Here is a 61,819-nt window from a genome sequence, read left to right on the forward strand (position 1 = left end):
TGATAATTGTTGCCTTGAGTTTCACGAATGAGAGGAGCCCCACAATGACTGGCAGTGGCCCTAGAGTCCTCCACATCTCTAGATAGAAATATTGGACTGATTAGTGTGGGACTGCCTCTTTGTTACCAGCTGTCAGTAGTAGGAGGGAGAGGGGGAGTGGTTGCCAGTTGTCAGTTTCATGTATCAAGAAAAGGTGGAAAGATTACAACACAAGATCTTGGGCCCAATTCAGAATGTCTGCACACATTTGGGCTACATCTTCAGTTGGAAATGAGGATGTTAATAGATTCTGAAAATGGATAGTAGGAAGACGATTCATTCTGTCTGTCTTTCAGGATGCACACACATGTTGCTTGTCTATGGTTGCTCAGTACTGGGATGATGCAGCAGTACAGCTCGGCAATCATCTCTCTATATAAGCAGTCTTATTTAGGATCCACTCTCTTCACCACACATGCAGAAACTAGAGGAGGTGCTGAAAACAGATTCCCCACTTTTCATCAGACTGAGGAGCTGTCTCTAGTAAGGATACTCTTACTGCAGCTTCAGTAAAAAAAAAAATTATAATACTGGTGGAGGTAGGAAGCAGCAGCCAATGTAGATCAATCGAAAACCATTGCCCCCAGCCAGCCCCAACTTGTAACCATCCCAAAAAGGGGGTTTTGGGGTGGGTGGGGGCATTAGAACAGTGCATACATGCTTGCACAAAACCTACCAGCCTTTAGTTTTTGACAGGACTATAGACCAAAAAAAGCTTCTTTCCCCATTTCAAAAGAGGTAGCCAGTGCATGTATCCACCTTCACCTATTCCACATCTGTCCAATACACATTGTTTACCTCTTTTTATCTTCCTCCTTGTGGATGAAGGGCCACCCCTGCCCACTGCCTTGGTTAGAAGCAATGCAGTAAAGCACAGCAGCACACAGCACATCCTGGACCAGTAACTGAAACTTGTCTGCCCCCACCACTTCATATAAATAGCAACCCTACCTCCTTATCAATTCAAGAGTTAGAATTAGAGGAGACTAGAGAGAATAACTTCATGCTGCATCAATTTTATCCTCACAACTATTCCCTATTCATACCTACCTCTTGCCCTGTCCCTTCTGTAATCAAGATATTCCCCCTACACTCAAGGCCTCCTCACCCCATCTATCTGTCCCCTCAAACTCACTCGATCCATTTCAGGCCTACATGCTGCTAGTCTTTCTTCATATATATATATATATTTTTTATTATTATTATTATTATTATTATTATTTTTTACCAACTCTGTTAGCTTGTTTTCCAAAGCCACTCGGCCTCACCTCTGACACCAGCACATTAGAATTTCTTTTTTCTGCCTCCCATACATCCCAGGTCTCTGCCCTATACAGTGTATCGAATGTAATCACCCTTTCTTACAGTCCCTCCTTTGAACCATCCACAGATACCCATTTCTCATGACACTTCTCATTAACCCAAGATATTTACTCCCTCCCCAAAGTACTAAAAACTATTCACATCCTCCAGCCTCCTTTAGGGCTCTTCCAACATACTACCACCCTTACCCCCCACACATCTCATTACTCCACCCCCTCCACACATCTGGTCACCCCCCCACACACATGCATATCACCCCACCCATACCTACTTTTAACCCTCTCAACCCACACACCCTTCTGAAATTGTTACCATCTGCCTTAGATCCTCCTCTGACTCACAAACAGTATCATCTGCAAACAACAACCCACTTCCCTACATTCTCACAAACCATCTCCAATCCCCTGCCCATCAACCACACATCTGCCTCCTATACCACTCCATCCATGTACATGTTGAACATGTGGCACCACAACCTGTTGCAACTCCACCCTCACCCCACCACCAACCCTAACACAAGCTCCACCATTCTCCAGCTGCCCTTTGTCTCGTATATTAGCATAATCTCCCACAATGCCCCCACTGTTGACCTTGTCATAAGCCTTCTCCAAATCCATAAAAAAAAAATCTTACCTTTTACCAAAAACCTCACATGTCTGCCCCACTACATAAATTTGATATATTCACCCTCCACCCCTTCCAAACCTACTGATCTCCTCCCATACTACTCCCCTCACAATCCTCCCAACACCCCTCTCCCCTAACACACTCAACAGGTTGATTCCTCCAAAACTACCACATTCATATTTGTCCTCCCTCTTCCCTTGCAAAGTGGAACCACTCAAACATCCCTCCAGTCCTTCAGCACATTTCCTCCCTTTGATAATATCAAATAACCTCATTAGCCACTCCATTAGGCAGTTTCTTCTTCAATAGACACTCCACATGACATCCATCCAAACCAGGCACCTTATACTTTTAATGCTCTCCATATCTCATCCTTTTCTATAACCTTGTCATTCTCACCTTCCACCAGTCACCTTCCTAGCACCCCCAACCACCACAATCAATCCTTGTAAAGAGACAAGACCTTCACCACATCAACCATTTACCAACCATACTTGCTGAAACCCCAGATTACAACCTACACTTCCTCAAGTATCCTCCCCCAAAACATGTCCTATAGCCACAATTATAGCCCATCAATCTAATCACAAATGCACCTGATACTTCAATGTTTGTAGACCCATCCCAGACTGAAAGCCATGCTCCTCCAACAATTCAAAGTCTACTGCATCTGTGTTCAAGAAACAGCTGGGTACTTACACTTCCCCACCTATGAGGTTACTTCTTGCCAGTCGACCCCTCTTGCAGTGCCAAACAAGGAAATGCAATCTGAGTGCACCTTGGTATAGTATCTCTTTACCACTCACTCTCCATACCCACTTCAAGTCAATGCAGCCAAACTCTTTACATCACCCAATTACCATCTGCTCTTTATACCTCTTTACAAGATATCACCTCTGATACACTATCTAATTTCTAATAGTTACCTCTCCTCCCCTACCTTTTACTCTATATACCAAGGGCCCCCTTATAAGGAAGGCAGCTAGCCAAGGCATGTACTAACTCACCCATTCCATTCCCATGCATCACCCATTGTTTCCTCCTCATCTTGGCTTTTTGTGAATGAAGGATCACCCCATGAAGTATACTGATATCTTCTTGCTTGTCACTCCCAATTTCTCCTTAATGTCAAACAAACCAGAGCTGTTCACCCACAAACTCTTAACTTGAAGCTCCTTAGACCTATCTCTGCTTACTTTGTATTCTTGTGTCTTTGATACTGGACCTACACTAGCAACCCCTTCTTACACCCCACTCGGATCTTCCAACCCGTCCACCCCAGTGGTCTCTCTCTTGCACAAACTTGAAAATCTTCCAATCAGCATCATGTATCCCCAAGATAGTAAGAAACTTTGAAACAGTCAACTACATTGACTTGAGCTTATAGATCATTTAATATCAGCAGTCCTTATTTTCTGGTACAATTTCACTTTCCACATCTCAACACTTAGGCCCTTGGTGGATCATGGATTGCACTACAGAAAATGGTTTTTCACTGTATTAAAAGATATTTCACTAGAAAGAACTTCTTAAAGAAGCATGGTATTGGACCCAGTGTGATGTGTTGAACTTGCTGAACCTTTTGGTAGACCTCTATGTTATCAATAATTTTTCAGGCCTCCAATTCTAAAGCATGGAATATGAGAAATGATAATGAAATAAATAGTTTGAAATCATGTTCACATTTGCCCCAATCCTCCAACTTGACAACCAACTCATCCCCATAACCTCTCAGTTAGCAAACATAAGCAAAATCATCATTGACCTCTAACTATACAAACTGCAAACCCAATCTCTCTAGGTTGTGATGATTTCACAGAAACAAAATTTTGCTCTAACGAGCAATGTACTGATGTATGGCACTTGCACCTAACTAATTTTCTTTATATTTAACATATTCAACTGAATAATGGTGCAAGGCATCCTCCCCACTACTTGGAGAGGAGCCATTTTCCTCTCCCCAAACCAGAGAAAGTTGAACTTCTTGAAATTATTACTGCTCAGTTGCTCTCACACATTGTCTTGGTAAACCCTTGGTAAAACTTGCCCCTTTCCAACTTGTGGCAACTGGAACCCTTTTCCCTCCTTCCCTCCAATCTGACTTTTGCATTGACTGCAGCACCAAAGACATTGGTGCAAATGGAAACCATAATTAATATTATCTGCCAACAACAGCCCTGTTTTTGCCATACATTTCAAATTGGATGAGGTGTATCAGCCTTGTAACTAATGAGCTGACATAGCACTTGAGATGCAGCATTGACCCCTTTTCCATACTTCCACCCCACTTTCTGCATTTAGACTTGTACACAATTCTGTGGCTTGCATCACAAAACTTGGCAGAAATGCAAGAAAGCACCCAGCAAAACACAAAAGACTTTGCCAAAGATCCTCAACCCACAAACATAATCAGGTACTTGAGACAACATTGATGCATGGAAGAGCAGGACATTCCTTTTAATCTTTGTTTTCTTGTGTTAGATGACAGCTAAACCCCCGTCTGCCCTTGTAGTATTTAAGTAACCATTTCTCACATTTTACTGGAATGCCTTACCTACTAAAGTTCTTGCAACAAAGTATAGTATAATAACCCTCCTCTATCCCTCTCCCTCTCATGTTACTTATGGAATTGCTTTCAGCATATGTCAATAATCTAGCCCTATACTCTGTTAGCACCCACCCTGCCTTCCTCAAAGAATGTTATTCTCTGTAACCCAATGGGCTGAAGACTGGGTTCCATTTTTCCACTTCAAATTAACGACACTACAGACAATACATCTAGACAACATGAGTCTCCCAGGTGCAGGGTAGACTTGATTTCAAAGTGTGATCCTTGACTTATTTTTCTTGGATGTCTTGCCTAAAACAGCTAAAAACTTCCTGCCTTCAAAGCTAGGGTGCCGATACACAATACTTAGGGAATTTATCAAACTGTACAAATGAAAATTTATTATGGGTGCCAAATTTATTTCCCTGCCCCTCCCACAATACCCCGTTCTTCAATACAAGATCCTATACTTTGTTCAGCCTAAGCCTTGGCATTTTGGCACAGGTGTTTTCTGCAGTACCTAAGTGAAAAGTTTATATGCAGAAAGCCAATAACTTTATCTAGACATTATCATTTTTAAATATATGCACATATACTAAAAGGCCCTTCCCCACGTTCGCCCATCCAAAATAAATTTGTTGTCCCTTCTATACTCCTTGATTCCCACCCACTGCTCGGGTCAGAGGCGGTGGAGCATGAGAGCACCCTCAGAACAGGGCCCAGCATCTGGAAGCTGGTTTACCTCAATTTCATTACATGGCGGCTCTTCCCCTTCATCCATTCATAACCATTCTCCATTCACACCTGTTCCTTGGCTTCTCTCATCCCTGCACAATATATTCGTCTTGTACCCAATGACCCTTTCACCTCCATCCACCGTAAAACAAATGTCTGCCCTCCCCCAACCTACCCGTGATGCTCCCCGTACTATATCATACATTTTGCTAGAATGCCCTACCCACCCCCTCTCAACAACGGGATTTTTCACTTTCTCCTCAATTATTTAATTGTAACTTATCCTAGAATATTGTACATTATTACTCCTATTCTCTCACAACACTTCTCCAGAATTGCCTTCTTTTCTAAAACCAGACCACCCCATACCATAACATCTGACACGACACCAACATTTCCGTAATTTAGGAATACCGTGTTACATGTACCCACACCCTACATGACCTAGCTATCCCAACTGACTTTTAACCCCCAAAAAAGTTCTTGGTAATATTGCTAAGGATAGAATTGCTGGTGAATTAACAAAAACACAGTACTCTCTCCATCCTTTACCCTCTCCCACCCCCTCCATCTCACTCCCCGTTTCTCCTTTCTGCCCTTCTCTTACTCCTTGCCCTCCTATCCCTCATAAGGAAAAAGGCACTAATGATGGAATTGGAATTCAGGGTTCTTATTTCATTTCATGTCATCCCCTGATATAGATGCTCAGTGGGATTTAATGAATTCTCGGCTTCAACTATTCATCCTGAATTAAAAATTCGCTGACTCGAGCACCTGAACTCAAAAAGGCGGAGTTCGTGGTGAGGTTGCGGAGCAGGCTATCAAATACTCAGGCTTAAACTTTAATTGACAGTCCGATGAATGACCAGGGTGAGGAGAATGAAAATTTCAAAGAAATTTGCTAATCAAAACTTACTTTAACTTGGAAATTTTTTAGTGTTGTTTTAACGATTTTATAACGAATCATTCAAAGTAGCCTTGACTTAGATTAGAGATATTCAAAAGAAATTGATTAATTGAATGTTTGCTCTTGAGTATTGTTCTGCCTCGGACTGTCATACACATTAGCAATACATTAACGGTCTCCGTGTGACACCATTCTTAACACTATTTGATTTTGATATGCATTTTTTAAAGAATAACATTGAGTTAATAGTAACGAATGAAAATTGTGTACAACTCGGTGTGGTCCGTCAAGAAATGTATTCTCAGCAGTGACGCCATTCTGGGATGGCTAATTTTCAACGGCGTCTTAATTACTAAAACTCGCGCACATAATGGAACATGCTAGAATCGTTGATTACACACGAAAGTAAAACCACAATTAACATTTAAGATTGACAGAATGCGTATTAATGACTCGTCTACCATGTCTACAACGATTGTTTAATATCCATGGGGGCAACGAAGAAGATACAACCCCATACTGCTTCGACCTATTATATTCTTATTAACCCGCATTTTATTCGAGTGACCTACCCCTCGCAACAATCTGCTACCACCCTCCTCTTCTAATTACGATCACACTACACCTCATTTTAGAAAAGTCAACACCAGTACCTCTATTTGATCTCCACATTTTTTTTTTTTTAACAGAAAAACGTACTCCATTTATACCCACACCCTAGTAGATCAACAGCATTAGCCTATAATTAGTAACGGTGCGACACTATCCACAAGGGTAGAAACGTTAGTGAATTAGGATCATCATTGACAATTGCCGTGGTGCAGTGGGGGCTTTACTCGCACACCGACGCCAATCCCCACAGTTTCTCCGAACAAGAACACATGCAAAACATTAGACAGCACATTGACTACAATCCACAGACCATGGCCTCATATTCGGCTTTCACAACTACGCTGGCGTTGCAGATGCAGGATTCCACCCTTCAACTTGCAATCTCTCCAGCCTCACTCAGAGAGGGCGTACTTTATGTATCGGTAGATTAATTACAGCTATTCGAACACCAGCTTAGAGAAGCTGGACAATGGGAAGGTCACCCATACGCAACTGCATAAAGTATTCGGCCAAGCAAGTTCTACTCCCATGTTTTATACATTTTTCAGCTATTTGGACGGTTCTCATCTAAGCCATATATTTGGCTCTTATTTGAGAGGTCTAATCCGTCATTTCAGTCAATAGGTCTAGATCCCCAGCCTGGTAGCATAACTAGTTTCAACATTCTCCAGTATCTTATATGGCGCCACATCACTCCTCGACCTTGGATGCTCCCCATAGCACTCCTCGCTAGCTTTCATATTTTCACGTTTAAAGGAATCCCACGGTTCTTTAGGGTCCTCGGTGTTTATGCATATCAAATTGATTGGAGACTTACCGCATACTACTGGGCACGTGTCATCCCTGAGCTTAATGAGGAGAGATAAAGCACTTGATACCTGTCCTAAACCCAACAGTTTCACGAGTCATGGGAGAATATATTTACCTACTGCTTTAGCACTTGGGGGGGGGGGGGAGTTGAAACAGACGCGGACCGTGCTATGTCGGTCCAGGCGGAAGTTACTTGACTTACTGTGCCTGACTCGAGGATTCAAGTTACGCAGCTCAACCGGCTTGCCTCTCCGTGCCAGGAGGGGCCCTAGTCTGAATCAAGGAACGAGGAGGCATGCAGCTAGCTCTAGGATGACACCTCAGCACAACCACAACACTAGGATATCGCTCAGCCTTCAGGACTCGTCTCCAAGCTCTGCAGGAACGCCGTGTACAGTAAGCAATTAGGTTAGTAACTCATGATGTGGTAGGATGGTCGTTGACTCAGTTTGACATATAATGATCAACACTCCTTACCGACGGGAAACCTAAGGCAGGCAGTACTGGGTTACATTGTACCAGCAGAAAGACAAATGCCCTTCATTTGGTGAACTGTTAGGAGCAAAATACAATGCATCGATCACCAAATATAAGGACATGCAGGAAGAGTTGGATACTAAACAAAAAGTTTCAGTGTCTTGTAACACGGAAGTTCGCTATACGAAGCAGAATGGAATTGTGTAATTCAGAACAAAATATGTACACTACGACCACAAGGTTCTAGAATCTAGACTAGCGGGATACACACATTGAACATAAAATGTGTGAACAACAGATAATCATTACATTGGAATATCCTCGTAAATATACTGTATCTTCACGACTTCCTCCATAATATAACCAAATACATTACGTGTTTGTCGCGTAGCTTTCGGTGTGGACTGTCTAAGGTTGTCAATAATTCCAGGAGTTTTGAAAACTCTGCAATTGAGTACAACGTGCAAATTGTATTACTGCAGTGTACTTGATATTAGGAGGAGCATACAAAAAGCAAGGTCATCTGTGATGAAAATAGCGTTCGTTCGACATAATGTAAACACAAGCGGTTTTGAGTCCGTTGTACTTAGCGTCAGTTGCAAACAGTGGGTGTTTGCTGTATCAATCCGATGGTATTATTTATATTTATTTTGGCTATCGCTAGACGACATATTCGAGGGAAATCCTCTCAGATTTCCAAATATAAAAGCTGTCACGATTTACCTACTCGCGAATGTACATCTTTTTTGTTGTTTTTACCGCCAGACAAAGGCACATAGCTGAAGAAAGTCCTCACTCGTAATTAAAGGGTTCATATTTGCAGCAGAATAGATTATCCAGGTAACGAAAGGGGAAGATTATCAGCACGAACATTTGTTTTCGCTGTTTGAAATCACTTGACGTTTGCCAAAACAAAATCGTATGCTATTGTAGCCCACTGGATGAAGGCAAACAGCAAGTAGAAAATATTAGCTTATGTCTTCTGAAAGACCATTTTTCCATTGCTGGTTAAAAAGGAATATATTTTTGCCAAAAACGTTCACCCGTGTGGGGCAGGAGCTAGTATGGAGTCATATAATATCGTACGTATGAAAGGATTATTAGTTATAAAGAATAAATGTATAATAACATGTACAAATATACTGCACTTTTAATGTGATATATATGAAATATTCCAATTAAAGATAAACATAATATATAGAATATGAGTTGAAGGGAAAACAAGAAATATACACTTGCAGAAGTCCATGCTACCAACCGTTAAATTAGCTTTCATACGAGCTGCCCGGTGCTATGTTTTTATAATTTTGCAGCACATATTTCTTCATTGCATGAATAATACAGTACACTTGTTTTGTATTTTCTATATCGTGTATTTTTAAACTGCTTGGTGGTGCTAAAAAAAATCGGTCGGCATAGGTATAAAAATACGAGTTGTCAGGCGCTTAGTTTGATTATGTATATTTCAATTATCTAAAGAATAACTATTGCTTAACTTTTTAAATATTTTATTGCTGTGAATCAACCTGATAATTGGAGTTGTCAAACACTAAATATTTATATCTTATATATTTTGAAAAAGTAATATAAATTTTTTGTTAGATAACACGATTAATTATTTTGCAACTTTTGAAATATTGTTATTATAATGTAACGTTACCAAAAAAGTCTGTGGCTGCTTCGTCCGTATGTATGAAAAGATCATCTCACATAAAATAGACTGAAATAATATATGGAAATATATTGCGCTTGTCATACACATACCTACCTACCTACATATACATGCACACACACACACACACACACACACACACACACACACACACACACACACACACACACACACACACATGTATATATAGATATATATCAGGCGCGGATACAAGGGGGGGGGCAGCCCCCAACGCCCCGAATAGGGTACACTCATCTCGAGTTTGATTCTTCTTGGATAAACACTTTTTAGTGTGAATTTATGATTTGAATTATATTTTTGAACTACATATGATTTTACATACAATTACGAGCAAAACAGACTTAAGTTTCTGGACCCATCTCCAAGCCAACAGCATTATTCTTGGGGTTAAAAAAAATATCGGCGTGTTTCTAGTATCGGTTATCGCTTATCGGTTCGACCCCCCCCCAATAACATTCCTGGATCCGCGCATATATATATATATATGTATATATATATATGTATATATATATATATATATATATATATATATATATATATATATATATATATATATATATATGTCTTTCGCAGAAAACCACTCGGGAAATAATGTATACATATATATATATATATATATATATATATATATATATGTATATATATATATGTATATATATATATCGAAGAGCAAATACAACCAATAAATATTAGATAAGCTGAAGACATGGAATATATACCGGCTGAAGTCGGGATTTATCAGGCACTGTCTTTCGTGACAAACAGGAGAAAGAAACAGAAACTACCTAGATAAAAAAAAAAGAGCAAATGGCATGTATCTTCTCACGAATATCTTAATATTGCTATTTCAATAGTGCAGGCACTTGGTTTCGGCTGGGTTAAAAGTCTGCGGGAGTTTTTTTTCGGGAAAAAAAAAAAATCCTTTACCATCGAATTTCTTACCCGATTCGGGACACTTCGGTTGACGTCACATTTCACATGACATTTCTTATGACATTCACCTGCCCCTGTGCTGTCTCCATATTTTTTCCCTCCATCAATTAAACACATTCTGTCACCGCCCAATAGCTAAAGCCCCAGCATTCTATCAGTCCCTCCCGTACCAGGTGTAATTTTTTATTTATCTATCTATCTATCTATATATATATATGTATTTATTAATTTATTTGTTTGTTGCCACCTCCGCAACTAACTACCCCCTTACTAGGTGCCACTCTTCCTTCTCATTTAGGCTGTCACCAAGCTATTTCAGTCGTTTCCGTGGTATCCCGTCGGCAGCGAAGGGGTAGGTCATGTTTGTTTAGTGTAGTATGGGCGTATTCTCATTAACAATATTTGTGCCTGTGCGTGTAATGTCTCCAGATAACTTTTGTCAGAATTTGTCCAGTTGGGTTCACTTGTACACATGTAAGAAGTCCTAACACCCTCCAACCCACGAACGCACAAACTGGCAGTGACAAGACGGTTGATAAAGTAGCTCGGCTGCATTGCAGGTTTAGTTGCTTCCTTGCAGTGCTTGCACCCTCAGGGGCCCTAGAAGGTGCGCCCACCTCCACTCCCTGCTTGCGCACCTTCCCCTTGCAAAAGCGTCACGATATCTGCGGCGGATTCATTTCGGATCTAAACGCGTAGAAAGGTAAGATTTGGCGACTTTGGCACTTAGTTCTCGATCTAATGGTGTTAATGTATCCCTAACCCTGGATCCGTTTGGAGAGTTTGGTTTTTATTTCCGTAATGTACACAAAAACAATCAGACGGAATAAAGTTCCGTCGGGTGGTGCACAAGCCACTCTTGTACAAACTTGTACCCGGAGCATTTGCGAACATGTGTTTTTTATGCACGTGTCTAACCGAAGTTACGTATTGGCACGAATGAGTATTACATATATCTTTTACATGGAAAGATGTCACCAGAACGTATACAATTGGCAGTTCCCGGGGCCTATATTGTTATGACGTTTCGCTTTTTAGAGCGTCTTCACATGGTATTTCTTTTGGCGTCAACAATACCCCTATGCGTCTATCTACAGAAAAGGCTATTTCTTTTTTATCAAAATATCGTAACTGTTTGTCACTCTAGTTCTGTACATGAATTGCTACAATATTCCTCTTCTATCTGAAACACTGATAGGTAACGAAATCAATATCCAAAATTTCACAAAGTCTATTTTTGCGGTGCACCTAGTTATACGGTTCATGAATTGAAGACAAAATGTATAAAATATACTGAATATCATTAGAATTATTGAATTTTTAGACATCATTTAAGTGATTAATATTACTTTTTCTTGCTCTTTTTAAATCATTATTTCTATTTTAGCAATAAAGTTCATTGAACTAGTCTTTGGGTACTTCTCTAGTGGTTTCAAACAAAAGCAAATCAGTTCACCATTCTCCAGTGCACTTCTGGGCAGGTTGACGGTGTTAACTGTTGAATTTGCTGTGTCTGTTGAATGTTCTTAACATCAATTCGTGGACGTCATGTGTGTTGACTGGCTCTGGCAATGTTTACAACTTGACTCAGCAGGCGTGAGGAGAGGATGGGTGTGGTGGGGAGGGACTTGGCTTCTTGAGACCCTTCTTTTTTTTCGTATCTAAAGTGCTCTTTTAGTTAGAAAAAAATAATTTATTCAACTTAATGGTGTTTAAAAACATTTACCTCATAAACCAAGGAAAAGTGTAAACATTTACTTTTTAAAAGTGTTATACGAGTGCCCTGTTTTTTAACCGGCTACTGAGTCTGTGCACGTCTTTTTTTTTTTTTTTTTGTTATGGAGGCCATATATATGAATCAAATAACCCTCAGTACAGAAAGAGTTAATGAAGATAAATTTAACGTTTATTATGGCTTTCATGGATGGAGTGGTGAGGTAAATGCAAGGGTAATGGTCCAGGGATTTGAGATGATTAAAGAAAATGGAGATAAATGGGAGGTAAGCCAGTTGTTTGCTGATAATACTGAGCTTGTAGCAGGATCAGAGGTAGGATTAAGGAAGTTAGTGACGAAAGATGGAAGTTGAACATAAATGTGGGTAAAAGTAAGGTGATGAGATGTACAAGGGGAGAGGATGGCAGCAATTTCGTAGTGAGTATTAAGGGAGAAAGACTGGAGGAAGTGGATAACTTTAGATATTTTGGTGCGAATGTGGCGGAAAAAGGAGTGGAGGTGGAGGTAGAATGTAGATTGAGAGAAGCAAGTAAATACCTTGGGGGGTTAAAAAGTGTAAAGAGAAATAGACATTTGGGAATGGGTAAAGGAGATTGTATGAAAGGGTGATTGTGCCGACAGCACTGTATGGGGCAGAAACATGGAACATAAGAGAGTAAGAGTTTAAATGTGTTTCAGATCAAATGTCTGAAAAGTATGTTAGGAGTTACTAGACTGGATAAGTGAGAAACGAGGAGGAGAGCTGGGGTGGAAAGGGAGTTGGGAGATATGGTTGATGAAAGAGTATTGGGATGGTTTGGACACGTAGAAAGAATTAATGAAAAAATATTAGTAAAAGACGTGTGGAAAGCAGAGGTGGATGGAATGAACATGAGGGGGCGACCAAGGATGAGATGGATAGATGGGTAAAAGGGGCATTGGGAAAGAGGGGTGAGTAATGAGGGGTCGCCGATTTAATGAAGCGGCCTTGCTGTGGATGTGCTGTGTTTTGCTGCATTGCTTTTGACCCAGGGCAGTGGACGAGATGCAGGGATAACCCGTCATTCAGGAGGAGCCAAGAAAAGAGGGAGGGAGGGGTGGTGAATGGGAGTGGAGTATGTCGGGATGACTCTGGCTACTTTCATTGTAAGAGTGGAAAATCCCGTGGTAAAAGTATAGCTAAGTTAATTTCATAGTTATTTTTATTGAGACCCTACTAGGATTGAAATGGCTCGGGAGAAGAGGGAGCATGAAAGCCAACCACTGAAACTTTTTGCTCTGGTTCAGAATTGTTCACTGCTCTTCATCAAGCACTACACCTTCTCTAGAGCCCGTTAAAAAACATTTTACCACACCTAAGAAAAGGTACCATATTTTTCATCGAAATGTTGTATACGCACTGCCAAAGTAGCGTCGCTACATCACTAGGAAACTCATAAATTAGGTTGTCTCATCCACGCGAATAGATCATAGCTCCATTCACACATAAGAATATATGCTTCTTAACATCCTACATACTGTATGTACCATTTCTCTTCCGGAACCACTGTTGTCTGCATCCGGAATCATACAACGCCCTTAGAATTCTGCCCACTGAGCCGTCTGAGCTGATCTGGACGCGATGACGTCATCGGGGAGAATTGCTCTGTGCTCGGCGTTCCTCCTGCTATCGCTTCTAACAAGTGAGTAATCTGTTTGAACTATAATTCAAGGATACAGATCGTTGGTGGCTCCAGTCGGAGACATCTGAACAGAAGTATATCAGAAAAAATATCTATAATTTTTTTGGGGGGACGGTAAATACAAATGTCTATGATTAGACTACTTAGGTCATCATAATGGGTGTGTCTGGACCATCAAATGCAAAAAAAGTAGCTCTAACAAGAGAAGAAAAATAATAAACTCCACATTCTTCTTATATTCCGAATGATAATGATGACTGCTCAATGGTCAATACTTACTAAAGGAGGATAAAGGGAGAATCAGCATGGAGGGAAGTTGTAAATGATTATGAAAAAGTGAATAATATATATATATATATATATATATATATATATATATATATATATATATATATATATATACATATATATGAACTCATGAAAAGTCTTTATCTCTGAAACATCAGAACAGTGCATATTCCCATAACGTTTGCCTCGAGCAAATATAGTTCTTTCTCTTGCGTCAATAAGGCTGCGTTTCCACCGAGCAGGGCTGCCGTGTTGTGGGAATTTCCCACAAATTTGTGGGAGAAATTTGCTCACATGGGATGTTTTGAGGGAGGACTTTAACACCTCAATATCTGTGGGATTTTTTGTGGATATTTTGTATTTTTGTTGGAGGTCTCATGGGAATTTTTATTTTTGTGGAATTTTTATGGGATTTCAAGTAATTGTTAAAATAATAGTAATAATATTACTGCAAAAGGACATACACAGCTAAATAAGGCAAGACACCCCGTCAATTTTCAAATATGTATCAGCCAAGTATCAACAGAAACGGTTATAGCTGGCCCGGGCCTGGCGATGGGGGGTGGGGGTGGGGGTGGCATTGGTGTTCTCATAAATTCGTATTTCGTGTTGCCACTCCTTTTGTTTTCCTTCTGGATCTAGTATTTTTTTGCTTTGATCTTGGAGTCTTGTAGTTTTTTTTTCTGAAAACACCACAAATCTTGTAGTTTTTCATTAACCAAGATAAAAATGTGTCAAGTGCCCTACATTTGTAGATAAATAGGCACTGGTAAAGAAATTAAGACTACCGAATACCGATTATATTCTAGCTAAGTCTACCCTAATAAGGAAAACATCACATTTAATCTTTATTGCTTAATGTCTAGTTATATGATGTATGTATACGTACAGAACCTATAGAGGTAAAGAAGGAGAACGTTTTGCACGTCTCACGGGACCCCAAGCGTGATTTCACATAGAGCGTGTGAGAGCGGACAGTGGAGAGTAGGACCAACGTACAGAACGAATTACGAAATTTGAATTGAGTGCGCAGTAAGACTCGGACGTACCAAACGTAGACCTTAAGTGACGACATACAGTTTACATAAAGTAGGTGGACAGGAACAATCACTTTTTACCGTTTAGTACCTCTAAGGGATGCAAAAGCAGACACCATTTATATAACTGTCAAAAACTGTTTGATGGAAGATAGATTAGATGTTAACAAATTGATAGGTATAGGCACAGATGGGGCAAATTCAATTGTAGTTCGTCATCACTCATAACATTATTAAAGAATGACAACCCTGAAATAACTCTTATTAAATGTGTGTGTCATTCCCTGCATCTAGCTGCAAGTAAGGCATGTGAAAACCTCCCCACTGTTCTTGATGTTTTAGTTGGAGAGACACACACATGGTTCTCTAATAGTCCAAATAGGATCAAGAAATATACAGAGTTGTATAAAGTTCTTGAGGACCGTGTACCCAAGAAAGTGCCTGGGTTAGCTATCACACGTTGGTTGTCCCGTTTGGAGGCAATCAGCATTATCCTTGATCAATGGGACTCCCTAAAACTGCATTTTGAAATGTATGAAACAAGTGAGCGTTGCTACACAGCAAAACAACTAATCTTAGCATACAATGATCCTCATAATAAGTTGTACCTTTTACATGTTCGGAAAGTACTTAAGGAGGTGGTGAGAGTCAACACACTTTTCCAAGGGCAAAATGTTGAGGTAGCTAAACTTACTGAAGACCTGATCGATATGTATCGTAATATTATGCATATGGTGGTAGAATCAGGTCACTTATCAAAATGTGCCAAAGAAGATCTCCTTTCTTTGAAATTTCAGAATTATATTTTGCCTTTGAATGCTATCAATTTTGGTTATGAATTCAACACATTTGCACTCTTGTACCTTAACCAATAAACAGTTGATTAACGTCAAAGAGAAATGTAAAGAGTTTGTGCTTGAGTTGATTAATCAAGTGCAGCTACGCCTGCCAGATAATGTTGACACCCTACTTCTTTTACAGAAATTGCATCCTCGTGTAGCCACTTCTCAAATCAAGGGTTCTATTGCAACTATTGCTTCCAGGCACAGATCTATAGTTAGAGATATAGATGAACTAGAAAATGAATGGGGTGTACTTCCTTGAGCAATGGCCAAAATCATGTTTGGAAAGCAGTGTTGCATTTTGGGCAGAGGTATATGAAAAACTAGATTCTGCAGGTAACCGGAAGTTCCCTAATATTTCTGCCTTCGCCTTGGCATTATTGTCTTTGCCTTTCTCAAATGCAAATGTGAAAAGGGTATTTTCGGTTATGAACATCGTGCACTCAAAAGTAAGGAACAACTTTAGTGTACGATCTGTTGAGGCTATTTTGCAAATTTGGTATGGCTTGCCTCTTCAGGGTTCATCTTGTGTTGACTTTATTCCCACTGAAGACATGTTAAAGAGCTTTTTTGCTAAGGCTGAAGAAAAAACACAAGAAAATCAAGACATTGTTTATTTGGAAGTAGACAGAATGAAATTGTATTTTGAATTTTTTTTTTTTTAATCATTTCAATGCAGTTTTAGAAGAAATCATTACAGCTTAATTTCAATGTAAAATACAATATTTTATTTTTATTCTGAATTATATATTTCATACAAAAGTAAACTTTAAGTTACTGTAGCTTCCAACCTATCATGTTTAAACTGCTTACCATTATTTTTGTGTAGAATTTGATTAAATATATGTTGCAATGAACATATTTTTGTTTATAATAATTCCTTTTTTGTGGGAAAAATGTGGGAATTCAGATTTCCTTGTGGGAATTTTGTGGGGGGAAAATCACTCATTTGTGGGAACTGGCACAGATCAGAGTGGCAACCCTGCCACCGAGCGAGTCTCGGCTGATTCTCCTCAGTCGTCGTGAGTTCGTTTAAGCAGAAACGACGTCGGTTGCAATCTTTCGGTTTTTTTTTTTTTTTCGTTTTTTTTTTTTCAATTTTCAGAAGTCAAATTGCCTTCGCGTCATATACTGAGAAACTGAATGGCGAAATGAAAGGAGCTAAATCTTTACGAATGTCAGACAGATTGTTGAAGTGTTCTTAGAGAAGTCTAGAATGCTGCAAGCAAAGTCTCCTTCTATCCATTCAAATTAACAACATTTGGCGAGAATCGGCCTGGAAACGCAGCCTAAACGTAGTTTATTGTGTGTGTATTCCTCTTGGTCGTAGGATCACGTGCTGGACCCGTGATCGACAGCTACTTCCCTCTCGGAAGAGAGCTCAGAGCTCTTATGACCGATCTATGGGTAATTCTGTGACCTTGCACGCAAACACACCCCCAATTCCCCGCCCACGAGAGTTGGAGTAACGACTCGAAGCGCAGCGATACTGAAATCATTTCAGCCCTGGGCAGGATTTGAACCCGGACCGCCGTAGTAACAGTCCCATACTCATATTCATTTGAGAACAACATGAATATGAGTATGGGAATGTATAAATTAGATAACTTTGTAACAAATAAGATTGTTGGCAGTAGCCGGGTCAGACGTCCGGGCGTGCTGAGATAATGAGGTCACAATGGACCTGGCCTAATTTACCCCCTAGTGAGCTTCTTGTGTATATATACAATGTCACTACCACCTTTCTCTGTACCTTTGAAAATGTCTTAAATAGACGAAAACGTTCGGTCACCTTTCATTTTATTTTCCAATTGGTTTTATTACACATTTTGTGAATCACGTGTTTTTGTGATTTATTTGCATATATATACGAACATAGCTCTATGTAAATGCGCACACGCACACACATGCACACACACACGCACACATACACACACACATACATGTGTATATATGTATATATATATATATTGGTGTATTTTGGAAGCAGGTTCTCTTTTAAACATGTTTGATTGAATACGACAGTATTCTGGAAGTTGTTAATTTTCTTTCGTGTCTTTTCTATTTTTCTTACATATATATATGTATGTATGTATATATATGTGTGTGTGTGTGTTTGTATGTATACACACACACACAGACACACACACACACATATATATATATATATTATAATATATATATATATATATATATATATGTCGAGACGTTCTGAAAGGTTGACGTAAGTGGAATAGGAAACACAGGGGTCTTAGTCTTGAGTTTATTCCTGACTAGTTTCGCAGGTATGCTTCTTCAAAGGATAGAAAAAAGCATACCTGCGAAACTAGTCAGGAATAAACTCAAGACTAAGAGTCCTGTGTTTCCTACTCCATTTACGTCATATATATATATATATATATATATATATATATGTATATATATATATATATATGTGTGTGTGTGTGTGTGTGTGTGCGTGTGTGCGTGCGTGCGTGTGTGCGCGCGTGTGTGTATGCTGATGAAGAATGTAGTACCACATTTGTCGATCACGTGAAAACCACAGTTGGAGCTAAAAAGACTGGACACAGGGAATCTATTAATATATATTTCTATTGCAAACTGCAATCCTCTTCAGTAGATAGAGAGAAGAGAGTGCCATTTAAGTAGTACCCTTGACAAAAATGTAGGAACATTGGTTAGGGACCTTTCCCAATGTTCCCCAACTTTTCTCAAGGGTTCTACTTAAATGGCACTCTCTTCTCTCTGATCTCTATCTTCTGAAGAGGATTGCAATTTGCAATCGAAATATATAGATTCCCTGTCTCCAATTTTTTTTGCTCCAACTATATAGATATAGATAATATATATGTATATATATATATATATATATATATATATATGTATGTATATATATATATATATATATATATATATATATATATATATATATATATACTAAAATGTGTATATGTATGTATACATACATCAAGGACTACTATTAACACAGGACGTGCGCACCCAGATCCCTGGGTTCGCTAGCGGAGGGCCATTGCTTTCTTTGTAACCTAACATTTTATATTGGACAAATATATCAAAACTAGAAACCTAACATTGTATATAGGACAAATATATCAACTATTGACTCATTCAATGCAGTATAAGTTAATATAAACTTTTATAGTGAAATAAGAAACTATTTTTAAGGCACTGTTATGCTTTGAAACGCCAATTTTAGCCTGACTTAACAGGTATTATTGTATGAGGTTAGTGGACACCAGGGTTGGCGATGTTTTTTTATCTTTTTGAAAAATATATAAAATCTTTTTTTTTTTTTTTTAATCAGATTTATTTGATTTAAATAGATTTTTTATATAGATTTTAGATATTGTGGGATTGCTATCTGATATGCGATCTGATTGCTAAAGGATATTTTTAGCATATCAATATAAGGAGCAGTGTTATATAGACTTGCCACAAGTATACAAGAAATTGATGACCCAGGTAAATGATTTTACTTATATTGTGTGCATTTCTCCCTTTTCATACGCAACTATATAAATTTGGTGAACAATGGAGAGCACTCAACTTTGGGGCCTAGATGATTGTTATTCATTTCATTCAACATTGTGTAATATATTTCATAGGTTCCATTGGAATTCAGTCCAAAGGGATTTAGCCTAACCTAACCCAACTAACCCATTATTTTTAGTGAATTTAAAAGTGGACTGAATCCTGTGTGGGCTGAATTCCAAGCCCACCTATTTCATATCCTGTTAATTATTTCCAAATAATTTAGTGGTTTGTGTGAATATGATCATTATCTAAAAAAAACTACCGTGCTCAAAAATAGCCTAAATCACACTGTATTCATTGATTTATTTATTCATTTATAAATTATGCAAAATGCTAAAATTTTCTGTTTCCATTTCAGGATCTGTATCAACAGCTTCAATCCCTTCATCATCGGCTCCACTTGAATTATCTGCAAACCTGACTCCACCATTAAAAAGGTCAATATCAGACTCCTCCACAGGCGCCACTTCTGCTAAATCATTTTCATCTAAAAGAAAGTCATCAACATCTCTGGACAGATTTATCATAAAAACTTCAGCCTCTCAAAAGGAAAATCTCGACAAAGAAGTTGCAAGAATTATATTTGCTACAAATTCACCATTTCGTCTTGTTCAGCATCCTCAGTTTCTCAAGATGGTTCAGAACCTGAGGCCAGGTTATATTCTTCCATCCAGAAAAGATATTGCTGATAAGTACTTGGATATTGTGTATGAAAAGAAATATAAAAAGTGTGCAGATGACCTGAATAATGAAACTGTATGTCTTTTAATTGATGGGTGGTCTAACATCCATAATGAGCCCATAATATGTGTCACTCTAACAACATACACTTGTCAGATTTATTTAGTTGACACAATAGACACATCAGGGAAACCTCACACTGCTGAAAATCTTCTACAACTTGTACAAAATTCGATCAAGGAGGCTGAACAAGATTTTGGTGGTCACATTGGAAGTGTTGTGACAGACAATGCAGCAAATGTCACCAAGATGAGAAAACTCTTGGAGGAATCGAGTGAACCTGAGCATACCGTCCTCACATACGGCCTATACCGTTCCTTGTATAATTGTGGGAAGTCTATATAACACTGCTCCTTATATTGATATGCTAAAAATGACCTTTAGCAATCAGATCGCATGTCAGATAGCAATCCCACAATATTTAAAATCTATTTCAATCAAATAAATCTGATTTAATATGTATATATATATATATATATATATATATATATTTTTTTTTTTTTAAGAAAAAAAAAAATGCCAACCCTGGTGTCCACTAACCTCATACAATGATACCTGTTAAGTCCGGTTAAAATTGCCCTTTCAAAGTATAACAGTGCCTTAAAAATAGTTTCTTATTTCACTATAAAAGTCTATATTAACTTATACTGCATTGAATAAGTCAATAGTTGAAATATTTGTCCTATATACAATGTTAGGTCTCTAGTTTTGATATATTTGTCCAATATAAAATGTCAGGTTACAAAGAAAGCAATGGCCTCCGCTAGCGGACCCAGGGATCTGGGTGCGCACGTCCTGTGTAATAGTAGTCCTTGATATACGTACATATATATATATATATATATATATATATATATATATATATATATATATATATATATATATATATATATATATGCATGTATACATACATATATATAAATGTATATGATATATAACATATATATATAACATATATATACACACACACACACACACACACACACACACACACATATATATATATATATATATATATATAATAATAATAATAATAATAATAATAATAATAATAATAATTTGGAATTAAGACTCCAGTCTTTCCTCTTCCCACCCACTCCAACTTGTCAGATGAGACACATAAAAGCCTTGAAACCTGATGGTGTAGTGGTCTAAGGCTCTGCGAAGGTAATCTTACGGGAGGCCGATAGCAGTAGGTTCGAATCCTGCATGCGACTGTCATAAAAATTATTGGACTGATGTCGCTGTTACTAGCGAATTTCTCTCATAGTTACAATGGCGATAAGCGTGAAAGGGATTTGTTCCGACCCTTACCCCTTACTCTCTGGTGCACTTGGGCCTTGTGTAAAACAGGAATTGGGGTCGCAGATTAGTGATCTTTCCTACCCTCGGGAATCAGTTCGATTCCAGGTTTCAAGGCTATTAAGTGTCTGATGGTGTAGTGGTCTAAGGCTCTGCGAAGGTAATCTTACGGGAGGCCGATAGCAGTAGGTTCGAATCCTGCATGCGACTGTCATAAAAATTATCGGATTGATGTCGCTGTTACTAGCGAATTTCTCTCATATATATATATATATATATATATATATATATATATATATATATATACTGTATATTTATATGTGTGTGTGTAATACATTATTATTATTATGATAAAAGAGTACTGGGATGGTTTGGACACATGGAAAGAATGAGTGAAGAAAGACTAGTAAAAGAGGTATGGAAGGCAGAGGTGGAAGGAGTGAACATGAGGGGGCGACCTAGGATGGGATGGATGGATGGGGTGAGAGGGGCTTTGGGGAAGAGGGGAATGTCTGTTGAGGAAGGACGGGAGAGGACAGAAGACACTAGTGAATGGGGAATGGTTGTATATGGATGTGATGCATGAGGTGGAATGTGTGGGGGGTGAGGTAGTATGTGTGAGCAAAATTTGACGCAGCCCGAAGGGATTTCTCCCCGTCTTCTCCTTTTCTGCATGAGGGGACGGAGAGGGGGGGTCGCCGATTTAATGAAGCGGACATTCTGTGGATGTGCTGTCTTGCGACACTGCCTCTGACCCAGGGCAGTGGACAAGATGCAGGGATGAGCCGTCATCCAGGAGGTGCCAAGATAAGAGGGAGGGTGGAGGGGAGTGAAGTGTATTAGGGATGGAATGGGTGGGAATGGTTTTTCTACCTTTTTCTTTTTGGCTACCTCCCTTGTAAGGGGGAAAAAGCCTTTGGTATATGTATGTATGATTCTTCTTCTTCTTCTTTTTATTATTATTATTACTATTACTATTTATTATCATATTAAAATTACTTTGAGATCAAATCTATCAAGTCTTTTTGCAATGAACACTCAACACATAGTGGTGCTAAATGCACGTTGTTGTATAAATCACCAGCCATATATCACTTTTATGCAGGGTGCTTATATGATTCAGTAAGGGGGCTATAAATCAAACAATAATTGTGTAGAAAATAAGTGGGGTCTATATCCCCTCCCCACAAGTACCTCAGAAATGGCACCTATGCAATATTGTAATATTGGCTCTGACGCCAGTAGGTTGTGTAGCATCAACAAAAGTCATCTACACAACAGTAGATACATCCCATGATGACACTGGAAATCGCTGAATTATCACAGCTCTGAGTGGATAAGCGGTTTTTTTTTTTTTCTTCTTCCTTTCATTCTGTAAAATGTTCATCCATTACTGTTTCTGGCGCAGATTGGTAAATACTTGATGTCCAAATGAACAACGTATTTTTTATCACACTCGGGCTACCAAAATAAGCCTGTTGTGAGATGCAATAGGCTAATCAAACAGTTTCACCATCGTCATTCGTAATGGAAATGCAAAAGAGGTTTTGATTTGCCTTGGCTCCATCCGGAAACTAACTGGATATCCTAAACATAATGCACCTATCCTCCACCTCGAACACAAATGCGCGCGCGTCCACAAACACACAAACACACATACACACACACACACACACACTTACACATACACATACACACACATCCTATACAGGTTTACATTTGTTTGAATTTACGTGCATGGTAACAAATTACCAATTGTTTTGAATCCAGATTACTTTTGCGATATCAGTCCCAGATGTTCGACACTACATTTTTACTTTAATATATTTCTTTCAGTGGTCTGAATAGTATGTTGGTCAGTAAAAATTATTTTTAGATGAATGGATAATCTTTCGTTTTTATGGGAGTTGAATGTGTGTGTGTGTGTGTGTGTCCGCACGTGTGTAAGTACGTGTGTGTGTGTGTGTGTGTGTGTGTGTGTGTGTGTGATGAGGTTTCATGTGCATTAGTCATAGTGTCAATTATGATTTTATTTCCATTTCTTACATTTGTACATAAATATTTCTTATATTTTTTATAAATATTCTTTACATCTGTACATAAATATTTGTACTTTAGATATCTATTCCAAGGCCCTCATGAATACGAAAATACCTTATTTAATGTGTACATGTTTTTATTCTTCCTAAGATGCGATGGTAGACGGATCTGTTGACTGCAGAGAGTATGTTAATACAAAAGTATTTTTATGCATATATATTTTTGTACGCAAGTATTTGTACATAAATATCTATACCAAGGGTCTCATGAATATGAAAATCGCTATTTTGATCCGTACATGCATATACTCTTCCTCCCTCAGATGCGATGGTAGGCGAAATAATCGACTGTGAAGAGTATGGTCTGCCGGGACAAGTTTTTGTTGACTGGAGGACCCCTGCTTCTGGGAGATATGAGAAGAATGGGATAGAGAACCTTTTCCTTCATGGAGACAAAAACGATACCTTCATCCTGAGGAAACGCAGGATTTGGAATATTGAACGACTGGTAAAATTATTAAATATCTGTAATGCATGAAAACCATGTTATTTTTTTAAACTATAATGCAATGTTTCTTCATGCACGAATTTTCTGAATTTCGGATCTTTTTTTTTTTCTTTCCAAATGTTGATGATTTTATAATTTTAGTGATTCCTAGCCGGGAGAACTAAATATTATTTATTCAATAATTGTAAGTTGTCTTCTATTTTACAATTAACCTGTTTACACTAGACACATAAAAAGTAATTCATAGTCTGCGACAGATTTTTTTTTATTTCGAAGTTACTTTTATGCTGTATTTATCCCTCTCCCACTTTCCTCGTTTCTGATTTTATTTTTCTTAACATTTTGTAGTTGATGTGGTAGATCGTTAAGGTGGTAGATCCCATGCCCACATCTTCCCACATACACTCTTATACTGATGATATTATTGTACCTCTTTCTACGCCATGTTTTATATGTCCTTCTCAAATTGAGTTGTATGATTTCAGAAGGATCGCTGAGGACCACCTGACTTCTGAGTCTTCTGTCACATATTATGGGCCCCAGAGGAAATCTGGTCTCGTTCAGCGCCAACGAAATTTGGTTCCTCCACCTCTTCACTCGACACAATCTTCCTCAGAGCTATCCATTTTCTTTTTTAATGCAACACACCTTTTTTCCCTTCGGACACCCTAAGCATTTTTGGTCTGTCCTTCACTAATAAAAGTAACTGGAAAATTCATACCTCATCTATTGCAAAAACAACTTTAATGAAATTAGGTGTTATGTAATGTACGTCTTCAAAATTTCGTTACTCCACTTTCGCTGTTGACTCTACAAAAGGGACTCCTTTTATGGAGTACGTTCGGTACTCCTGGGCAGAATCCAAAACCAAACTTATTAACACTTATTTTCTTACTAACAATATTCAGCCTCTCTATCCCGTCTATCGCAATTTTTGTGGTCACTAATCTCAATTCGGTAGATGGGTGCCTCCTCTACTGAAGACATCAGATTTTCTGAGGCAACTCACCAAGTTTACACATCTACACGCACACACGCACGCACGCACGCACACACCCAACTCCTTGCCTCGTACAGCAAGACGTGTGTGTGTGTGAGAATGTGTGTGTGTGTGTGTGCGCGCGTGAGAGAGAGAGAGAATATGTGTGTGTCTGTGTTTCTGTGTGTGTGTGCATGTGCGCACTCCAACTTTAATATAGGTTGTAGGATTTTTCTTTATAATTTGTTCTCCGGTTCACATTTTTGGTTAGATTAAGATCAGCATTCTTGCAACCCTAGGTAACAATTCCAGCAACCTCTATACCTTTTTTCTACGTATTTCCAGATAGTAACCTGAGTACTCACGAGTCTCACTTTCTCAGCTCATCTTCCATGTTCTTGCCAGAAAGACGCACGTCTGGAGGTGATTGCCAGGGTCAATCATAGCGGTCTGACGGAGCTGCCTCTGAATATGCCCCACGCCTGGGAACCAGATGAGATACTCATCTATTGTCCAGGTCAGATGGATTTCCTTTCAGAATGTTAGATGGAATTAACTCATGCATGCACGAACTCACGCACACACACACTACTAACTATAAGCCAGTCTCACTAACAAGCACTATAGCCAAAATTTGTGAGAAAATCATCAAGAATCGATGGGTAAAACACCTAGAAGACAACAATATAATAAACCCAAGACAATTTAGGTTCAGACAAGGAAGATCATGTACCACAAACTTAATGTTTCTACTCAAGATTAATAGACATAGTGCAAGAAAGGAATGGATGGGCTGATTGTGCCTTCCTGGACTTACAAAACGCTTTCGACAAAGTACCACACAAAAAATTATTAAAAAAAAAAACTGGAACATATAGGAGGGATACAAGGGAGCCTACTAAAATGGATGGAGGACTTCCTGATTGGTAGAAAGATGAGATTAGTGCTCAGAGAAAAATATTCAGATTGGAAAAAGGTGATCAGTGGACTACCGCAAGGATCTACATTGGCTCCAATAATGTTTGCTATTTATGTGAATGACATGGATGATTATGTGAAATATTACATGAGCTTCTTTGCAGACAACGCCAAACTGTTAAGGAAAGTAAAAACTGAAAAGGATTGCAAACCACTGCAGGAAAACCTGAATAAGGTATGGAACTGGAGTCAGAAATGGGAAGTGGACTTCAATATTAAGTAGTGTAGCATAATGGAGTTTGGAAAAAGCAAAAACAGAATATCGAGACAATATAAAATTGGAACCAAGGAGGTAAAGAAGGAGAGATCCGAAAAAGATTTGGGTGTAATTATCTCAAACGACTTGTCCTGTGACAAACAGATAAACAAAATTGTCGGAGAATCCTACAACTTGCTAAGATCAATAAAAGTGGCATTTACATATTTGGACGAAGAAATGGTTAAAAAAATATTGAACATACTGATAAGGCCTAGACTAGAATATGCAGCGACATTGTGGTCACCCAGTACCAAAAAGAAAAAAAAAATAGAAAGAATCCAGAGAGCAGCATAAAAAAATGGCACCTGCACTTGCAAACTTGTCATATGAGGAGAGATTGGATAAACTGGAGTTACCGACTCTGGAGCAAAGAAGAGAGAGAGGTGACCTACTGAACATCTACAGAATCATGAATGGTACAGAAATACTCGATAGAGAGGACTTGTTAAACTGGGACAAGAGAAGCACAAGAGGACATGGAAAGAAAATAAAAAAACATAGCTACAGAAGAGATCTGAAGAAAAACAATTTTCCACATAGAGTGATGGACATTTGGAACAAATTGGATAATGAAATAGTGTGCGCAAGAACCATTCATGAGTTTAAGAGCAAACTAGACACTGCGAGATACAAAGGCGGGACACCACGAGCGTAGCTCCCCTTCCCGCAAAATACAACTAGGTAAATACATAGGCGCTCGCGCGCAATATCTTATATTGCCAACTTGCCTGCTGCCTCCTATAGAACTAAAAAAAAAAAAGAAAAAAATCCTACTAGTTCCCCTCAGAATAAATCTAACGTAAAATTTGTAGAAAGCAAAATATGTAAAATTTCATTTGCTAGAGATGAGGTGGCATTACAAATGAAGTAATTTAATACATTCTTTAGATAAAGGCTCGGAACTTCTTGCATCCTTATGCAATTTCCGATAGCCTTTCATACTTTTTATAGCCCCCTAAATATACATTCGATGCAAGACGAAAATGTACGGATAACGGATATAACCTCCCGTTGACTCGAAAGAGAATGACCTCAAAGGTGAGACACAGCCATTACTATTAGAGATTGTCCCGAAAAACATGTAACTTGAAAGAAAAAGGCAACATCCGACAAATAAGCCTCGCTATGTAAGGACAATGTCTTTGTTGGTACGTTGTTTGGCTCCGAGTTTTATCAAGCTCATGATGACCTTAATAAAGCTCGAATGAGGGAAACGTTGTATCAGTGAAGACTTTGTAAAGGTCGTTAGAGTAACTTGATTGGGTTAGTCATGAGTTTGATCTTTCCTTTCTAAATCCAAATTGCCTCTCCGGTGTCATTTTTCCGGAAGTTTTGTCATTTTTTTCATGATTGATTTTTCCCAGTTCATATTTTTGTTAATGGAGCAATCATAGCAATATTAATTTTGTAATCAACGTGTAGAAAGTGTAAGTATGCATATGATAAACATAATAAATGAAAATACTTAAGTTGTGTGTGTGAAAATAACAAGTCGATAATCATCAAGTAGCATTCATTATAGTATCAGTGAATATTATGTTATTTGCTGGAATTTTATAACAATCACATTTCCCTAATTATTGGTTATTGATATAACACTTCCCAAAATTCTATATATCCCGTGGACAAATAACTAATAACTGAAAATAAATTGATAGTTGTCATTACATTTACCATTACACTTACAGAAGTTATGGTATTGAGAGTGTTTAATCAATGATATAATTTCTCCTCCAACACAGAGAAGTGCAAGCCAAGACTCCATGTCTACTACGAGCCTTGCATAAATGCATCTGGTATTTACGAAGCAGAGAGCAACCTTAACGAGGAGAGGAACTGCAGCCGGGAGAGTGAGGGGAATCGAACCCACGAACAAGACTGCTGGGACGAGAACAAGTGTGTCGTCTGCAGTGAAGAGACTGCAGACGTGTGGAGACCGATGACGTATAAGCTGGGCGAGTGGACGCTTAAAGTCGACCCGATCTATCTCGTCTGGATATTTGGGCGCACCACCACCCACCAGACGGAAGGTAGGCAGATCCCGTCAGTGTCCGGCCTCTACGAATCTTTTCCATAAATTTCGGTCCTGGAAAACCTCATCTTTGTTGATTTCTTGTGAATTTCCCCCTCTCCTTTCAGCAGCCTCGTCCACTCCTAGTGTACATCGTTTCCTAGGGCGTTCCACAGGCTTCCTCCCAGAAAGAACCCAATCCAAGAATTTCCTCGCATATCTTGTATCTTCCATGTATCTTGACATGTCATTACCATCTTTGTTCTTTTCAGTAATTTTCAGCACATATGTTATGATCAATCTCTCACTTATTTCTTCATTTCTGATTCTGGTCACTCCCAGAATCGACCTAAGGACCTTCATTTCAGATGTTTGTATTTATGAAGAAGTTCTTGTCAAGTTTCTAGCCCGTAAAGGAGTATTGGTCTTAAAATAGTTGTAAATACAATATTGTTGGGATTTTTTTTTTTTTTTTTTTATGGGGTTTACGACATATTTTCCCCCTGGAACTTAGGGATCTACTTTTCTTCTTGTAACAGTTCAAGAACATAAGAATAAAAGAGATTGCAAAGGATTAAAAAGGATTACAAAGGCGGAGCATGCCGACAGGAAACCTTTTGGTCCATATCTAGGTCGGATGCGAAAAAAAACATAATAATGATAAATAGATAAATAAATGAATGAATAGATAAAAATTATAATAATGTAAATGATAAATAAAATACATAAATAAATGCATAGGTATAGTTAAATAATAAACAAACAGGTAAATAGTGAATAATAATAAATTGACATATAACTAATAGTGAATGAGAATTAAGCAAATAATAATAAGCAAACAGACAAATGATAACAAAACAAATAAACAAATAATATAAAATAAATGATAGTCATTACAGCATCTTGCTTAGGTGCTTATCTAAATGATTCTTAAAGCTTCGAACTGAACTACATTGCACTGCCTCCGCAAGAGACCATAAGTCCTACACTAGGTAGTTCCATGTCCATTCCCACCTGTCATCCTCATCCATAGAATTGTCTAACCTTTTCTTAAAACAACCGATTCTTTCAGCGCTCACTACAAGGTTACTAAGTCTATTCCATTCGTTGACCACTCCCTTGGTAAACAACTTCTTGTCTATTTCCTTCTTAAATTTAAGTTTCTCTAATTTAAATACATAACTGCGAGTCCTGTCCCGTCTTCTTAATATTATGACCTTGTTTGGGTCACCCTTGTAAAACCCTTCTATCCACTTGAACACCTCTATTAGATCACCCCGCACTCTGCGTCTTTCCAGAGAGTGAAGTTAAGGTGCCTAAGCCTGTCCTCGTAAAGTAAATTTCTGAGCCCATGTATCATTTTGGTCATTCTCCTCTGTATTAATTTTAGTGAATTGATATCCATTCTTTGGGACGGAGACCAAAACTGTACCGCATAGTCAAGGATGGGTCTAACTAACGCCAGATAGATTTTGATAATTACCTCTGCACTTTTATTAGTAACCGTCCTAACCATAAAACCTAATGGTCTGTGAGCTCTATTCCTGTCGCTAGTGCACTGTTTCCTGGAATTAAGGTCGGGTTTCACTAAAACTCCTAATTCTTTGTCGCATTCACTTTTCTCTAATTTTTTTTATTTAAGCCATACCTGCTTTTTGGGTTGTGTAAACCTACGTTTAACACGCTGCTCTTTGATATATTGAAATCCATTGGTCATTTCACTGATCACGTGAACAATTTGTTTAGATCCTCCTACAAAATCTCGGCATCTTTTCCTGGCCTACTTAGGCGTCCTATTTTAATGTCATCCGTAAACTTATTAACATCACTATTAATCCCACTGTCCAAGTCGTTTATATGAATAATGAACAATAAGGGACCCAAAACAGAGCCCTGGGGAACTCCACTAGAAAAAGTCCTCCATTTGGATTTTACACCATTTACGGTGACCCGCAGTTTTCTGTCACTGATCCAAGCTCTAATCCATTCAAACATTTTTCCTCCTATGCCATGAGCATTGACTTTATTTAGTAGTTTCTGGTGGGGCACCTTGTCAAACGCTTTGCTAAAGTCAAGTTAAACATCGTAATTATCATTGTTATCTGACGCCTTGAACACGTTAGTGTAAAAAGTTAGAAAAATAGTTATACATGACTTACCTTTGGAGAACCCATGTTGTGAGTCACGAATCAAATTATGTCTCTCGATGTAATCTATGATTCTATTAGCTGTTATTGATTCAAGCAGTTTACTTATAACTGATGACAAACTGATTGGCCTGTAGTTGAATATAGACGATTTATCTCCCTTCTCGTAAACAGGGACAAATTTAGCCTGGCCCGAAGCAATAGGCACAAAGCCAGTATCTACCGACTGAGAGAAGTAAGTAGATACCTTGGGGGGTTAATTTTTTATGAGAAATAGGCAACTGGGAAAGGATGCAAAGAAGAGATTGTATGGAGCAGAGACTTGGAATTTAAGAGGGCAGAGAGGAAATTTTTAAATGTATTTGAGATGAAATGTCTGAAAAGTATGGTAGGGGTTAATAGGTTGGATAGAGTAAAAAAAAACGAGGTGAGGAGGAGAGCGGGAATGAAAAAGGAGATAGCAGATAGAGCTATTGAAAGATTATTGAGATGGTTTGGACACATGGAAAGAATGACTGATGAAAGATTAGTAAAACAGGTGTGGAAAGCAGAGGTGTGGGGAGTGAACTTAAGGGGACGACCGAGGATGAGATGGATGGATGGGGTGAAGGGGGCATTGAGAAAAGGGGAAATGTCTATTAAGCAAGGAAGGGAGAAGGCAGGAGATAGGGATGAGCGGAAAATGACTGTGTATGTTTGATGCTGTTTATACAAGGAAGGGAGGGATGGTGGGTAGGGGTGCTTGTGTGTGAATGATATTTTGACGCATTCCGAAAGGATTTCTCTTCGTCTTCTCTTGTTCTGCATGAGGGGACGGATAGGGACGGGGGTCACCGATTAAGTGAAGCGGCCTTGCTGTGGATGTACTGTGTCTTGCTGCATTGCGTTTGACCAAGGGCAGTTGAAGAGCCGTCATCCATGAGGAGCTGAGATGGGAGGGGTGGAGGGGGAGGTGGAAGGGGGTGAAATGGGTGGAAATAGGTACGTGTCTCTGACTGGGCCACCTCCCTTATAAGGAGGAAAAAGCTCTCGATATATAGATTGGAATAGATTAAATTTCCGTTAACTGGTTGCAGATTTCAAATTTACACTCTTTAAGCACTCTCGGAATAATTTCGTCTGGACCCGGGGATTTAGTAACTTTAAGTGGAGGTAGAATGTATATTGAGAGTAGTGAGTAAATGCCTTGGGGGATTAAAAGTGTAATGAGAAATAGACATTTGGGAATAGATGCTAAGAGGAGATTATATGAAAGAGTAATTGTGCCAACAGCACTGTACGGGGCAGAAACATGGAACATAAAAGAGGAAGAGAGGAGGGGTTTAAATGTGTTTGAGATGTATGATAGGGGTTACTAGGCTGGATAGAGTGAGAAATGAGAAGGTGAGGAGGAGAACGGGGGTGGAAAGGGAGCTAGGAGATAGGGTTGATGAAAGAGTATTGGGATGGTTTGGACACATTGAAAGAATGAGTGAAGGCTAATAAAAGAGGTGTAGAAGTCAGAGTTGGAAGGAGTGAACATGAGGGGTCGACCTAGGATGAGATGGATGGATGGGGTGAAAGGGGCACTTGGGAAAGAGAGGAATGTCTATTGAGGAAGGACGGGAGAGGACAGAAGATAGAGGTAAATGGAAAAGGGTTGTATATGGATGATGCTGTGATGCATTAGGTGGAGTGGGTGGGGGATGGGGGGTGAGGGAGTATGTATGAGAAATAAATTGACGCAGCAGCGCGAAGGGATTTCTCCCCGTCTTCTTTTCTGCATGAGGTCGCCGATTTAATGAAGTGGCCTTGCTGTGCATGTGCTGTGTCTTGCCCAGGGCAGTGGGCGAGATGCAGGGATGACCCGTCATCCAAGAGGTGCCAAGATAAGAGGGAGGGAAGAGGGTGGAAGGGAGTGGAGTATGTTAGGGATAGAATGGATGGGAGTGGTTTTTATGCCTATGTTTTTTGGCTGCCTCCCTTATAAGGGTGGGGAAAGCCTTTGGTATATGTATGTATGTTAGTTTATCAATCTGTTTGACTACTACCTTCATTCCTACTGAAAATCGGGTCGTAATCGGGTACCATATCCTCTCCTTTGTAAATATCGTGAGAAAATATTTGTTAAACGCTTAGCTCATTTTTTCCTCCGAATCTATTACGACATCTTCGTCGTTTTTGATTGAAGCTATTCTTTCCTTATTTTTTGTTGTGTAGAACTGAAAGAAGCACTTTGGGTTGGATATCGCTTGTCTGGCAACCTTAATTTCGTAGTTACGTTTCACTGTGCGCTTGTTCTTTTTAATCAGTCTATCTACATCGTTATATTTGTGTCTAAGGTTTGTTTCCCCGTTTTTTTCCTGACGTAAAGCCCTCTTTTTATTCCGATCTCATTTCTCAGCCTATCCATCATCCATTTGGAAGTATTAGTATTCTTCCGTATTGCCTTGAGGGGAATAAATTTATTTTGTGCTTTCAAAATAAAAACTGAAAGGTTATTGTACATTTCATTCACATCGCTGATCGTGCTTGTGAATAACCTGACCCAAAGTACGCAGTCAGGTGCCGTGACCTGATACCTGACTGAGCTAATGACGTCCGGGCTGATCGCTGTCCTCTGGGTTGGTCTCGTAAGTGACCAATTGTCCCAAATATTTTTTCATCTTATCAGAATTGGCTCTCCTGAAGCCAGGTACTACTTGTACTATTTAATTCTTCCGATATGATATTAAATCTTATTTCTTGATGATCGCTAGAGCTTAGACTATCTCCCACATTTACGTTTCTCGTTAGATCCTCATTTTCAGTTAAAAGTAAGTCCAGGTTATTCTCTCCCCTCGTAGGATCGGTAATCATTTGTTTCAGGAAATTACCTTGTACCGCATCTGAAAAAAGAAAAAGAAAAAAAAAAGCGCTTCCTGATCTATCAAAATTTCAGTCAGTATTCCCATAGTTAAAACCCACCATGATCACAACGTTTTTGTACTAAGACGCTCTGAGAATTTCTTGAATTAGGGGATCGATCTGCTCAATGCTGAGGTTAGGAGGTCTATATAGGACTCCAGTAATATTTTTTTCTTATTCTTGCCTATAATTTCCACCCAAGTAGATTCCATACTTTCGTCTTGCTTAATCGGTACAATCGAACTAAGTAGTTAAACTCTTCAGTTATTCGATTGTACTATTTTCATTCAAACTATATCTTTCCATGTCATTCCCAACTTCGCTGTTATCATTTGTTGCTAAAACAACTTGAGGACCAAACTTTTTTGTTAATATTTTGATGGTCTTCTTACTTAAAATAACAGAAAAATGCCAAAAATTATTTCGTATATGAGTAGACAAATAAATAGATACATGGATAAATAGATGGAAAAACAAATTATCAATAAAATCCCCGCCAAGAACCTGTATGGAAAAAACAGGATACAGAACATTTGAAGTCAAGCGCTATGAGCACGATAATGTACTCTTGTGAACGGATGCCATACGAACTGGTAATATTGTGATGCTATTTTTCTTATTTGCGAGACAATACAAAATGCTCCAAGATATTGCGATTAAACTAAAGATCCTACAAAGTGTGCAACATTCCGAGAATGCTTAAGGAGTGTAAATTTGAAATCTGAGACCAGTTAACTGAAATATTTAATAAATCGGTAGACACTGGTTTTGTGCCTATTGCTTGGAGGCAGGCAAACGTTGTTCCTGTTTTTAAGAAGGGAGATAGATCGTCTATATGCAACTACAGACCAATCAGTTTGACATCGATTATAGGAAAAATACTTTAATCAGTAATAGTAAATAGACTCAGAGAACACATCGGAATACATAATTTAATTCGCGATACACAGCATGGTTTCTCCAAGGGTAAGTCATGTGTGACTAATCTTCTATCCTTTTACACTAAAGTATATAAGGCGTCAGATAACAATGATAATTACGATGTTATTTACCTTGATTTTAGCAAAGCGTTCGACAAGTTGCCACACCAGAGACTACTAAATAAAATCAAAGCCCATGGCATAGGAGGAAAAGTGTTAGAATGGATTAGAGTTTGGATTAGTAACAGAAAACAGCGGGTCACCATCGGTACCTGAAGGAAGGGACAAAAGATGCCTTCGTCTCCATGAAGAAAGCCAACGCAGAGTGCAAGAGGACCATTGCCGGAGCAAAGCTGGACTTCTGGAGAAAACAGCGAGGAGGACAGGACGGACCTTACGGCTGCTTGGAATAGACTTAAAAAAAATTAAAATGCGTTAGAATCCCCCTAGCAGGAACTTCACTGATCCTGACGGAGGGATATTACGCACACCAGAAGAAAAGGCGGAGGGTTTCTTAAAAACTTCGACAGAGCCAGCTCAACAAGAAGTCTCCCCGAAACCAGAGAAGGGACCGCATGGAAAAGGAAGCCCACATGGACCTCTCCACCCCTAAGGGCAAGGACACCGATCTCACCCTGCACGAGCTACGGTGGGCCCTGAGGGCAACCAGCGGAAACAAGAAGATCCCCGGCGCCGACCTGGTTACATACCCACTCCTAAGGAACCTCCCTCCCTGCACGAAAGAAGCCCTCCTCGCCCTCTTCAACAAGTGCTGGAAAGAAGGTACTGTCCCCGCGGCAAGGAGTCACGCTGTCGTAATCCCCATCCCCAAAGGAGGCAAAGCCAGCACAAAGATCGAAAACCACAGGCCAGTAGCCCTTACCTCACATATAGGTAAGGTCTACGAGAGGATACTCCTTACCAGACTAAAAAAGCACGTGGATTCCAAGGGAGCCCTCCCCAAATTCCAGGCGGGGTTTAGGAAAGGAAGAAGCGTTGTGGATCACGTCGTGCGACTCTGAGCATATCAGAAGAGCCCAGAGACAAAAGAGGATCATACCCACCTGTCTTTTTTTATGTAGCCAAGGCTTTCGACACGGTCTTGCACGCGAAGCTCCTTTTCAAGATGAAGGCCATAGGCGTGTCTCCAGCTATGTACAACTTCACCCGGTCCTTCCTCTCCAACCAGTCTATCGAGGTGAGGAGAGAGGGTGTCCTGAGTAGAAGGACGCAGGTCGACATGGGTGTCCCCCAGGGCTCAGTCGTGTCCCCCCTTCTATTCGCACTCCTCCTAGCGGACGTGGGCAAAGGAGTACGAGGTGATACGGTCGTCACCGCATACGCAGACGACCTAACCCTCTGGAGGAAGTCCACGCATCGGCGGCCCAAAAAGAACTCGGCTCAGCACAAGGCGGAACTCCGAAGGTTTCAAGAGCAAGTAGACATCGTGGTGGCCCAACTCAACAGCCAAGGGTTTACACTCTCGGCAAAGAAGACTGTTTACGTGCCAGTGCACTTGGCAGGCTACAACAGCGGCACATATCCGGGCTAGAACCGGATAAATATATGCGGTGCGCCAGTTGAAGCAGCGAAATCCGTCCGCTACTTAGGAGTAACATTTCAGAGGAACGGCCAATGGACTCTCCATATCCAGCAAGCCACCCTCAATGCTCAGAGAGCTTTAAACCTAGTTCGAGCGATCCGAAAGGAACCCTGGGGGCAACACCGGGAAACACTTATTCCCATCGTCCAAAGCCTCGTTCGCACAAGGCTCCTCTTCGCGGCCCCAGTACTACACGACCTACCCAGACAGAAGCTGCTCTGCATGGTAAGGGTAGAATGCCAAGCCGTGCGTGTGGCACTCGGCCTTCCGAAGTCAGCACCACACGAACGAGTATACAACGAAGCTGGCATACCACACCACCTCTCTGGGCCCGGATCAGGAGGGATACCTGCCGGTACCTCTTCGGTTCAGCAAGGGTATCCAATTCCACGGACGAGGAACTCTGTGAAGGACGAATCTCGGCACCGCACGGCAAGCCTACACAGGGCCTGCCAAGTTCTGTTAAGACCTGTGTCTCCGAGCTGGACTTCAACCCAGCGATCGCCGCCTCATCGCCCAGTGCCAAGTAGACCCCTTTCCCCCCTGGGACCTCCTCCCGCCAGAGGTAAAGACGGACATACGAGGACTAGGAAAAAAAGCAAACCCCCACCTGCTCATCGCTCACACCAGGGAACTCCTAGCGAAGGAATTCGCAGAAGATTTCCGGGTACACACCGATGGATCGGTTATGGAAGACGGGCGTACGGGTGCAGGCGTCTACCTGGAACCCACAGGAAAGGCCATCGCCAGGAAAATAACGCCCACCACCATCCTTACAGCCGAGCTACTCGCCATACGAGAAGCCCTCCGGGAAATCATCGCCCTCCCCCACCCACCTCCAAGGGTCACAATCCTGACGGACTCTCGCTCGAGCCTAGAAGTGCTTCTGCGTGGCTACTGCGCCTCCAGACCACAGCTTAGTGAAGAAATCCTTCGACTCTCGACCGAAATAGCGAAACTCGGCACTAACCTCTTGTTCCAATGGGTACCCGCCCACGTAGGACTCGAGGGAAATGAGAAAGCCGACAAGGCGGCTAAATGGGGTGCATTAGGTCATGAGGATAGCGCCATGCTCGTCCTACCCTCGACTGGTGATGCCTATAAGAAGATCGACGCCGCTGCATGGGAACTATGGAGAGAGGAGTATGTGAATATTGCAGCTAGCCGAGGATGGCCCACCACAACCGGCACTGAACCCACCCACAAAATTCTACCTGCACTGCCTCCACACACCTTGGCCATGGCATCCAGAATCCGGGTAAACCATTGGCGAACCCAACACACGGATACAACATGCACATGCGGCAAGGAGCTAGCCTCTTTCAACCACTGCCTCTTCACCTGCCCCGCCCTGGGGCACCACTTCCAGCACCTCAGGGCTCCTGGGGGATCCAACTACAGCCCTGTATCGTCTCCGGGCAGGTAGTAATACGGACGCCGGACAGGGGTACCTAGCCCTTGCAGCAAAACTCACCTGCTCTTCCCCAGTAGGGTCCCTGTTGTAACTGCTACAAAACACCCCCGCCTCTAAGAAACCCCTCTCAATGGAATCCATGCTACACCCACCTACATCATGCCCTAATCATTAACCCAGGCAAGCTACAAGACACATTTTGATTAAAAGACAGTCCCTTAATCGGCGGAGGCCGCTGGGACTCAAAAAAAAAAAAAAAAAAAAAAAAAAAATCCGTCATATACGGGGAGGAGTCTACTGGTAGGGGCATCGACGATCTACCAGGAGGTTAGATATTTGAAGGGTGACGGGGAGTCAACGCACTCATTTCAGGGTTCGTGTAGACTAGAATGTAACTCCTACGCCTTCCGCTCTCACACCTCCACTAGGTGAATCACGCCCGCCGTCCCGCGAGACGTACAAAATGTACCTCTTTACGTTCGGTACGTCTGTACATACAACTACTTATAATTATGCGTTAACCATAATAATGAAATATAATATTAGTTTATCTTAACCACATAAATGTATACATATTATAATATTACATGAGAATACACATATGCGACCGAAGTGCCCTTTAGAAGATTTGGTAAAGAATTTGAAGGAGATTTAGGGCTCACGTCGTCAGTCCACTGGTACAGCAAAGTAAGAGGAAGAAGAAAGTGGACTGTCCCAAAGTCTTGAAGAGCTACAATGCCAGCATGGGGTCATTGGTGACATGTTGGCGCACCTCCACCGCACCCTCATGAAATAAAAGAGATAGCAAATGCGGATATTTGCATATATAATATAATCTTCAACATAATCAAGGCCTGGGTCATATACAGGAGGGGAGTGGAAGGTTGTGTCTGTGAATGGCTTGTTACTACAAAATGAATAGGGCCCAGTGAAGGTGAGATTCAACCTGGCCCCAATGTACTCGCTCACTAACCACCAGACATGCAGACAATGCAGCAGGAAGTCAAACGGGGTGTACAGGGTCTGCAAGGTCTATCTGTCTCGATGCCAACTCCAACCGCTTCAAAGTATCATGAGGCAGTTGTTTAAGGGAATAGATATTTCTCAATCCGACTGATACATCTGTGTTTTAATACGTTTTTTACAAGAAGTTAAAATTTTCTTTAACTTTATGTAACTCATAATTAGAGTTTCTATTTCTACTATTCATGGACAAATTACTCTTGGCCGGCAGGAAACCAAATTTGATAATTTCGTTGACTTGATTTGTAACTTAAAAAGTCGCACATTTGAAATCCTTAGAATGAGTTTAAAACTCATAGATTGTGGTTGAAGTTTTTTATTTTCTATATTATACGAGTGTTTATAAAGGGTTAAGTTAAAAATCGTTTGGCCAACAATCATATGATAATGTTTATTCATTAATTTAAATTGAGTGGTTTCTGGTTTTGCTTTTATTTTCCACATTTCGATGATAAGATTATGATATACTCTGAAGAAGAAAATGCAAATTACTTAAGACCAATATGAAATGTAGCATCTTACACTCAAATAAGAAACAGTTTCACTGAGAATCTGCATCTCTACCTTTTTTTTAAACACTCGATATTCGTTACCTCTTTGGCTCATTATTTTATCCAAAAGTTTTAGTTTCCTAGTCCAACATTTTTCTTTTTCAATACTTTTGGATTTCTACTTTACGAAATATATAGCCACACTATAATTTTGTGCTTAATCTTATGATTAGCCAACGCTCTCCTGGCCACATTATTTTGATTACTTGTAGCATATCACTTTTTTTTTTCAAGAATAACAGGTTTTAATATCTTAGAAGATAAGACGAGTTTTAAGGTTCCATAACTACATTACTTACTTTTATTATAATTTGTACAAGCTCAAAATTCTTTGAGTAACTACCAGTAATCATAATCGTATATATGCACCTGTAAAGAAAACCTATCGAGAGTTGTTTGGACTGGGAAGGGTGGCTGCATGGGAGATTGCTCGGAGAGACCGTGGAGACTGACGACGTGTGAGTGAAGCAACGCGCTACCTGGCTTATACCCCAGTTGATTGACTGATTGATTGATTGATGAGAGAAGTGACCACCTTTAAAGCCAAACAATCACCTTTGCTGCCCTAAAACGATTCTTCCTGCGGTCGAATGATCCCTTTACCCCTTCGTTAAACGATCTACGTTCGAAACCGGTGTCACACTACCTGGCGGCTTGTTGTTGATTAATTATACTAGGGTCCCTTATGAGTCGTCAGACTCGAAAGGTCATGATAGTTATGACCAGGGGATTTTATCAAGCTTTTTTTTTTATTTTTTATTTAACTTATTACGCATTAGCGTCATACAGTAGGGGAGGTTTTCATAATGAATGTAGGAAGGCAACTGGTATGCACATGCTTACACACGTACACATACACTTATATACACATACAAATACATGGGTTGCAGGTAACATATACGACACTGGGTATTGTACATTCATTCAAAGGGGAATAAGACTGAGATGTCACGCAGGGCATCAGGTATTATGAGAACCCACCAAAGCGGGGGTAACGGACAAGTATTTCATCTAATCTATTTTGTGATAGGAGATGACGACAGATTGCATCTAATGGTAGTCCCTGGGGTATTAGATGTTTTACAGTGGGGCACGCTAGGCAGTAGTGCTCGATGGTGTTGGCTAGTGGAGCGTGGCATAGGCGACATTCTGTGAATACAGGCTCGCCCTCCACCCCGGCGACCTGCCACGGTGGACGGTAGCCTAGTCACAGTCGGGCTGAGACAACATTGTGGCGACGAACCATAAGTCCCTTGCGGCGGTACTTGTATTTGTGGCGGCATACGGATTCGTAGTGGGTGATGGTGACACTGAAGGGTCTCTCGGTGTCCCGTCGACGTTGCTCAGGCAGAAGTGCAGCGGAGCGGACCCTGTTGAGGTAACATAGCAGGGAGAGAGGTCGTCCATCACCACGACGGGGGAGTCGGCAGGCTTCTTTTGCTAGGCGGTCTACTTTGGTGTTGTGGTGCAAACCTACATGAGATGGAATCCAAATAAATTCAATGCAGAGATTACGGATAGTTAGTAGGGATAGAAAGGAAAGGATTTGTTGTACAACAGAATGGTGAGTGGGATGAATAGCGGTGAGGGATTGCAGTGCAGGCTTAGAGTCACATATAATGACAGCATTCACTCCTCTTTGGCAAACGAGACTGATAGCATCTAAGATGGCGTATAGTTCACACAACGTGGAGCTGGAGTGATCTCTGAGTCGACGGCCGACCCAGCCCTCAGGAGGCGGCGGTAGGTCAGGTGAGTAGACTGCTCCTCCAGCTGCACCATCCGATTGTAGTGACCCGTCAGTGTAGAGGCGATGCGGAGCAGTGATGGAGGATGTTACCTGGGTAACATGTTCCAAGGCTAGCTGTAGTTGTAGAAGAGGTGGGTCACATTTTGCTGTAGGAGTGAAGCTAACCACAGGCGATGGTAGCGTCCACGGGGGAGGGCCTGGGGGTATGTCAGCTACTGGTACTTGTAAATCTAGGCTGCGAATGAAGGAGGAGATAGACTTTATAAGACGGCGACCGGGGGGCATGAGGCGGGGGACGGGCGGAGCGGGGCCGAGAGAATCTCTGACCAGTGCTGTGAAGTGCGGTGAGATGTGGGGAAAGTGTATACACTTAACTGTGAGGCAGGTGGCATTAGAATAAATCCTCTCAACTAGGGATGGAAGCCGTAATTCCTACTGAGGTAGCCCTTAATCCATCGTAGTAATTTACCCTTAATTCCAAAGTCAATTAATTGATCTAAAATAACGTCTCGGTTTGCTATATCAATGCACTTTTTAGATCTATAAATGCCACAACACTGTCACGGGAGAGGCGAGAATATAAGTCGACGAGGCAGTGATGGGTGCTGCGTTGGGGTAGAAAGCCGAAGAGACGTGGAGAAAGGCGATCTTGTAGTTGGTACATCAGTCGGGTGAGCAAGATTCTTTCCATTACTTTGCAGAAGCAGGATGTAAGGGAGATGGGCCTGAAATTTGCTGTACCGGGCTTGGGTATGGGGATTATTGTACTCGTGGTCCAAGCATGTGGGATATATCCATCTCGTAGACACATATTGTAGAGGCGAAGGAGGGGGTTACCGGGTACACGGTGCAGTAATCGTAGCACATTGTAGGTAATGCCATCATCCCCAGGGGACGTGGCTTTACCTCTCAAGAGAGCACGTCGTAGTTCATCTTCAGTGATTGGTATATTTTCTTCATCATCCTCTTGCAGCAGAGCATGTACTAAGCGGAGTCCACGAGCAAAAGCACCGGAGGAGAGGGCATCCTGGACGGGGGTAGGTAGGTTGGCAGGGTTGGACTGGTTTGACCACGTGACGATGAGCTGTTCGGCAAATACGGTGGGGGAATGATGACGGGCAGTAGCAGGAGTCTTCTTAATTACCCTGCGAATAAGGTGCCACATGGAGGCTACACTAGTTTGGTGATTAATTCTGTCCGTGAATCTCTTCCAGGAGTCAGTACTTACACATTCTAGGAGGGTTGTCAAATCGTCTCTGGATTGCTGGTAACGATGAAGTAGTTCAGGAGATGGGTTAGTTTGGAACATGAGTCCAACGCGCTCCGCTTCTTTCTGTGCGTCCTGAAGTCGGGTGTCTAGGTACCACGAGTGAGGAGGAGGGCGACGTTGGAGGTGGGGTCGTGATACGTAAAGCCTGTAAAAGTCGTGGGTGGCGGAGACAAGGCTATTGTATAACTGGTCGGGGGAGGAACAGTCTAAGGTAGGTAGTATGCAGGTCATGTATGAAATGTACGTCGGGCAGTATTTGGGGGGTATGGTGAGGCGTAGGCGTGTGATAGGGGGTGTAGGTATCGTAGGAAGAGAATAGTGGAAGAGAAGAGCAATATGGTCTGAGAATAATGCAGGTACTGAGGAGCACTGGATGCGGGATGATACCAAGCCAGAGGTGAGGACGTGGTCCAGGGTGCCTCCCCGGGAGTGTGTGGCGCCACCTGTGTCCCAGCGGGTCAGATGATGTTGTCGGATGAAGGATAGTAGGTGAACACCAGGGCGGTTAGTGGTGCCAGGACGATCTCCCAATGCAGGATGTCGAGCATTGAAATCCCCTGCGTATATTATACCTTTGATCGTAGGTGGTGGAAGAGTGGTTGGACGAAGACGTGCGGGAGCAGAGTAGATATTGCAGAGCTGTAGGATTCCGCCCCCAATTTCTATCTCGAAGAGTTGGAATGTTACGTCAGGGTCTGTAGAGGAGCGCAGAAGACGGTGTATCAGTGTATTGTGTATGTATGTTAGAAGACCGTTTCGTATCGTATGAATATAGGGGATATATCCGGGAAGGGAGGGTGCCTGTGGTGCAGTGTTGGGCCGGTTTGGAAACGCCTCCTGTAGAAAAATGACACAAGGGTGATGTGTCTGTACATATGCCTTCAATTGTGTGTACTTTTTGTGGTTGGTGATACCATTGATGTTCCATGAAAGGAGGTCTAGGTGAATGTTAGTTACGAACGTTGCGTTTGCTAGTAGGAGACCGGAGTGTGGAGGTGGATGGACGATTCGAGGAAGACTGGCTAGTACTGGGTTGTAACTTACAGAGTTTGTCGAGACGAGTTGCAATGGATTCCATTCTCTCGGCAAGCATGGAGATGGAGGAGACGAGGGTTTGTTGGGATTCCGCCAGTGTGGAGAGTCTGGTGGCAGTAGTAGTTTGGCCTGAGACAAGGCTGTCAATCCTGGTGTCAATGGAGGCGAAGCGGTCCTCGTGTGCTGCACATCGCGCCTGAAGGGCTGCAACGGCCTTACGGAGGGCAGCGTCTTGCTGAGGGGGGGTGGGAGCAGAGAGAACAGTCCGGGCGGGAGGAGGTGGGGCCATTCTCTGGGTCTGGCGCCGAGTACAGCCGTGCCAGACGTTGACACCTGGCTGTAGACATCGGGGGCACTTCCATTGTGATGGGTTCGGCTGTGGTGGAGGTTCAGAGGTGGAAGTAGTCGCAGATGGGGGCGGGGGCGCACTTCGGACGGGACATTCTCTGGATTCATGGGCGGCGGCACACCAGGCACACTTAGGGGAGGCGGAGCAGTACCTGGATATGTGACCGATACCCCAACACCTGTAGCACCAGGGTCGGTCGTCACGGAGTCTTTGGACTTGACACGGGGGGAGGAGAGGGAGGAAGTCAAAGGTAATGGTGTCGGGGGGTGTTTCGGGGAGGCTCCACACAATAACAATGCGGTTGATGGGGGTACCGTTCTGCATGAAGCGCCTGGCTGAGTGTACTCCTGGGAGCTGTAGGGCAAGCTTGTGATCCACGTCAACGGGATAGCGAGTGAGCAGGTATTGGGGGTACTTACGTGGTCTTTCGGGGGAGTCTTGAGGGAGAAGAGGCAGTGACATAAATTCATTTGTAGTAACTCGGTCCAGGATGTCTGTGCGTTGTCTTGATATGTAGATGAATCGAGAGGTGAGTGCAGCCATCTTAACCTCGGCCGTATCCCGTTGCAGGTGGAAAGTCTTGGTGATAGTTGACAGCCAGCGGAGTTTAACTTCTGTGGATGGGTTCCCGCTAAAGGACAACTTAATATACTTGTCTCGGGGAGCAAATGCTGGATGGGCGGGTGAGGGTCGGGTGGGGGCAACGGGAGTAGCACTGTGATTAGGCAGGGTAGGGCGAATAGGAGCCTTATTACACTCACTTGAGGTTCCCTTGATCGTCTTGGCAGCAGGCGGTTGACATTCTCCTGCGGGGAAGGTAGAGGTGTCGTCGGCCCGCCGTTTGGTACTGGGGAGCGCTGTAGACTGATGGGTATCATGCTGGGTGGTTGTTGGAGGGTGATGGGGAGTGGAGGTAGGACGAGGCAGGTCGGGCCAGTGGTTAACACTAATGTCGTCATCAGTGTCGGAAATCATTAAGTCCTGCTCTAAGCTGGACGCCGCTTCCGACCCCGAGTATTCCATCGAGGAAGGGAGGGCCTTGATAAGAAGGTAGGCTGATTTACTAGCGCGCAGTAGTTTGTAGCACTGTAACACAACTTGAGACAGCCGGTACGAGTCGTTAACGACGAGCACTGGATTCAAGTAGTTGACGGCGATAGTTTCGCACCTTCAGGTGTAGGTCCGTTCTCGACGAGAGCCAAGCACGGAATGTTATCAAGCTAATTCAGCCTGCCCATAACAGTATGACACCCGCATAGGTTGGTTCGAGTTCGTTTCATATCCCTTTTTGAACCAGCCAGCAATTCAAACTCGTGGTCGTGGTCCGATGAAAAACTACTTCAAGCTCGCTCGCTCTCTCTCTCTCTCTCTCTCTCTCTCTCTCTCTCTCTCTCTCTCTCTCTCTCTCTCTTCTCTCTTCTCTCTTGACGTTTCCAGTTCCGCAATTTGTCGTTGCTGTTCAAACTTTTGCCAAATCCGAGGAAGCTTCACCTCGGTCGACCTTCTTCGTCAGAAAGGAATCTCAGACCCCAAGTTTGGTATTAAGTTCGGTTGTTGAATATTTCTATCGTTTGTTTGTCCTACTGGGAAGAACAAGTTAAGACTGCCCTGCGAACGCAGTGTTTCCTTATGCCGATGTCACATTACGCGCCGGCACTGGATGCCGTCAGAATATGAACAAGTTTGATTAGCTGAGCTTTATAGAACGACCACCATCTCCCGCTGGTTAAAAAAAGCTATCATAACCTTTCGAGTCTAATGACTCATGATAAGGGAGACTTTTCTATAGCCAACAACAAACCTTTAAGTCGCGAATCCCCGGAACAAGGTATTTACGGCCCCTGTTTTATCATTCCAAGGTATAAGTAGTTGTAATACATTCATCATTGATTTATTTCACATGTACCGAAATAACTCGCATAACTGCAACCATACAGTACATTGAGTTTCAGAATCGATCGGGAATGTGCTAGGATACCATCCTCCGGCACCCTGCCCTGACCGACTCAGCACATCAAAGTGGTTGATCTACGATTCCCAAGCTAAGGACCTGTTACCTGGCAAAAATTCTCTCCACATATTCGAGCCGGGTGAGTTGGAAGATACAGAACTTTTCGTAATGTGTATTTGTTGTATCAAAAGAAACACCATGTGAAGACAGAGCTTTTATTAGTACGACGTTTCACTTTGTGCTTGATAAAGCTGTAATAAGCGAAACGCCATATTAATAAATGCTACTTCCTCACATGGTGTTTCTTCCGATAGACTTTTCATACTATCACAGGGAATTCATACACGTATTATGGTTATGTAAACAAGCAACCTGAACAGGTGACAATTGTAAAATATTTTTTCTTGTATACAATAAGTGGTAGAAACGTCGAGGAGTATTCGTTAAACAAGTATGATACTAATGCTGGTCAATAGTTTTAATTTAGAAAGATATGTGAAAGCCGAGGATCGTCGGGAGTGAATTGGGTCACTGAAAAAGAAACAGAGTACGTGGCAGAAATATGGGAAGGGAGAGAAGACATGAAACTGTTAAGAATTAGATAAAATTTATTCGACAAAAATACCGAAAAAAGCATTCATGACATCTTTCAGGTTTCAGAATGATCAGAAGATTAGGGCGTTTGTGAGTGACAAAGTAAATTGATTGATTTCTGGACTTTTTAACTTTCTTGGTGAAATATAAGCTGAGGCTGAATCTTGGCGCAAAGCCTGTCTGGAGAAGTAGTCTTGAGAAATAAGTGCATGGATCTTACATGTTTAGATTACCTTGGGAGTGTTGGTCAGTCCTATAGCGACCTATAGCGACCTTTAACGGTTCGTGCAAGACGTAATGGTTAATATCTTGAACGCGAAGATATTGAAAGAAGTTAAGGAAAAAGGAAGAAGGGACTCAAGAAAAAGAGTGGGTTGGGGACAATCATGTGTCCTGACATTAGAATGGAAAATAGAAAATACATATACATCACTGTCCAAATAACTAGACATTTCACTGTCAGTAATGAATGTTTGTGGTCACAGGCACACTCAAATCTACAGGAGGGACTCTGGTTCCCCGAGCACTGTGAGGATTTAGAACAATCCGTGGTCTTAATTTGGACTACTGAAATTATGGTTGGAGAACAATGAGTACTATTTTCTTTCTTGTAAGATACATAGGTAAATACATGCTTGCATACGAAACCAAAAGTAAAAAAGGAGGATCTGATGTAAAGGTGGAATAGACACAAGTCTATACAAACATATTGTCAGGTTGTCAGTGGAAGGGCTGACCTTGAAAGAGACTGGTCACAAGTCGGAATGCAAGAATGTTAGGACAGAGTGGAACGACACCCGGTTAATCTGAAGGAAGTGTAATAGAAGGGGGGAAAGGCAACAGAGGATTTTATCAAAGAGGAAGGATCGGTCTCTTTTAGAAAGGGATAGTCAAAGCCATGAAGCATCAAACCATGCTCTGAAGTGAGGCCATAGACGATATGAATAGTGGAGTGGGTACTATCGGACTAGTGGTGAATCTAAAACAAAGAATGCATTACTAATTCATTAGTTGTTGATTTTTGTTATTCCACACTACCACATTGTAATGCAAAATAATGATGTTTATACTGTTTCTTTGTTCTTTCTCAAATGTCAACCATCGTCTTCACCTGTTTTCTTCACTGATATCGTCTTTGTCATAATTTCAGATTTCAGAACAGACCTGCAATACAATAATTAGCTTTATGTGTAATATCACATCATCTCAAGTAAAATAATCCCGTTCTTAACATATTCATTCTGCCCCTCAGATACTTGTGGATGCGGAGACCGGAGTACAAATTACAGTTACTTTTATTACGCTCCAGAGAGTCGCGGATTTTATTCGTAAGTATTTGTACATCTTATGAAGAATAGGGGTTAGTATTACGGAAAGATAATATTAACTTTAAAGAACGATTCTTTCCACATGCTGTGTTTACTTTGAATGTTCAAAATGGCAAAATAATAATGAGGATTTGTTACAGGATACAGGCACATTTATTATGTGAACCAAGCTTATATATACGTCTTTAGGGAATTTATACAGATATTAAGTAGAAACTTAATAAAAACGAAAATAGAGAATGTAGACAGAAATGATGAGATACTGGCTAGAAGTCGATGAAAAAGATGTTTATGTATAGAGAGGCAGGGAAGAGAACAGGAACAGTGGAGGCCTGGTTAGTAAGGTCAGTACAGACTACGTTGCGATCCCTGATACGTGCCACGATTTGGTGTCAGGTCGCACGTCCTGATGCACACACGTGATCTAAACAAGAGTAATTCGTTTCAAACAGAACTGTGGAAAAAGGAGCTCCACTTTCTCATCTTGAATTTACCGCAGCTTTGTTCGTCTTCGGGGAAAGAAAAATAGAGGTGCATTGGTGAGGTAGCGGAAAGAAAATCTTGTAATTAATTCCTCTAAAGTCCGAAAAAATATTTTGTTAGTAAAAATTAGGTAAAATAGGACTGGGATAAGCAATAGGCGTATCTCAATTTTCTCGAGAAAAATTACAAAATCTATCTAACTAGAATAAGTAGGATTTTTATTTTTAATGGTCTAATTCATTACACCCATGGCAACATAACCTTTGCACGTGCTATCAACGTAATTTTCGCTTCCCACCTTCTATAGACAACTTGATCACTCTGATCAAAACAACAAAAGGAAGAAGACGAAAATCTGGTTTGTCTAGTAAGTTGTCATCACACCGCCGTAAGCCCGGATGTCGACACATATGTCAGCAATTGTCTGGCTACTACCTTAACGAAAACATAATCGACGCAATATTCAATTACTAATAAAAATGGTAAAATATATTAATTATAGTTAGATATATGGTTAATATTAATTTAGCTATCTACTATTTTATCTGGAATGTAGACGGATATCATTAGTTGACACTGGTTGTTTAGCTTTTAGTAAGATCATTGCCCTGTGTTTCTCTGCTTCATCTTCTTCATATTCTTTATGGGCATATACAAATTGCATAATTTGTCAATTTACAGACATCATGTTCACGAATAGGGGTTTGAGATAGAATGCAAAATTCTTACACAACAGGATAGAAATCGCATTGTAACACAACGCACACTAGAGCACTATACATGTGCATGAAATTAAATGCATGTACATTATGTAGATTATGTATTTGCAATATTGCAAAGACATTATGTCACTCAAAGTATTAAAAGTGCCTATGATTCACGATTTAATACTATTTTATGTGATTTCGTGATTTAGTACGAAATAACCCAAAATATACTTCCCACTCTGATCGTAAAGGCAGTGACGGGATGGAGTGAGGGAATAGGCGTCCTGCTCTCTGTAACTCTTTGGGTACATTCCTATCAGAAGTCAAGGCATAAGAGGGTCTGGGAGAAGTTTTCCATCCATAACACTAAGGATTTTAATGTGCGTGGGTGTGGTACAGATGAGAATAAAAGGGAAGAAATATGCAGTATATTTGTGAGAAGGAAGATGGATATGTTGGCATTAAGTGAAACTAAGTTGAAAGGGAGGGGTGATTTTGAGTTTGAGAGGGTAGTGGGGAGGGTGTAGGGAGTGAGGAGAGGACGAAGAACGGGTGAAGAGTGACTCTACTAATAAGTGAGGAGATAGATAAGCGTGTGGTGGAGTGAAACGAGGTTTCTTCAAGGTTAATGTGGATGAAGGTGAAACTGGGAAGGGAGATGAGGTTCTTTGTAAACGCATGTGGGCCTGGTAGTGAGAAGAATGTAGAGGAAAAGGAGACATGTTGGATATATTTAAATGAGTGTATAGAGAGTTTTCCCTACTTGATTCGCCTCCTCTTCCTCTCTTAATTTCTTTCCAAAACATCTTTTTATTACTTTCAAAATTTTCTGTCATACTCCTACCCCATTTCACATCTGCTCTCCTCTGAGAAGTATGGTGGGGGTTACTAGGCTGGATAGAGTGAGAAATGAGGAGGTGAGGAGGAGAACAGGGGTGAAAAAGGATTTGGGAGATAGGGTTGATGAAAGAATATTAGGATGGTTTGGACACATGGAAAGAATGAGTGAGGAAAGACTAGTAAAAGAGGTATGGAAGGCAGATGTGGAGGGAGTGAACATGAGGGGACGTCCTAGGATGAGGTGGATGGATGGGGTGAAGGGGGCTTTGGGAAAGAGGGGAATGTCTGTTGAGGAAGGAAGGGAGAGGACGGAAGACAGAGGTGAGTGGAGAATGGTTGTATATGGATGATGTTGTGACTGCATGAGGAGGAATTTGCGGGGGGGGTGTTGGGTGGGGTAGTATGTGTGAGTAAATTTTGACGCAGCCCGAAGGGATTTCTCCCCGTCCTCGCCTTATATGCAAAGGGGGACGGAGAGGGGGGGTCGCCGATTAAATGAAGCGGCCTTGCTGTGGATGTACTGTGTCTTGCGACACTGCTTCTGACCCAGGGCGGTGGGCAGGGTGCAGGGATGACCCGTCATCCAGGAGGTGCTCAGATGAGAGGGAGGGTGGGAGGGGTGTGGAGTGTATTTAGGGATGAAATGGTTGGGAGTGTTTTTATGCCTTTCCCTTTTTGGCTACCTCCCTTGGAAGGGGGAAAAAGCCTTGGTATATGTATGTATGTATAGAGAGTTTTGGGAGGAATTTCAATATAGTGGTGTTGGGAAATCTCAATACTAGAACAGAGAATGAACCAATAGATGGAGTTTTTGGGAAGTGTGGAGTGCAGGGTAAAAATCATAGTGGAGAGTTAATGGTGGAGATGTGTTTAGAGAGTTGATGATAGCTAACACAGTGTTTAGGAAGAAAGTCAAACATAAGTACACATGGGAGAGAGTGGTGAGTGGAACGGTGGTTGATAAGGCATTAATGGACTATGTAGTGGTATCCATGAAAAGAGTAGGAAGAGTTCTGGATGTCCATGTTCTTAGGGTAGAGAGCGGGAGAATATCAGATGTGAAATGGAGTAGAAGTTTGACAGCAATTTTTGAAAAAAGTAAAAGGAGCAGGTGAGCAGATGATAATGGAGGTGGAGGTAGTAAGGGGAAGGTGCGTAGTGTATTAGAGTTGTTGAGGAAGTTAGGGACTGATTGACTGTGGCGGTGGTGGGTCCGAGGAAAATGTCTGTCATGGGAAAAGAAAATGACAGGGCTATAGGAAAAGATGAGGTGCAAAGAGCATTGAAAACGATGAAAGCTGGTAAGGAACCTTGATTGGATGGTCGTCATGCGGAGTGTCTAACAAAGGGAGGAACAGTTATAGTAGACTGGCTGGTGAGGTGTAATGTGCCTAGGGAGGGTGTGTGCCTGAGGTCTGGAAGAGTGCGTGCATAGTTCCGCTTTCCAAAGGGAACATAGGAAGTAATTGGCTAGGGGCAGCGTTGGTTTAGGAAAGGTGGGGGATGCGTGGATAATTTTTTTGCACTATGGTAGATTTGCGAAAAGTTTTTGGGGGGTGGCTTTGTGGATTTAGAAAAGGCTTACAACAGGGTAGACAGGAAGTCATTTTGGGAAGTGCGCGTATTGTAGATGTATAAGATGAATAAGGGGGAAGCTGCTAAGAGTGTGGAAATACATGAATAGAGTTTTGAATTATGGTTGAGAATGGTAAGAATGAGTTGACTGAGGTAATTGTGGGGCTGCGCCAGGGGTGCGTATTGTCACCTTAGTTGTTCAATGTGTACATGGATAAGGTGGTGCGCGAGGTACATGCAAGGGTAATGGGCAAGGGATTGGAAATGGTTAGAGAAACCGGAGGGAAGTGGCAGGTGAACCAGTTGTTGTTTGCTGACGATACTGCGTTTTTGACTGGGTTAGAATATGGTCTAAGGCAGTAGGTGGCGGAGTTTGGGAGATCATGTGATAGGAGGAAGTTGAAAGTAAATGTGGGTAAATGCAAGGTACAAGAGGTGAGGGTGGCAGTAACCTGGACGTGTCAAGGAGAGAGGATAGAGAAAATGCATATTTTTAGATATTCAGCGTCATGTGTAGATAAACTGTAGCGAGGGAAACAATTAAAGGTCTGGGGGGAATGAAAATTGTCACGAAAAATCTGGGAATTAATGTAAAAAGAGGACTGTATGAAGTGAGGATTGTGCCCATGGCACTGTATGGGGGCAAACTTGGTTTTTAAGGGAGGAAGAAATGAGAAATTTGAATGTGTTTGAGATGAAATTTTTAAGATGTATGGAGGGAGTTATGAGGGTGGATAAAATGAGAAATGAGGAGAGCGGGGATGGAAAGGGAGCTGGCAGATAGGGTAGATAAAATAATACTGGGATAGGGTATCAGGACAACTGCCCCCGGGACAATTGCCCCCCGACAACTGCCCCCGGGACAATTGCCCCCGTAGGACAACTGCCCCCGTAGGACAACTGCCCCCGACAACTACCCCCTGGACATTTGCCCCGACAACTACCCCGACAATTGCCCTGGAATTTGTTGCCAATTACGTAATTACTTTCTGGTAATTTCCTGAGTAACTATTTATAAAAAAAAAAGTCTTCATAGAGAAATGGTAGTAAATAAGAACTATTAAAACAATGTTTTATTATTTTTAATAAAAGTACATGATTTTAAAAAGATAACATTATATACTCAAATTTGTTGCCATTTACGTAATTACTTTCTAGTAATTTCCTGGGTAACTATTTATAAAAAAAATTCTTCATAGAGAAATGGTAGTAAATAAGAACTATTAAAACCAATGTTTTATTATTGTTAATAAAAATACATGATTTTAAAAAGATAACATTATATACTCAAATTTGTACATATATAAGTTGCAAAAATATTGAAAAAGGATTTAACTACTAAAAAGGATTTAACTACTAAAATTCCTGTTGTACTAACAAGACTTCACGGCGGGGTTGGTCAGCATCATGGGTGTGATCATTTACATGGCCAACTACTTGATTTTCACAAACTTTTACTTTGGCTTTGCAGTTATTATGGCGACGTTTTTCACATTCATAAGATGTAACATTATTTGCCAATTCCTTCTGCTTCACATAGATGTATCCTTCATAAATAAGCTTCATTTTTCCTCGTTCACTTCGGACGAACTCCATAATGGGTGATGTCACTTCTTATATTTCTGAATAGACACTGGATCCTTCTTTCTTTTTAAGCCTATATATATGCAATAGACCGATTACCTAATTAGGAAGTAGTACATAAATGGTAATAAATTCAGGAAATAGCAACAATTATTTCTTAAATGAACGATTATGTAATCGTTACTTAATTAGGCAATTACTAAAAAGTAATTACGTAAATGGCAATAAATTCCAGGGGAATTGTCCTGTAACTTCATATATTTCTGAATAGACACTGGATCCTTCTTTCTTTTTAAGCCTAGATATATATTTTTTTAAACATTTGTTTGACTAGACAGTAATTATACAATTGGCGATAACTTTCGGAAACGAACTATAACTTGTACGACTGATTACCTAATTAGGAGGTAGCTACATAAATGGTAATAAATTCAGGAAATAGCAATAATTATTTCTTAAATGAACGATTATGTAATCGTTACTTAATTAGGCAATTACTAAAAAGTAATTACGTAAATGGCAATAAATTCCAGGGGAATTGTCCTGTAACTTCTTATATTTCTGAATAGACACTGGATCCTTCTTTCTTTTTAAGCCTATATATATATATTTTTTGTAAACATTTGTTTGACTAGACAGTAATTATACAATTGGCGATAACTTTCGGAAACGAACTATAACTTGTACGACCGATTACCTAATTAGGAGGTAGCTACATAAATGGTAATAAATTCAGGAAATAGCAACAATTATTTCTTAAATGACCGATTATGTAATCGTTACTTAATTAGGCAATTACTAACAAGTAATTACGTAAATGGCAATAAATTCTAGGGCAATTGTCCAGGGGGCAGTTGTCCGGGGGCAGTTGTCCTACGGGGGCAATTGTCCCGGGGGCAGTTGTCGGGGGGCAGTTGTCCCGGGGGCAGTTGTCCTAGAACCCTGGGATAGTTTGGTCACGTTGAAATATTGAGTGAGGAAAGACTAGCAAAAATAGTGTGGTAGGCAGAGGTGAATGGAATGAACTTGAGGGGAAGACCGAGAATGAGACGGATGGATGGGGTGAAAGGGGTCTTAAGTATAAATAGAAATACCACAAAATTGAAACTTATACAAAAAATAGTAGCAAAACGGTACTCAAGTGAATATTCATTTTCTTGATATCACTAAGTACGCACTACAAATAATTTTCAAGTTGCTGTTCTTATGCACTGATATGGCAAAATAAGTGAAGGAATTTGTTTATTGCCGTGACTAGAGGAATAAACGCCACTACACTGGAAGATTTTAGGATATCAGGTAACATTGTTGATAATTTGCGGCGTTTCAAGATAATCTAGATACCAAACAAGGCCTCAAGATGGAACAGGAAGAACACAAGCCATAACACCATAACAACACCTCCAAATTTTTTACCAGGTAGATTTAGAATTATTTTTTTTTTCTTCAAAATGATAAAGAAAAAAAAATACAGAAAATGAAAGTTGCAATAAATAGTGAACATAAAAGTTAGCGGACCCGAACTCGCCTTGGCTCAAATCATCGAGGCCAGAAGACACGAGACCGCATATCGAGATCGATTCATCGCGTTTTGAGTTCGAGGCCGGGGAAATTTGACCTCGAGTCTCTCTTCGAGACCGAGGACAGCCTCGATATCTCCAACTTTATTAACACCAGCCTCTAACATGGCGCGGGATTTCCCTAGACTTTTATCGTATTGGTTCATATATTCCATCGCCGATGATTCTATAATTAATTCACTCAACCATGCATCTATTTTTGAGGCTAGATTCGGTCATGGGAAGAAATGAACCCTGAGAAGAAGTGTCATGGAACTTATTTACCAACAGAGTGATGAACGTCAGTCCTCGCTTCGCTCGCGAGCGAAGCGAGGACTGACGTCACATTTTTCTGGTGTTTGATCAAACATTTTGGTGTTTTATGATTTTTTGTTTTATTTGACCAAATGACAAGACATCTTGTCATCGGAGTTTAATGGGTTAAAACAACCAATTGTTTCACACCTCACTACATTGTTACTAAGTCTATTCTATTCGTTAACCAATCTATTAGTAAACCAGTTCTTGCCTGTATCCTAAAACCTAAATCTCTCCAATTTAAATCCATTACTGCGAGTCCTGCTCTGTTGTCTTAAGATTATTACCTTACCGGCATCACCCTTGTTAAATCCCGTGATTCATTTGAATAGATCTATTAGATCACCCCGTACTCTTGTTGCTATGGGGATAATGGTGTTGTGCTTATTCGTGCAATAGAATGAAAATTGACACAGATGTCGACCAGGACGTAATATGCAGCGAATTTTTGTACTCTGAGAATATAATGACTTCAACTGTTGGTGATATGACCTACATATTAAAAGTGCCCTCACTGATGATTGTATAACTTTTGGTTGTAAAGTTATGACGAAATAAAATAGTAACTGACGGTTATTTTTTAAAGTTTGTTTTGGCGCTTCTACTAAAATATCAACTTAGGATTTTTAAATATACATCTTTGGCACAAAACAAACCTGTACAATGTCTGAATTTAGTCTTTGGAGATCGATTTACGCTTCGGGATGCACAGATTGGTGAGTAAAGTTTAGAGCTCTGAATCCCTTTATCGGAGACACTTGCGCACAGGAACCGTGGTTCACAGTTCACTCTTGGGAATCTGATGGTCTGACTCCGGTAGTCGAGGTTCACAGTCTAGTGTTCGAAGTTGCGTAGTTTGGTGCCCGAACCTATGGTTTGTAGAATTCGCTCTTCAGAGTTCGGTGGGCAAACTTAAGCAGACTTACCTGAGTAAGTTTTAACAGGAACGAACCCAATGCTTTGCATCCCATTTCTCTCTCAGTTACGTTACTGCGAAATCTAACCGTTGGGCATTTTGAACGTGCGGGGGACATCTTTCGAGAATGATACCAAGTGCTGTTGGTGCTGAGTTCACGTCAGTGGTGGATCTAACTCGCCATCTTGCGCGGCGTTAGTATCCAGGTAAAATGTCAATAGTAGAAATTTACCTAATCGTTTAGATAACTTTATCTGGCTTACTGGCTTAACTATGAAACCAACCAATGTTTTCCATAAGCACGCTTAGTGATTTCAATGAGATTTTACTTTCTATTGGTAGAAAACGTTTGCTTAGGCTGGCAAAAGGATTTAGAATTACGCCCTAAACGCTTTGAGTAGTTGTGAACCCTTCAGCCTATATTCTCTCTCTTTATCAAACTTGTCCATGAATTAGCAACCTGATGAAAAAAAAATACAAGTACCCGTCTAAATAGACAAAAAAGGGACTAATTTTTTTCTTCAAGTGTATGATGTCATAATAGAAATTAGATTTAGATATATTGCAATTATATTGCCCTAGATTACTCTAACTTTCAAAAAGTATCGAATATCAAAGAGGAACTATATTAATCTAGAGGCAGAGTTGTTGTCATTAGAGCATTCAGGAAGATGCTATAATGATTTTTGCATTTTCTTTTTTGTTATAGTTTATTTTCTTTCTTTCTTTCTTTTTCTTTTTGTTTTATTTTATCTTTTTTCTCTTCTTTTCTCTTATATATATTTTTTTCTTCTTTTCTTCTCTTTTCTTTTCTTTTTTCTCTTCTTTTTTCTTTTCTTTTCTCTTCCCTCTTTTTTTCTCCTTTTCCTCTTTTTCTCTTTTTTCTCTTCTAGTCTCTCATTTTCATTTCTTTGCTCTTCTTTTACCTGATTACATAATGTAGCCTTCTGATATTTATCACAGGTATAAGGATAATGACACCTGGGTTCATGAATCTGATATTCAGTCTTCCATAATACTGAAGGACAAGGTGAGTGTTTATGAGATCCTGCAAACTCGAAGAATATGACATATGCCAATAGCATCCCTATTCGATAAAGAATTGTATCCCAATAAATGAAAAATATATACTTTTCATAATAATTCGTGTAATGACAAAGTAATTTGAAGCTGAATTTGTTATCAAAATACTTATATTTAATAAGGCAAACTATTTTCTGTGAACTGAAGTTGTATTATAGATTATATATTCAGGCATGGTAATAAATATGCATGGTGTGGATAAACACACGCACACGCACACACACACACGCGTGCGGAAGAATTGGTTTACCAACAGTGCGGTTAACGAATGGAATAGACTTAATAGCCATTTAGTGGACGCTAAAACCAATGGTTATTTTAAGAGAGGATACCTAAAAGATTAACTTTATGGATAAGGATGACAGGTTTTAAGGGACATGAAACTGCCTAGTGTAGGCCTTATGATCTAGCAGTCTCCCTCGTTCTTATGTTCGGCCGCTAATTTGGCGATACGAGTTTCAGTATCGCCAGGGACTGAAAATTTCAGCATCTCTTCATTCCGAAAGTACACTCCAACTCTGGTGGTTATGGAGTAGAGTGTGTGCGTGTGTGTGTGTGTGTGTGTATGTGTGTGTGTGTGTGTGTGTGTGTGTGTGTGATTCACCATGGTCTTGATCACGTGTTGGACTCGCGATCGACAGCTATTTCCCTCCCGGAAGAGAGCTCAGAGCCCATATATGACCGATCTGTGGGTTATGCTGTGACCTTACACGCACACACACATACAAATCCCCGCCCATGAAAGTTGGAGTAACGACTCGTAGCGCAGCGATACTGAAATTATTTCAGCCCTGTGGGGATTTGAACCCGGACCGCCGTAGTGGCAGTCAGGAACTCTAGCACTGCACCACGAGTGTGAGTGTGTGTGTGTGTGTGTGTGTGTGTGTGTGTGTGTGTGTGTGTGTGTGTGTGTGTGCGAGTTTGTGTGCGTGTGTGTGTGTGTTTGTGCGTGCGTGTGTGTGTGTGTGTGTGCGTGTATTCACCTTGGTCTTTGGATCACGTGTTGGACTCGTGATCGACAGATATTTCCCTCCCGGAAGAAAGCTCAGAGCTCGTATGACCGATCTATGGGTAATGCTATGACCTTGCACACACACACACACACACACACACACACACCCAACTCCCCGCCCACGAGAGTCGGAGTAACGACCCGAAGCGCAGCGATACCGAAATAATTTCGGCCCTGGGCAGGATTCGAACCAGGTGCTGACGCACCTCCGTGCTAACAGTCCAGTACTCTATCAACCGCGCCACCGAGTCCTGTAGGTGTGTGTGTGTGTATGTGTGTGTGTGTGTGTGTGTGTGTGTGTGTGTGTGTGTGTGTGTGTGTGTGTGTATTTCAGATATTTCATTTCTAGTACCAAGAAGTAGGTCAGTGTTCAAAAGTCGTTTGTTCTGAAATTACTGCATTACAGATGATAGAATATTTGCGCGAATTTGTGACCAGAGTTCGAAAATACAATGAGTTTTTTCCATTGCAGGCTTGGGTCCTCGAAGAAGACAACAGGTTATACGCGATTTCTAATGCAACTGCCTGTCTGGAAAATATCAAAGATAAAGAGCACAAGTTTTACTGCGAGCAAGGTTTGTTGAGAGGCAAGCTGTTCTCACCTTCTTCTCACCAAACTCCTGTTAGGCGTATCGCCTGTCAGTGGTCTAGCTGTGGAAAAAGACGCCAATTTCTTCTGTTCTGATGAAGTTGTTGTTCTTCCACTGTCTGCACATCACTTCCGCTCTTCTCTATTGCAACCTTGATGGTCTTCCCCTTGGTCTTCTTCCTTCCAGGTACTTTCTTGGGTATCTATTCATGGTCCATGCTGTTGATTTATTTTATTTCCAGGATGCACGCGGTATCTAACGTAAGACTGATCACAAAAATGTTGTAGTGAGAGGAACGGCGTTATTTTAAGGTGTGTTCAGTTGAAATGACATTACCGTGAGAGTAATTGGTAGTTATCTGGGAATTTTGCATTTTGGATTAATCAGTAAAACCGTTGCCCCAGATCTCTCTTGAAGGAAACCCACGACTTCCAGGTAACCGACAGCTGTCACTGGATTGGCCAGTGATTCACTCAGGACAAATATTGCCCTCTTGTCCAGGTGGGGGAGCATAATTTGTCTTCGATTTCTTCAGTGTTATGTTATATCTGGGGCAGCTTGTTTCTCTGACCAGGCTTATTCTGTGCTGGTACTGGTGACCTTATGTATTTCTTGCTTCTTTTGAGAGGGATTTTTCTGTCGACCTAATGTCTGGAGGGGTTGATGGCGTGGAGAGTTAGAATATCTGTCTTGTAGTGTTTCTGTCTTGATCTGAGTGTGAATGTGTTTTTGTATGAATGTAGTAGAAGGGGGGATCTGTTGCAGATGTTTGAGTGGTATGCTGCATGTCTGATTTCTTGTTACTTTTAATTAGTTGTGTTCGTGTGATGTCATGAGATGGATGAGTAGGGTTGAGGGTTCTGACATGAAACTGCATACACATCACATTTACACGTGATGTTCTATGTGAGGATTTTAGTGTCTGCTTGCAGAAATTCTATTGGGGGTGGTTTTGGTGCATCCTTTTATCTTTTCTAGCGGGTTTTTTCTTCTTCTTCTTCTTCTTCTTCTTCTTCTTCTTCTTCTTCTTCTTCTTCCTCCTCCTGTTCTTCTTCTTCTTATTCTTCTTCTTATTATTATTATTATAATTATTATCATTATTATTATTTTCCTCTTCTTCTTCTTATTCTCCTTCTTTTTCTTCTTCCTCCTCTTCTTCTTCCTCTTCTTCTTCCTCCTCCTCTTCTTCTTCTTCTTTTTCCTCTTCTTCTTCTTCTTCTTCTTCTTCTTCTTCCTCTTCTCCTTCTTCTTCTTCTTCTTCTTCTTCTTCTTCTTCTTCTTCTTCTTCTTCTTCTTCTTCTTCTTCTTCTTCTTCTTCTTCTTCTTCTTCTTCTTCTTCTTCTTCTTCTTCTTCTTCTTCTTCTTCTTCTTCTTCTTCTTCTTCTTCTTCTTCTTCTTCTTCTTCTTCTTCTTCAACGGTCAATACAGATCACACCCTGTGTGACTACCTCATTTGCTGAACGTCTTGTCGTCTTACATTGCGACCAATTGGAACTTAGATTCAGGTCTTTAAAACAAAAAGAAAACAGCATCCTGATCAAATATGTTGATTTTTTTTTATAAATTTATAATTTCTATATATACATATTTACATTTTTACCTTTTTTTGCAGACTTATACGTATCTAGTCGCGTTGTGGTAACGGAGAATGGCGTGAATACAACACTTTTCAAAGACTCTCCAATTAATCACCGTCCATCATACACTCTTGTAAGTAATACTTGATTTACATTAATTCAGAGTCACGTAGGCAGTCAGCTAAATCTTGCACTTTTATTTTCCTCTGCCTCAATTATGTAGTCTCCGGCAGTGGTTCATCTTTGTGCATTTGAAATATTAAAAAAGAATACTAAATATAACATCAGTAGAACCACACAGACTTACATGTATTCCCACAGTCCGGCACAGTCGTCCTTCAGCACGAAATCTCCCATTCTACAAGTAAGAAGGCCTTCTGGGTCTTGTACGGTGTCTGCACAAAAGCCTGCAAGCCGCCCAACTGCAAAGTTAAGTTCCCTTCATGGAACTTCAGACCCTACACTCTGAAGAAGAAAGGTTGCACTATTGTCGAAGACTGTCAAGGGGAGATGGTCAAAATCAGTACGAAGTGATTGTTGCAAGTTTTTCTAGTACTTGTTGTTTTTGGCGGTGGTAAGTGGACATAATACCTGTCACTTTAACCAGTTGTTGTTGTTGTTGTCGTTCCCTAGACTGTCTGTCCGAGCAGTCCCGTCTCCCCAAGGAAGGCCACAGCCGAGACTGGGTTTTCCCACAAATCCTTTATAGAGCGTATGTTGTGTTGTTTGCGTGCATGATTGTGTATAATGCAGTCTTCCATTATGTGTTGTATGGTATGGGGTGAAGTGTTACATCCTGGGCAGCTGTTCACAACACGGTCGTCCAGCCTCCTCTGGTAGCTTAGAAGTGCTGGGTGGTGACCGCATCGCAGTCTGGCCAAGTGGACTCTGTCCTTACGTGGGAGAGAGGATTCAGAAGGGTGGATATCAGGGGGTCTGGCATGCAGCAGTGTGTTGTCTTTCAGTGTGTTAATGGAGCGGTGAGTGATATGATTATGAATATGTTTCCGGAGGCTGGTATTTGGTGGTTGTGGAGGAAGAGAAGAGAGTATCTTTGTGTAATAAAGGTCTTTGGGTGTAGTTTTAATGTTTCTTGGTGTGTGTGGGTGTTCTGCTATGTAGTGTAACGGGTGTGATGTGTTTGTGGTGGCTGCAGCAAGTGTTTGTGTGCCTCTCATGTCGAGGTGTTCCTTGACTTTGAGGACTTTTGTTTCATGGTGTAAATGGTCTGTAGGTGATGTATTTGTGCAGCCTGTAATTGTTTTTAGGGCTTTGTTTTAATTTTGCTTCATATTACATTTCTTATTTATCCAGCTGATTTCCACTCCACTCCAGTAGTTATGGCATCTACTCACCACGGACTTTAAAGCATAACAGACAAGGGTGGTTAAAAATCTTACAATACGTGATTACATTATCACATTGTTGTAGAATCATTTCGCTCACTTTTTCATAATAATTAGTTTTCGTCTCTCCTCAAAATATGGAATAGAGACCTGTATTCTTTTCTAATCGACCACATTGTATATGAAATAACAGTTATTCAAGAGCTAGCATGCAAATGTATGTGTTTGTAATACAAATGTATGTAATACGAATATCTGTAAATCAGCCGCATATAATATTCAATGTAATAAGTTCTATAAAAAATAAAGACAAGATTATCCAGCTACATATGAGGTTTCAGAATTCTTCAAATAACTTTCAGATTTCTTCATACCATGAGATGTTCGTTGGCCGAGCGAGTTAGAGCGCCGTCACCTGCGACGAAGGTCGAGGTGACGGCAGTTCGAACTTTACCGCCAGTGAGTTGGACCAAGGGTATTTTTCATCAAATTCCACGCTACAAAGTCCTCTATAAGGGGCACCGTCTTAGCCTCCTGACAGGGGGAATTCGGGACGTTAAACCGAATCACGATACATGCTTGATCAGCGAGGCAGTTCTTTGTGAAATCATAAATTATCTAGTGTTAATAAAATTGTAATGTAAACAAGTATATCATACTGAAAGTAAAGCGCTGCTAGTAGGACAGAATTATAGCTAGATAACGTATTGTAATCTTCAACTTTGTTTAGTTTAATTTTTCTTTTGTAATAAAATGGAAATATATTTTG

General features: G+C 40.8%; 1 protein-coding gene across 4 annotated transcripts; it reads left to right on the plus strand.

The window, feature by feature from the left end:
- Nucleotides 1-7,765: 7,765 nt before the first annotated feature.
- LOC143040693 (uncharacterized) lies at nucleotides 7,766-60,313 on the plus strand. Of its 4 annotated transcripts, none has more exons than XM_076212021.1 (11): nucleotides 7,766-8,009; nucleotides 14,001-14,100; nucleotides 24,228-24,412; nucleotides 25,797-25,908; nucleotides 28,371-28,658; nucleotides 45,540-45,677; nucleotides 47,385-47,460; nucleotides 56,406-56,472; nucleotides 58,010-58,112; nucleotides 59,740-59,837; nucleotides 60,026-60,313. In XM_076212021.1, the coding sequence occupies exons 2-11, from the start codon at nucleotides 14,040-14,042 to the stop codon at nucleotides 60,236-60,238; spliced, it is 1,341 nt and encodes a 446-aa protein (XP_076068136.1). In that variant the 5' UTR covers nucleotides 7,766-8,009; nucleotides 14,001-14,039; the 3' UTR covers nucleotides 60,239-60,313. The 4 variants fall into 4 exon arrangements, with proteins under 4 accessions (XP_076068136.1, XP_076068153.1, XP_076068144.1 ...); XM_076212012.1 differs by lacking the exon at nucleotides 7,766-8,009 and adding an exon at nucleotides 11,107-11,407; XM_076212038.1 differs by lacking the exon at nucleotides 14,001-14,100.
- The last annotated feature ends 1,506 nt before the right edge of the window (nucleotides 60,314-61,819 follow it).

This window comes from Oratosquilla oratoria, chromosome 2, assembly GCF_046742065.1.
Source record: "Oratosquilla oratoria isolate Oo_2021 chromosome 2, ASM4674206v1, whole genome shotgun sequence".
Classification (NCBI taxonomy): domain Eukaryota; kingdom Metazoa; phylum Arthropoda; class Malacostraca; order Stomatopoda; family Squillidae; genus Oratosquilla; species Oratosquilla oratoria.

Coding starts and splice junctions, on each gene's coding strand:
- LOC143040693 (XM_076212021.1), top strand. CDS start 14,040: ATGACGTCATCGGGGAGAATTGCTCTGTGCTCGGCGTTCCTCCTGCTA. Junction 14,101..24,227: donor CCTGCTATCGCTTCTAACAA/GTGAGTAATCTG, acceptor TTCCTCCCTCAG/ATGCGATGGTAGGCGAAATA. Junction 25,909..28,370: donor GATACTCATCTATTGTCCAG/GTCAGATGGATT, acceptor CCTCCAACACAG/AGAAGTGCAAGCCAAGACTC.